A 61,955-nucleotide genomic window follows, 5' to 3' on the forward strand; every position below is an offset into this window, starting at 1 on the left:
ACCATAACGGGTCCTGAATGTTGTCTTTGGAATATCACATTCCCTCATTCTTAACTGATGGTAGCTAGATCTGAGATCTATCTTAGAGAAACAAGTAGCACCATGAAGCTGATAGAAAATATCATCAATTCTCGGAAGAGGATACTTATTCTTTATGGTAACCTTGTTCAATTGACGGTAATCTATACACATCATAAGGAATCCATTCTTCTTCCTTATAAATAGGAACGGAGAGCCCCAAGGTGAGATATTTTGTCGAATGAAACTTTTCTCTGAAAGATCTTTCAACCGTTATTTTAACTCTTTCAACTCTGCTGGTGCCATGTTATAAGGCGGAATAGAGATAGGACAAGTATCTAGAAGAATATCTATACCGAAGTTTATTTCTCTCTCAGGAGCGACTCCAAGAAGATCATCAGGAAAGACTTCTGGAAACTCGCTTACTACTGAAACTGACTAAATATGAGGTATCTCAACACTACAGCCATTAACTGGGCTAAGTGATAGACACACCCCTTGAAAACTAACTTTTTCGCCATAAGGTACGAAATAAAATGACCCTTAGGCATTGTTGAACTGCTCTTCAACTCTATAACTGGTTCACTGGAAATTGGAACTTGACTACTCGAGTTCTACAATCTATTGATGCATAACAAGCATGAAGCCAGTCCATACCTAGAATGACATCAAAATCTACCATGTCTAACTCAATTAAATCAGCCATGGTACTCTTGTGATTGATGAAAATGAAACAATCACGATCGACTCTCTCTGCTAGAATAAACTCACCAATAGGTGTAGAAACACTGAAGGGCTCAAAAAGTTGCTCAGGAAAAACATCAAAATGAAGACTTGGATCATACTAGTGAAAACATCTGGCTAATCATCTTGCTCTTGGCGACTATTGTTAGCATAAAGACAATTTCCTTCTCTGTCTGCCCTTGAAGTAGCTCATCTAGATGCAACTCTATTTGGTGGAGCAACTGAAGAAGACTGGGTTCTATTGCCCCCCATTACCATTACTCTGTCTGCTCTTAGGACACTCTCTCATAAAATGACCGTTCTGGCCACACTTGAAGCAACTAGTGGGGTCATCACGACCCATCTTTGAGTGGCTCCTACCACACTTAGCACATGCAGGAGTCTTAGTACCCCCTTGTGTCTTAGTACCTTGCGAATGTGCAGGTCTAGCTTTGAAGTTCTGAGAATTCTGACTATTGTACTTAGATTTGTTCTTTGGTGTAGGTGCACTAGCAGATGATGGAGCATGTCATTTTTGCTTATGTTGGAAAGAAGACCGATTCACATTACTCTTTTGCTGCCCAAATTCATTCCATGATGTCTTAACCCTCTTATTCTTAAACCCTTCTCTATCCCTCAACTTATCATCCTCAACTTGTTGCATATGGATCATCAGCTTTACTATGCCCATGTCGCATATTAGCATGACTTCCCTACTTTCCTTATCTGACAGACGAGGCAACCCACCTACGAATAAACTCATCATGCTCATCATGTCAGCAATCATCTCGCTTCTCTTAGCTCACGAGGAAAGAAACACCTCATGAAAGCACTTTCAAAACAGTCCAACTCACAATTGGTTACGCGTAAGCACGAGTAGAAAGAAACTTTATAGAGATTAACTCTATCGCACGAAATGAACATGAAAGAAGTGAGATATTTCCTAAATGTTGCAGCCTTCTAATTATAGATGTGGCGCGCTTCACACCGATAACTAGGACTCTACAGACACGGCTTCATAGATTCCCTAAGACTCTTAAACTATGTGCTTTGATACTAAGTTTGTCACGCCCCGAGCCTACACCCCATACGTGGCTGGCAGTCGAGAACCATTGATGCCCCAAACGAACCCTTGGCTTGACTTACTTACTCAGCGGAAGACTTTACTCAAGATAAATATTTTTAAAACAAGTAAACTAAACTGCTCAAAATTTAACTTAGAATGTAATAAATAACATTCACTGCCAAAGTGGCAACTCAAGTCTCAACTAAACTGAAAAGAAAAAGTAAAGACTCATGAACTAACATCAACTAACTCTGTCTATGAAGCCTCTAAACTCTGAGGTATGTTGGGACAAGACCCCCGATCATCCTAACAACTGAAATAAGCAAGCAATAAAACAAAGCATACCTAAAGGGATCCTCCGGAAAGCAAAGAGGCTCACCAACTGACTTTGAGTGCTCAACGAATATGCTGGATGCTGATCTTGGTTACATGTGTCTGCATCATAATAAGATGCATGCCATATGGCATTAGTACATTGAATGTACGAGTATGCGAGGGGAAATCTAAAACAAGACATAAGCTTGAAAGGAACTGAAGAACTTACCTGGCTCAACTCAACTCAACTGATTTCAATATAAAGCAGTGTAATTAAATGTAGTATAAAGAAAAGCATTAAAGCATGATTTTCAACTCTGTGTATTTAGAAATACAATAATAACTATGTATCTATGCAAAGATACAATATGGACTATGTTTGTATATGAAAATATAAATATTTCTGATGTATATAAAAATACAAAATACTGTTGTGGGAGTTTCTCTAACTGACAACCATCACTTAAGAGCTATCGTGATGATACAGTGTTTTGCCTCACGCTGCCAGGGCCGTCCTATACCTTGTCGGGGGTATAGAACCTAAACTATTAAGTGGATCCACTAGTCTATGCTAAAAAGTACTAAGGAGTCATCTAAAAAGTATGACCCTTTTCTACCCATGATGGCTACATGGTTTATGGCGGCTCGGAGTTCTCTGAACTCTCCCCCATATTAGTGATCAATACTACTCCCAAATATGATACCAGCTCTTTATGTTTTAAAAAAACATAACTTCTTTCTGTTGTTTGAGATAATTGCTCAAAACTTAGCCTAGAGGTTATCTTGGAAATCTCAGTTTCCCTTCTTGCTTAATTGTAAAAGCATTTACTCTTTACTGAAAATTAGCTCAAAGGCTCTTTTGGAAATCAAAGTTTCCTTTCTTGCTCAAATGTTAAAACATTTACTCTTTAACTGAAAAACTAGCTCAAAGGCTCTTTACTGAAAACCTATCTCGAAGGCTCTTTTGGAAATCTCAATTTCCGTTCTTATTTAAATGTGAAAACATTTTAAACTCTTTTGGGAATACATAGTCCCCATATACTTTGAAGAAATGAACTTTAACTTTACTTTTTACTGAATTCAAAACTCAAGTCTTAAAACAAAGTTAAATCATTTGTAAAAGACTTTTGGAAGACTCTATGAACTTTTCTTGACTTGGCTCTTAACTTTTCTTGACTTGGCTCTTAACTTTTCTTGGCTTTCCTCTTAACTTTCCTTGAATTGAATTATAGATTCAAGGATTGTGATTTGTGATAGGAAAGATTTCATGATGTTTAGGAGTGTTTTTAGATAGCTAAACATGAGAAAATATCAAGAATTCACTGTCTGAGGATGGGTCCGTGATGTGGAGATGTATTTAAATTTTGGTCGCGAAAATACTTTTTGAGGCAGAACGGTTTGTGATGCGGTCCACGATGCGGCCTGGGGCTCCAGATTTGCCCGACATTTTTCTTCTTCGTTTTCTGTCCCCCAATTTGCCTAATTTCGATTATTTTCCTCCATATCTCTTTAGATTCAGGTACCCACAACATATACAAAAGAATCTAACTCAAAGCAACTCTAATAATCAATCTTAAACTCTCAAGAACTCCTCAATCTCATCCCAAATTCAAGAACGAAAACAATTCAAGAATACAACTCAAGAACATCAAATTCTCAATCTTTTTAGGAGGAAATTACACTGAATAAAACATGTTTGGCGCGTGGGTGAATGAACCCAATGTTGTGTGAACTCACATACCTCGTAGGAATCACCCCTTGACGAAATACATGAGCCTAGCTTCAAGAACTTGACGATTCCTTGCTCTTTCTCCTCTTTTCTCCTCTTCTTTTCTCTTCTCTCCAAACCCTAACTTGTTTCTCAAAAGCGTAAACTGAATCCAATCAGTTTAGACCCCAACTTAATTACCAAAAACGAAATTAATTAATTGGGTAGTGAAAAGACCATAATGCCTTTCTAAAATTCGGATTGGACTTTCCTTATTTGAACAGCCCAACTTCCAATGGGCATAACTCACTCATACGAACTCGGAATCATGCAAACTTGGCGGCGTTGGAAAAATTATTCCAAGATCTTTCCTACGATATCTGGAAACACACTTAACTCATTCTAATCTTGGAGTTATGGTAGTTTGAAGTTGACTAAAAACTCAAACTTAACTTAATCAATTTTCCAGATTTTTTATTATTTCCAAAAAAACACTCTTTCTAATTCTAGCTCTTTCTAGTTCTTTCAATTCGCGAGATGTTACCCATGATGTGTGTAAAAACAAACGATGGGTATACTTTACTTAATATCGGCTTCAAAAGGGATATCGGGTGAAATTTTTAGGGATAGCTATTGATATACCATTTGACTATCTAATTTATTGACATGATCAAAGTAAACACACTCTCTCTCTCTCTCTCTCTCTATATATATATATATATATATATATAATTAGATGATTGAATGGTTAAAACCAATATTATTTCAAACCTTTTACGTCTAAATAGTACGAACTACTTAGTAGTCTTCCTCACCATGTTATTTTAGTTAAGAGTCCCTCTGTCTCTGTTTCAAATTGTTTGTCCTACTTTTTTTTAATTTGTTTGAAAAAAATGTCTCATTTTCTTTTTGCAACTCTTTAGTTTCAACTTTCCACATGCAATATTTAAGACCACAAGAGTAAATAACAGTTGACATATATCTAATTAAAGATCACAAGATTAAAAAAGATGTTAATTTTTTTAAAAAAAAAAAAAAAACTTTATATCAAATCAAAACAAAATAAACAAATTGTGACTAAGGGAACATCAAATTTAGTTTAAATTATTTAACTTATATAGTCTATATAAGCAAAACTTCAAATAAAAGCCCTTCTGTCTAAGCGTTTAAAACAGAGTTCCTCAAATAGGTCATCTATTTTATAGTAGGGAGATCTAGCAATTCTTTGGGCTAAGGCTTGCCTAGGTATGAAAGATCAAGAGAAGAAAAGACAAAATCAAGTTCAATATTCATTGGGCCATCTAGTTTGTCAAATATGACCATTGTCATTTGTGTCATTCACATGAATGTCCCTATTTTGGGTGTACTTAATTTTTGTCCTCAAATTTATGGTTTTCAATTTTTGTCCTTAAGTACTTTAGGTAAAAAAAAAAAGTGATCGAAAATATCCTTGACATCTAAAAAATTATTTTTTTTGCAAGGGATAAATATATGTATAAATTTGCATCATAATATAACACAAAGTATGTTGTATGCGCTTAATTCCTAACAGCATAAGTTCAGTTCAGAACTCACACGTTATGTCTTACCTGTCATAACTTAGTTCCTACAGAACTTACATTGATAGAGATGTGATTTAATTTCAAAACCCATAAAGTTATACCACAAAAAAGGCATCTCATTCCTACAGAACTTATGTCGAACAAGACAAAGTTCTCTAAATTTATCCGGAGCGAATTAACACTATATAGTTTATGCCATATAATTTAATTTCCAAACAAGCCAAAAGTTCTCTTAATTTATACCTTGCTAAATTAGGTCATATATAAGAATACTTTGACCCACAATTTTTTATTAAATGAGCAATAAAGACAAAAATTAAAGATCACCAATTTGAGGGGAAAAAAATTAAAGACCACCTATTTAGGGTAAGTTATGCAAAAACTTTCTACTATTTAGCTAGTCCCAAGCTCTATTCCCTTCTTTCTCTTTGTTTTTGGAATGTAGACAAAAATTGGAATGTAGAATAAGTACTCAATGGAGGGATATACCTAAATTGGATGTCTCCAAATGCAAGATGCGCCTAACATTCGTTGGTTTAGTTGGTTAAACGTGTTTATATATATGATTATACAAAGTATATATTATTTATACATTATATATGCAATGTATAATAGTGTATAAAGATATATATATATATATATATATATATATATATATATATATGTAATATACATGTAATGTATAATAGTGCATAAGGATGCAAATGTAATGTATAATAGTGTATATACACTTTTATACGTCATATTATATGGATTTTAAAACTAAGAAAGAGAAAAATGAAGAGGGTTCTATAATAGTTCAGAGAAGATAGTAAAAAATAACATTACAATATATTTGACTTCATGATTAAGTAAACATATGTTAGGTTATCTTTATTGGACTATACTCATTATAAAGTGTTTATTACATTACATGTGGGTATAAGTATCCAAAAGGAAAAGGTACTCTTAGAAGATAGCCATGGGATGGGATGAAGAAAGAAAGTACTCCCTCCGTTTAAAAAAGAATGGTCTGGTTTGACTTGGCACGGAGTTTAAGAAATTAAAGAAGATTTTTGAATTTTGTGGTCCTAAATTAAAGTTATGTCAAATGTACAAAATTGCCCTTAATCTTGTGGTCTTAAACATGCCACGTGAAAAGCTAAAAGTAAAATGTTACCAAAAAAGGAAAGAAGGTCATTCTTTGTGAAACGGAGAGAGTAATAAATATCAAAAAGGAATCAAACGATTTTTATACATGAAATTTAACTTTGACCTCTTTTAAGTCATTTCAAACTTTTAATTGGGTCCAACCAAGTAGAGCACTTAGCCATTGTCAACGTGGCCCATATAAAAAGATTAAAAGTGTCTTGAAGCATCAAAGAAAGATTGAAGAGCAAAGACTATACAAAAGGGGATTAAAGGCAATCTTTTGCTTGCACTGAGAATTGGATAAAAGTTAGATTATTTTAGCTATCATTGACCATCACAGTGGCTTATTAAAATTCACAAAAAGCTTTCACTTAAATCCAATGAATTTTGACCATATTTTTCATGGAGTTATGGCCCCATAGTATAAGGTCATGATCAAAGGTTCAAATTTTCTCTAAGTTAATTTCAAAAGGGAACTAGAGGACTTACTCCATCATTTGTCTTTAGAATCATAGTGGTATAATTTGCACAAATGATAGACTGAAAAACATGCTTGTCATTTCCAAGGTCCACTTGTTTGTTTATAATTCGAAATTATCACTAACATTAACGGATGCTAATATTAGAAGAGTATACTTTAGTTAATTAATTAATCCTCACATCTCAAAGCAAAAATGATAAATGATGATTTCATTGGTCCACCACATATGTTTAAGTAATACACTAGTTCATGGACATGTGAGTTTTAAATATATCGTCTGCATCAACCATGATTTGAGTATACTGATCGGCGGAAATCCTCTAGTTTCACAACATAAATATAATTTTAAGAGTATGTAGCCAATTTCACTAACTCTAACTGTTCTCTTGAAGATTTAGGATGTCTTCAAACATTTATAATGGTGTTTGTATTGATAATATTAAGACTTAGGGTTAGATTAACTAATGTTTCGGCTCACTTAGTTAGCATCCCTTACTAATATTTGTATAGATAATATTAGGCCTAAGAGATATTTTTACTAGCATATGTTTATGACCAAAGAATCATGGGTAGATAGAGGCAGAGTCACATGTATTGATGGTGCACGTGCATTCATTAATTACGAAAAAAAATTATATATATATTTATGTATATACTTTGAGGAACGGATATATATTTAACTGTACACCCTTACAAACAGAAGTGCACTCTGGGGTGTTGGTTGAAGCTATTAATTTCACCCATGTAACCCAAGATCGATGCTCACGGGGATTTGAACCGACAACCAACATGTATATTCACCACACCCTTGACCATGGAGCTATCACATTCAATTGTTAAAACAGGGCTAAAATATAAATACTTATTAGCTTCGAACTCAAACTTGACCTATATATCTGTATTTTCGCTACTACTCATACCATTGTGACCAATCGGGCACAATATTATCCCTCAATCATCATTGGAAGTTTTGCTAGCGACTACGTTATGATAATGGTCCCTTGATGTCTTCAAATCCTGGGTTTGCCTCCGTGTGTAAATTAGAGAACACATTATTGTTCCAATTATTGATGAGAATTTAAACAAATTAGAGGATAAGCAAAATCTCTTTAAGTAAACAAATTTAACCAATGTTTTATATTGATGGAAATGACATTAAGTGAGGGGAGGTGGAGGGAACTTAACTAAAGATGAATAAACCACATAAGGCAATGTAAAGCCTGCTTAAAGAGGAACAAGAATCTTGCTAAAAGCTAAATAATGGAGAACAGTAGGAGACCCAAATGAATGTCTAGTTACTTTTTTTTTAAAAGATAAAAAAAGGAAACAAAAATTTAGTTACTTTTTTTAAAAGATAACAAAAGGAAAAAAAAAATTAGTTACTTTTTTTAAAAGATTAAAAAAAAAAGGAAAAATTGTCTAGTTACTTTTGACCAATATATTAATGTGTGTACTTTCTATCGAGCAACCCATGAGGTCAATGAACACAACTTAAAAAGGAGGATAGCTCAAAAAATCTTTGGAATCCTATGTAATTTTTATGTTAAATTTGTTTTGTAAGATGTTTTGCATTGGAAGTTCACCCCAATAATCTTACACTTTTAAAAAATGATAATATTGCTTCTTTTTGTTTTTACCTTTTACTTTTTTATCATGCAAGATAGTTTATGAGCTTATTGAATTAGGGAAGAGCTCAATATTCATGAGACCAATTATTATGTTTGGGCAACATTAAATCAAGTTGTTTTACAAAGAGAATTTAAAATTGTTATGTTTTGACTCTTATTTTAGTTTCTTTTTAGTTTAATAATATTCCTAACATATCGTAATCGTTTATTTAAAGTGATCGGCATAGTTCTAATAAGCACTACTAGAGTCATTTCCAGAAGGATAATACTGTCAAAATTCTGGGACTTCATATTTCATTTAGACAAAAATCGCTACATCAAAAGTAATATATTGGAAAAGTTTGACAAGCTCTCTTAAAAAATTCAACGATAATAAAATGGTAAAACCTAACATATTTCCTAGCTAAGATTCCAATCATAATAACCCAGCCTCCTTTTGATTATTTGTATTTCAAATCGTGTTTTGAAATTTGAATAAAGTTGATAGTATGTTTGAGACTTGTTGATAAGGTTCGGATTGAGATCGAGGGACTTGGTAGTCGATAGTATTGGATAAGTTTGGGAACTTGGAACATAACATTAAAAAAATTTATACGTGGAAACAATGCTAAAATTACATAACATTTGACCTTACAATTACCACCAAACCACCCCAACAAGAAAACTCAAGGTTACCAAATAAGAACTATAGAACCACCCTTTAATCATTATTTTTTTCCCGTCTTAACAACAATAAACAATAACCTTTAATCAGCCAGGCTCTACGACTGAAAACCTAGGCATGAGACCTCCCGTTAATCTACAAAATATCATGCAATTGAAAACATATCAAACTATTCAATTAAAAAAACCTAGTCTACCTAGGCGTCAAACATCAATTGATGAATCTTGTCTTTGAGCTTTTGCCTCTTAGAGAGCAAACCGTGATGAATGAGCGCTGAAAATCCTTGGGTTTTCACCTCCCCCGCACTGTAATTTCTGACAGTTTCGAAAGTGATTAGGGCGTCATGCGAAAGCTTACAATTGCAAATCATATATATGCTGATAAACTAGATGACAAATAAAAGTATACTAAAAACATATTATTAATATAGTTTGGTCAAGCGACCTACATATTATAAAATTAATATTGAAAAACATAAATATGTTTAGGAGAAAATCTCCCCATAAACAAGACCCTTTAAATGACTACATTGTGGATGTTATTGTGTTCTTGATATGAGAAGGTATCTTTAATTTATAGATTTACAAGCTTTTCTTCTAAGGAAACAATAAATCAAATCAAATATGGAAGAGAATTATATTTTTCTTTCAAGAAAAGTTCAAACATTTATGGTAATACTTTGACTTTCCTTCAAAAGAAAAATAAACTTCAAATAAGGTAATAATATCAGGGCAAAACTCTAACAAATCTCCCCCTTTGGCTGGATTTTCTTGACAAAACTTGATCAGCCTTCTTCATATGCTTGATAATCTTGTTCTTCACAAAATCTTCATTATTGTTGATTGCCATGGTTAAAAATAAGGTTTAAAATATATGGGTTAAAATGGTTTAAAATATTTCATTTTTATATTTAAAAATTACAACAACAGATATGTTGAAAATATGGTTGAAACTTTTCTCCACATGTAGTTGGACAAAACTTCATTATAATCAAATTTATTGCAATTTGGTTTGAAACTGCTTGAATGCATCTTCAACCTCGATGAACCATTTTATCATGGGACCATTGAACCATGTGTTTTGATACCACTTGTTGGGTTCGAAAGTGATTAGGGCGTCATGCGGAAGCTTACAATTGCAAACCATAGAGTTGATAAATCAGATGACAAAAACTTATACTAAAAAACATAATATTATTATATGGAAACTAATATAAAAGAAAATTATTAAAGAAAATCTCCCCATAAACAAAAGTCTCTAAACAACTACATTGTGAATTCTATTGTGTTCTTGATATGAGAAGAGATCTTTAATTTATAGAGTTCCAAGCTTTTCTTCTAAAGAAAGAATAATCAAATATGGAAAAGAATTATATTTTCCTTTCCAGAAAAGTTCAAGCATTTATAATAATACTTTGACTTTCCTTCAAAAAAATAAACGTCAAATAAGGTAAGAAAATCATGGCAAAATCCTAACAATTTATTCCCTCCACGCTCCCTTGCCTGGGTGCCTTGGAGGATTATTTGGAGCAACCCCCGTCTCTTTTTTCTCTTTAAAACTAGGAGGAGAATAAAAGAAGTCGCATTAACTAGGGCCTGAATTTCCGTCAACCCGCTATAGCAGTCGTGCAGGAGCTATAGTGCTGCCATAGAACGAGGCTTCCCGCTATGAAGGGCTGACATCAGCCTAGTTAATTTCAAAACAAGTCAAATTTGTCGTCTGCTCAAATTTCTAAATTTTGCATCGTATTTTCAAAATATTTGAGATTCCGTACGAGATGTCCCTGAGTAACGACAAATTGGATCATTACACTCACCCTTTCACGTGGGTCCGCCTTAAGTAGCGGAAATTGGCCATCGGAGTAAAGAAAAGAAGATCAAGAAAAGGGAGAATAAAGAAAAGAATAAGGAAATATAAATAGAAAAAAATAGAAAATACATTCAATTTTTAAAAAGGTGGACAACATGATTATATTAAGCTTTTGTTTGGTCATAAATTTTAAAGTTGAAACTTAAAAATTTGAGTTGTGATTCCGAAATTTAGCTAGCATTTGATCATATATAGTTTCTCAAATATTTTTTGGCGAGTCATTTTTGGTTTGATATTTTGAGTGAAGTTTCGTCATGCGTTTGGCCATAAATTTTAAGAGAAATATTTGATTTTTTAAAGAAATATGATTTATACTCATAAGTTCTAGAAACTATTAAAAATAACCATAAATTTGTATTATCATTTTATAATGAACATGTTTCATGGAAATTTATGACAACGAATGCAATTAATCTGAATCTGAAAAAAGAGGAAGAAAACAAAAGAAAAATATTATTGATTTGTATATGAAAAACTACTATCCTCGGTCCGTCCCCATAGCAAGCTTCCTATTGGCTTCTCACCCCGGACTGGGACTCGCTCTTCTCGTCCAAAAGAATAGTTGTCTTCCTGGTTAACTAGTCATTGGTCTTTGGCACCAAAGAAAGTCGAGAAGGTTGGGACGCAAGGTGGTTGTCGCTCAAGCAACTGTGGAAGCAGACTCCGTGAAAAAACTATTTGTAATTGGAAGTGACTTTAGAGATCAAGCTGGGATAAAATCCGTATATATAAAGTATGCATATAACTGTATAAATTTTGTACAACGAATTAGGACTGAAATTCAATCCAAAACTATAGATTATGGGTGATTTTATAAAATAGAAAAAAAAAATGGGATTATTTTTTAAAATTCCTAAATAATAGATTTTGACCCAAATACTAAAATAAAATTTGTATTAGAGAATTTGAATTGTTTGTCAAAAATATTTGTCAAATAATGATAAGTTGTATGGACAAACGGGTTGTATTTTACTTTTAAAAAAGTGAAATTTTATGAGTGTAAAATATTCAAAACTGGTCTGGATCAATTTTTAGAACTTGAAATTTTTTTTATGGAAGATACCCAAAACTTATGACCAAATAAATATGAAAATAAAATTTCAAAATCTAATTTAAAATCGATAGTCAAATGATAGCTAAATATTTTATGCTTCCAACTCTTAAAAAGAAGTGGATTACTTGATTACACACTATTTTTTAAATTACACGATTTTTGTTGTTGGACGGAGTAAACGAAATCGGCTAAAGTTATTTTTGTAAAAAAGAAAGTGAAGAAGATATCAAAATGAATATGATTTTGATTGAGAATATGAGCATGTCTTATCAGATATCATTGCCCAACTTTTACTTCCAGATACATACAGCAATAAAGTTCCATACCCTACAAAAGAAAGTTATTTTTTAATTAAAAAAAACAAACTAGGTAAACCCTACACTAAGCTCAAAAAACAAAAAAGAAGGACACCATGACGTTGTACAATTAAATATGGGTAATTTTGCATCTTATCGATTCTTATCAATCATAATAATTAGAACAAATAAGTCTTTCATTTGTTCTATTGGCGAAATTATAAGTTGTGGTGATAATGAAATACTTGAATAATTAGGTCCCCAATAAAATGACCATTTTGTTTGTGCATTCATGTTCCTCAATTGCATCACATAATTAACCTAATAAAAATAATTATATTAAAGCTCTAATTTACGTCTACTTTCTCTTTTACTAGTTCAATATATTATTCAAATATTTTTAAAAAAAAAAACTTATTTGTTTTAACAAATTAAGAGCAATGTTTATTCAAAGATTGTACTTATATAATTAAAAACACTCATAATCATTGCCTTATTAATAGAATTTTAATGCATATAAGTTTAACAAGTGAAATTATTTTTCTACTGGTCCATATATACGTGCAACTTTTCTTTTCTTTTTTTCTTTCCTTTAAGAATTTAACCAGTATAGTATCCACGCGATGCACGTACATTATTTTAAAACAAACGATTAGATAAGGCAAAAGAAGAAGCTCTTTCATAACACACATTGATACTAAATACTAGCTTGAAACAAGTACAAAGGCTACATTTAAAATAAAAATACCTAATAAAGCTCGCAAAATAAAGATTCTGCTCCACTCGGATATACTTTTTTTTTCTTTTTTTCATAATTCATCTAAAAGATTCCTACAAGTAAATAATATAAATATCAAAATATTAAAGGAAAAAAAAAAAAGAGCAGGTTGGATTTGATAGGGCAAAAAGAGAAGATCTTCTTCACGTCTTTCTAGCTTGATTCTCTCTTAGACTGAAACACCTGAACATATTATATATAAAATATATTAATTAATAATTAAGGTAAAATTAATAATTATTTTTGTAAAATTAATTAAGAGGGAATTTTGATTAATTACCCAAAAATGGAGAATCAATGATGAATTAATATGAAGACTTGTTACCAGCTAAGTCCCTAGGTGCATTGCATCTGAAACACTCCATCCTACTAGCAAAGTTGTGTTCATTACACCCTAACCTGTTCATAATTAATAACAAAATAATTAATTAAGGATTTAAATTATTAATAATACATGCACGACAATTTTTCATACTTTTTAAAAAGAAAAACAAAGTCGACATTGTAATTAAAAGCATTCATGCTTATGCTGGGTGTTATTCAAACCAGACAGAAACTACTTTAATAAAAGTTGGTAACTAAACAATCACCACCTTTTAAGTGTTACTTTTTGACAGGAGAAAGAGAAGTTGAAGCAAAAAAAAATATATACACATTATTAACATATTTAGTTTAATTTCATAAATGAGTGTGAAAAAGTTGGTTTATATGTGATTTTGTCCTTGTGCATGGCAGAGCTACCTTAGGCGAATGATAGTCCAGTGCACATAATTCGCTGAAAAATTATATGGCGTACAGAGGTTAAATATTAGATATTATGAATGTATATTTAATTTTGCACATCTTTATCCCCAAATTCTTGAGTACTCTATTACTATCCTTATAAAACTAGATAGATTATTTTCGATAGACTTTCAGGCTTCAACTCAATAAGTTATATTTTACTTATTTTTGAGTTATAACTTAAATTTATATAAATTGACAATATAAAAAAGATATAAGTACATTATTGTTTCATCCTATGATAATCTAATTTAATTAACTGCACATATATATAATAAGCAGGTTTAATAGTTTAAAACATAAACAAATAACATGTTATAACAAGTTAAATTATATTGTACTTGGACACCAAGGTACGTAGTGAAATTAAGTACCTGGTGCAAATCCAGTCACCAGACTTCCATCCAGAGCGACTGCCACCACTGGCACCACCGAACCCGAAGCCTCTCGGGCGCGATGACATCATGTGGTCAGCGTCAAAGCTACCACTACCACCACCACCACCACAACCAGAGGATTCATCTTTAAAAGCACCACACTTGAAGCAGCTAGAGCGGCTTGCAAAGTTATGCGCACCGCAATTTCCAACATTGCAGTACCAGTCACCGGGCCTTACATCAGGCCCAGTACTGAATCCGAAAGGGGAGGAGCTTCCTCCTCCTCTTCCGCCAAAACAACTTCCAAATTCATGAGCACCACCATGTCTTGGCTCACCACATCTCTGGCATGAATCTCTCCTTTGGAAGTTCAAATGCTGGCATGACCTACAATTCCAGTCTCCTGGTCTGCTCATTTTTTCCCTATAATAATAAAAAAAAAAATTAAAATATATTTTTGAGAAATTAAGTCGGTCACATTATATAATACGAATCTAAAATTTAATTTTGATGAGTTTAATATGAATTCAGAAGTTGAAATTTTGATAATTTTTCATATATTTATATTTTCAAATAAAAAAAATATTGAATTCACTTGAACATGTTAGAACAACACAGCATGGCATAAATCAACACTAAAACATAATTGCGCAAAAAAATCATTTTGTTTTTGCGTTTAAAGAAAATTTCAAACGACAACTGTACGGTCAAACTACGTTCGTAAGCAAAAAAGTTGTCCTCAATATTTTAACCAAAGATATATTGAACAAAATTTTAAAGCAAAACGTCAGTTTTCCCCTTAGTACACGACATAAAAAATTTCTACTGAATTTTCCACAAAAAATATTCTGTAGTTATTTCCACTCATATTTTGATTGAATCAATATGTAAAGAAAAAAAATTGTAGAGTAAATATTTATATGAAAAATTAGGAAGCTTCTTAGTACTTTAGTGAGAAATATGTTTTCTACAACACATTTTTTCAATGAGGTAATTCGATGAAAAATGAATAGAAAATCACATTTTTTAACATAAATTTTTCACTGATTCACGATTTAAAAAAAATTGTTTCTAATAGTGATACTCACTAACTACACCATTAAGAAAAGAAGAAGAGGGATAGATATAAGTGATGAATATTTCAAGAAATGAGTTGCATGAATAATAATGCTGACCTTGGATAGGAAGAAATATAAATTAAAATAAATAAAACACAAAATAACTTTAAAATTAACAACTTTGGTAGCTGTTGTTTGCAGGAGTACTAGAAGAAATATTGAACTTGTGGATTTTTGGTGTTGTTTGCAGAGCTATATATATACTGAAAACTTCCTCGAAAATCGTGAAGGATAAATAAAGGCAACGGTGGGTGTTCTTTTTTCTTACTTATATTTAAAAAATAATTAATTATACTTTCACTTAGCCACCCTTTAAACAGTAGAATCCCATGCAAATATACTCAAAAACAAAATATAGTGGAGTTGTAGTAGTAAAAAGAAAGAAAAGTGATATTTCCCAAACAAAAAAAAAAAAAAAAAAGAAACTAACGTTGGATTCTAAAGATATATTTGTCTAATTTGATAAAGTTCTCATCTTTTAAGGCTTCAAGAGATAGGAAAATGGATATATGTGCGTGGAATGAAACCGATATATACCAAACAAAGTACATCATTAAATTCCATTTATACCCTTCTTAAAAACATTCTCGTCACATTTTAATAGTTACCAATCAATATAGATTGTGATAGAATATAATGATTGGTCAAGACTATTTTATCTTTACTTAGGCGTCTTAGATTCAAATGAAAAAGATCTGATTAAAAACACCGTCTCTAAAATCAAATTTTACAATATACAAATTATAATTTAATTGAATTTATTTTGTCATCCGATTCTCCCGTTTTTATTTCGTGAGTTTATTTTTTTTTTGTAAAATCTACTTCTTGCATTCCAAGGTGGATATTATAAAATTATTGTATTCGTAACTCTTTGATGTTCAAAGAGTACCAAAATTTGTGTACATTTTATTGTTTTACTGTGTGAAATCACACTAGAATTGTTTTTTTTTTTTTTTTTAAAAGGTGTGTTAATGTTACCACTTACCAAGAATGGTATGATTAATTCACAAACATGCATACATGATACAACTCACTAAAACACAAATTAAAGTGAATTAAAGGAGTTGATGATATGATCTGTTTCCTGCCAATTAAAAAAACCTTTGACTAAATCATTTTAGGGCCCTTAATTTGCTTACGTGGCAGACATCATAGGTCCCATGTGGCAAAAAATTGCTTACATGGCGGGTTGTGATTGGAGAAAATGGACATGAGCTAAATAGGTTTGAAGTTGAAGCCAGACAAAATGAATATTCGTTGTATTTAAATTGACCCCCACAAGTTTATTCTTATCTCAAAATTCACCTGCAGAGGAGGGGTCATGTCTCCCTTTCAAATGAAAAAAATAAAAATGGTCACTCCTTTAATAATATTTGAATATTCCAATTTTGTACTTGAAGGTCAAAGTTGCATAAGTAAGTCAAAAGGATACTCATTGAACATATTTTTCTTTATATCAAACCGAGGTAAGGGTAATTTAGTCATTTAAAAATTATTAGTTTCAAATATTTTTACTACTATATGTTATAATGTGAGTTCTATCTTGAATCATTGAAAAGATACTAACAATCTTGCTAGATGATTAATGGGTGGGGGTGGGGGCGGGGGAGAGGGCGTGGGTGTGTTAAAATGATTATTTTCTCAATTTTTTTTGTTCATGTTTGTTGGAAAAAACTTACTTGGGTGTATACATCAAATTAATGTAATTTTCATTATTATGTGATTTAATGAAGTAAAACACATGTTAATTAATTAAGGTTAAGTAAAATGAACTATAAATTTAAACACATGGCATGCGTGTATTGGATTGATATATACATCCGGTGAGGGTAAGAAAATTGATATCAACTGAAAAGATAATTTAATTATATTATTCTTATTTAATTTTTATTTTAAACAATTACTATTATTTATTTTCACAATATTAATCTCACTTCACATTGTATTAGAGTAGGGATAAATATTTTTAAAAATAAAATTAATTTTATTTTAATTTTCTAAAATGACAAATATTAATTGCTAAGCAAAAATTGATATGCTTTTAGCATAGATGGCAAGAAATGGAATGGTTTAGTACCATGTATCTAAGTGCAATATTAATCTCACTTCTTGTTCTTATTTTTGAATTTTTAAATCTCACATATTAAAAATACTTACATGTATGATGTATAGATTGTTTGTATTACGTGAAGTGTTATAATTTCAAAATTTTCACTAAGAGAATTGAACTTAAAATCTAAAAGGTGATTTTTTAACTAAGTCAACTTCTAATTTTATTTTAGAATGTCCAATTGATAATAACTTAAAATAAAATGATAAATAATATGTTAGACTAGATTTAGTTACATTAATAAATTGAACTATATACTATATTCCAAAAAATATTGGGGGTTTTTGGGGAGGGGTAATTAATGATGTGCACTCGTGTGTGTGTCAGATTTCGTAAAATGGACGTATTTGAAGCTAAATTCGAAGCCGAAGTTAAAGTTGCATGGCTACACAGGGATAGTACGTTACATATATTTTTCTTCTTTATTTATTTAATAATATGTAATAACAACAACATCATATATCAATGTGAGATATAATAACATATTATGATATGAGGTGGTTCAAGGTGGCAAAGGACGGTTACACGATATAAAATGATTCACGTGAATTTAATAACTTTTATTAATATTGTTATAGAAATCTATCTCTAACACTACAAGAAATTATGGAATCAGAATGGTGGGATGGTAAAACATTTAAAGCCTTTTGTTACTTTTAATTAGATATTTCAAATGTGAACTTAAAAATAAAGATATTTGGGACAATTAACTTCTTACTAAGTCGATTAGTATAATTTTAAGTTAATCAAACTAAAAAATATTAAATCTAGGTTTGATAGATTGTGGTTTACTCCTTTCCTTAATGAGTGTTACTATCATAAATTTAGTAAATTTTGAATATCGAATGGAGAAAAAAAAAGAGGGTAGATGAATTTGAAAATGGAAGAAAGTGAAAAAATGTAGACGATTATCGATAAAGATAGTCGAAGCTGATGATGGCATAGGTAGTCTTCGAGGTCCAATTTGACCATCTTTTCTTTTTAGTGTAATGTAGTGAGTATCTAATACTCTCTCTATCTTTTCTTTTTTTTTTCCCCTTTTTTGCTGTCATTTTTTTTTTCTTTTCTTTTTCTCTTTCTCTTCTTTTAGGTCTAAAGACAAAAAACCACCAAGCACACCATTCTCCAAGAAATTAATGGAACACTCACAACTAAGTAAAAAGAAGCACCATAAAAACATCATTTTTCAAATCAATAATTCCAAAAAATATCTATTTTATCATTTTAGTTTTCGCTATTTACCTGATTTATAGTAATAGTTAGGGGGTGATGATAATAGTAAATTATATTATTTATGTATTTTTTTAAGAGATGTATTAAATTAAACATGAACAAGTAAAGATGGATTGAGGGAGTATTCTATATGTTCCATATTAGTTGACACACTTTCATTTTTATATGTTCAGTAAGAAATCATAAATAAGAAGTGTTTGTTTTACTCTTTTTTAGTTTTATGGACAAAATAATTTTATCTGAATTTTATAAAGGCATAATACATAAATATGTCATTTAACTTGGTTTAAGCTGACCTAACTTTTGCTGTGACAATTAAACATTTACATTTTATAAAGTTGAACAAGTAGACATATGTATTCTACGTGACATCATCCACATATGACGTGAATTGTTACGTAGGATTTTAAGTAGAACATAAGTGTCTATTTATTCAACTTTATACAAGTTTAAGAATCAAACTTATATACACTCAAAATGACAAAATTTATATATTACGTATATCTTTTATAAATTAACAAAGTAATTTAAAACGAATACTTTTTAATGATATTGATCACTAATATTGAGGCAGAGGAAGTACTACAAAGCACTCTTTCCTATAGATAGCACTTGCAAAAATTAAAACATCTACATGAAAAAACATGTATTTTCACATGATATACTCATTTTCAAAACTACTAGCCTAATGTGTCAAAAGAATATTTTGACATAGACCATCAACTTATATTTAGAATTTTCGTGCTCTGACTGCATTTCAAAATTTCATAACGCAATCTATAACTAGTACTAGTATTAAAAGTAAAATGTTGTACAAACTCCTACTAGAAGCACTTAAACGAGTTTTAATAGCTCAATTGATTGGCTATTTAAATTCTCAATTTATTAATACGAGCTTGATTCTTTAACTTGTATCCTACACCAAAAAGTAGGAGCGCTTCTCTGTACAAATCTTGAACATCATATAATTATAAAAAAAATTACTTATATTTTTCATACGATGTTTGATACTCATTTGGGACCCGATTAACTAAAATATGCTCCAAAAGTTTATTTTACTACGTGGACTGTTGTCAAATTGGCTCAGCCAAGATAATATAACCAAATATAAAAATAAAGAATAAAGAGATTAAATATCATCATCATAATAATGATAATAATAATAATTTAAGTAACCCCCCCCCCCCTCCTCCCACCCAAGCTAAACAAAGGAACCACCCACCATTTTCTTGGGGAGTGTTAAAGAGAGCTGTAGCAAACTGTGAAAAAGCAAAAAGAAAGGAAGAATGATTCGATTCTCTTTGGGAAATGCAAATGCTTCCCATTTCCTTCATGCAATGACTATAACGTACACATAAATCCTACTTTTCTCTCCTCCCATTGGGAATTCATCAATGAATCAATATTTCCTCATAAAGTGATGTTACATAGGCTTTTGACAAAGCACAAAACCCTACACTACTACAACAATTGATTCTTCTATTAACAAAACAAATCTAAATAAGGTCATGAGTAATAGATTACTCCCTATGTTTTAATTATTAGTCTGGTTTTGTTTTGATATGAAATTTAAGAAAGTAAAGAAAAAATTTGAATTGATCAGTTGTTTTAATTAAAAATGTGTAGAATATTGTACCAATATATTTTTCCACGGTTTTAAACATGTCATATGGAAAATTAGAATTAAAGAGTCCTCAAAAAGTAAAAGAGTTACCCTTTTTTTTTTAAACGAGTGAACAAGAAAAGTAAGACAAACAAATAGAAACGAAAAGAAATAACAAACTATAACTCACTAAATTTCTACACGATTATATTGTGTATTCTTCTTTCTATATTAGAAATTGTACAACTATTATATTTGTTGGAGTAAATTTCGCAAATAGCTATCATAATATAATTAATTATGCTCCTTAGTTATAGTTTGCATATTTACAGGTTGTAGCTACAGTATAAATTGTTATGGGTGAGATCATTTGTATAATTTGTGTGTATTTGTATAATTGAGCTAATTCAGAATTATACAACTGTTATATTATACAAATTCTGAAATTATACAAATTATGATAAAACTCCAAATAACAAATTTATACAAATACAAGCATCTGAACTTTAAACAGTTACAAATTATATTATATAGATTACATATATTATACAAGTTACATTATAAAAAAGTTATGCAAATTATATAATACAAATTCCGAAAACTACACGTCTATACAGCTAAAAGTCGGTCGACACATTTATACATTTGAAACTCGACCGTGTAATTTTGCCTAGAAATTAGTGACAGAAGGTACTTAAGTCAAACTGTAGCTATGTTAACTAATTAACTAGTATATGTTTGCTTATCCGCGTAATTTTCCCATAGTCAGTTGATAAATTGCATGAGTGAGGAGATAAGACTGACTTCAAGTGTTAACACAACTGAATTGATCTCTCGGAAGATCAAGAGTGAACTTTCTCTAACTGATCATGATCTCATGGTGTATGTCGTTTGTAGGTGACATAGTATTGATTGATGAGACACAATAAAGTAAATGCTAGTTGGAGGGTGTGGAGACAAAATCCTGAAGTCAAAAGAGTTCAGATTGAGTAAAACCAAAATGAAATATTTGAAATACAAATTTAAGATGCAATGCATGAGGCAAGTGTGGAAGAGAGGCTTGACACATAGGTTATCCTCAACAAAGATAGTTTAGGTCTGTAATTCAGAAAAGTGGGGACATCGACGATGATGTCACACATCGTATTGGTGCGGCGTGGATGAAATGGAGGCTTGTATGATAAAAAAAAGATACCACCTAATCTTAAAAATAATTTCGACAATGTGGTAGTTAGACCGACTTTGTTGTATGGGGTAGAGTAATGGTCAGTCAAGAACTTTCATTTTAGAAAATGCAAGTTGCGAAAATGAGGATGCTCAGATGGATGTGTTGACATATTAGGTAGATAAGATTCAGAATAAAAATACCTGGGACAAGATAAGAGTGGCCTCCGTAGTGACTAGATGAGGAAAGCAATACGGAGATGGTTTGGATGCACAGATGCTTTAGTGATGAGGTGTGCAGAGTTGGTTATAAGAGGTACAATGAGAGCTAGAAGTAGGCAGAAAACATATTGGAGAGAGATGATTAGTCAGGACAAGGCAGAGCTTCATGTTACCGAGTACATGACCTTAGATATGAGAGTATGAAGGTCGCATATTAGGGTACAAAATTAGTCTGTGTAGAGTGTTGTCTTGATTTTTGAGGAACTTAACATTAATCCTATGATGTCTTGCTTTTGATTACATTTTCATTTGATGTTTTATGTAGCATCCCGAAAAATTCTAAGTTAAGACTTGAAGCATTCTTCATTTGAGTATAAGGTCGTACCGAGATATTCTTAATTTTTCTTAGCTTTTAAGGTCAATTCTTTAGTGTGGGAATGATTTTTGGATATGACTTAAGGTCACAAGAACCCCTTAGCACAAAGTTGAGTAGAAAGCTTCCTTACCGATTAAGTTTTGACATAAGATTCTACTTAGGTCAACTTCAAACGATCATATCTCTCAGCACATAATGAATTATGTGGCTTATGACCTACCACATTAAAGTTCTTTGAGTCCTCTTTCCAATGCCACCAAGTTTGCCTCATTTCATGTTCGGAGTAAGAAGTTATAACCATTTTACTAGAGACTGTCATATCATAATTTTCTGAGTCAGAACGACGACCCCAACCGATGGGTCGTAGGTTGAACGATGACCCATCCTGTCAAGTCGTCGGTAGAGTACTGGGAGTCAAATTTTGGGACCCAAATCCTATGGATACAACCGACGGGCCATAAGTCCACCTATGGGCCATCATTTGGACCCATAAATGGACTTTTGAGTCTTTATAATTCAATATCAATTCCACGAAAAACCACGAACCGTAGATAGTCCCATGGACAGTTTTTATCAGCTTTTAAAGAAGGGTAGTTCAGTCTTTTCCACCCCTTCTAAGCCTAAATCACGACCCTTTTCCACTTAATTACGAGTCTAAATAATGTTAAAACATTATTTTACGTTCTTTAACACTTCAAAGACTTAGAACAAGGATTCAAAAGGAGAAAAGGTAGGGTTTTCAAGCGTTCTTCAAATTTCATCTATTTTGCCAAGAACTTTGTTTTTCCCAGATATGTAAGGCTATCATAGTGTATGGACTAGTTCGTCCTCACTCTCTATATCTACTTTCAAATCAGTAAAAAAGTAGTCCAGGATTCCATACTTAGATTTCAGTATTCTTGAGATGAGTTAATATTGAGTTTCTGAATTCTTGAACTGTTGGTTTTTGAATTCCTATTCCAAATCATTGAATTGTCATACAATGTGAATTGTGATTATTGAGTTGATTGTTCATGACTATTTTTTAGCATGAACCTTATTTTGAGTATTTAGTGCATTCTTATTGAGGATCTCTAAAACAAAACATTACTGTTTAAACTGAGTTTTGAGAAAGTAAAGAACAGTTTGAGAGAGAGTATAGCGGAACTAAATATTTCCCAAATGTTTCATTTTTACCGGAAGAAAAATAGTAGACTTTTTGAGAAAAGTTAAAAGTGTTTTCAGAAAGATTAAGTACAGAGCAGTTACCTCTTAAAGAGGCCCCATTTTGAGTAATTATCTCAACCAGAATGTATTTTTACATTAAGCAAAAAGAAACCTTATTTTTTAAATGAACTATGAGTTTTAGAGACAGTTCAGAGCAGTTACCTCTTTTAAGAGGATAGTTTGAGCAATCATCTCAAACCATAGAAAAAGTAATGTTTTTATACATATGAGCAGCAGTACATATTATTAGGAGTAGTATTGAGCACCGATATGGGGGAGAGTTCAGACAACTCATAGCCCCCATAAACCATGTCTTGCCCACATGGATACAGAATCATACTTTTTAGATGAATCCTTAGTGCCTTCGGGTAGAGCGGATCCACTTAGTTGAGGTGTTCTATATCCCGGCACACTATAGAACAGTTCTGGAAGCGAGAGCAAGACGTTGTATCATCACTTAGCTCATAGTGATGGTTGTCGGTTAGAAAATCTCCCAATAGAGTTAATGTATATTTTTATATATCACTTATTATGTTAAAGTTCAGAAATGAGAAAGTATTTTGTAAAGTTAAATGGTTTCATTCCTGTAATCCTTTACATTCAGTTGAGTTTATGTTTTATCTATTTCAGGTATTTGTTTATTCAGTCATATTACATACTCGTACATTCAATGTACTGATGTCATTCGACCTGCATCTTATTATGACGCAGAAACATATGTTCAGGATGATCAACAAGCTTTTCGTTGAGATCACTTTGCACTCTAGAGAGCTTGGGTGAGCCTCCTTACATTCCGAGGACTTCACATTTATTTTCTAGTCAATTGTCATGAGATGTTGTAAGGCTTGTCCCGACATCCATCTTGAGTAATAGAGGTTTCATAATAGACAGAGTTGAGGAGTCTTTCAATTTACTTTTCCTTGAGATGTTTCTGCAAACTATTATACTTACATTATTGAGTATTTTACAGACAGTTTGAGTTAAGGTTTTACTTTGAGTTTAAATGTTCAAAAAATTTGTTTTCAAGACTTTTATCTCTTGAGTATGTCCTCCGCCAAGTAGTCAGTCGGGCCAAGGATTCACTTGGGGACCAGCAATGGTTCTCGAGTGTCGGTCACGTCCAAGGTGTAGACTCAAAGCGTGACAGCTTATTATATTAAGTTATCACATTATTTTGTGATTGTTATTGTTTCTTTATTAGTTACTTTATTTTTTTCACTGTCATTTTTTTCTTTTCCATACCTACCTTGATATTTTATACTCAAGTTGATGGTCCTCCAAGAACAAATTCTTTACCTCCACAACATAGGATAAGGTTTACATACAATCTACCCTCCTCACACCTTACAGAATTTCACTAGGTTGTTGTTGCATGTATATCTTGTGAGAAGTTGGTGAGATTTGAGTCATTTGCAATAAAATTCGAAAAGCGAATCAAGATATGTTGAAACATATTATCTTTGCTTTTCTCGAAATTCATATTGTTAAATTGATATTAATAATATATGATTTAATGTGTATTCTAGCTTATGGGGACATGTTGGGATTGCAGTTTGCACCATTGATTGCATTCTGAATTGTTGGGAAATCATATAAATGGTGTCAAATGATTCTATCATGTTGATGAGGAGACAAGCTTGAAAATCTCAACTTCTAACATGGAGACTCATAATAACACTCTCAAGTCTCATGTCATATTCAATATCAAATACGTATATATTACTAATAATACTATAGAACAATCTGTACAAAGAGAGAAGATTGTATGGTGCTTTCTCTCCAAACTTGGACATATACTATAGAAAGATACATACACATCATCAGAAAAGTTGGAGATGGTTCTTACTACAGACAATCTCTTCAGGGGGGATTCGTTAGACCTCTATCACCCGATCAGAGATTGTGGACATCTAATCTGAATCCCCTGGTAAATCGTTTAGCCTTAGCCTCTTGTAGGCCTTGCAAGCGGGGCGAGAATTCCAACAATCATACTAGAAAATGTTAATACACTCACTGGCATACCAGTCACCGAGCACTAAGAGGCTAACCTGATATCTGGACGGTACACTTGCCAAGAAATTAGAGGAGTTTCTAAAATTTCATGCAATCGGAAAGCCACATCTGTTCTATCTTCACTACCCAATGCTTCTAATGCTGCATGAACAACGAAGCTGTAACAAGGCACGTCTGCAACGATAGAAAACAGCCTGTGATAGGAAAAAGAAAACATAATCAGATATTTCTTGCGAGCAACCCCAACTGTAGTAAGAAAACTCTTTCGCCTTTTGATCTAGCTGTCTTACTTGTGGGCCCTACAAATAGAAGGGAACCTCCCTGTTTCAATAGAAAAGGCAAAGAGGATAGTGAAGACAAACTTATCATACTTAAAGTAGCGCGTATCTGGTAATTCAGAAGTCTTCTTTCCCCATTTAGATCTCTAAGAGCATTAAGAAGGTATTATGAGGAGATAAATGTCAAATAGACAACATGGCTAAGGGTTATTCCCCACATAAATAAATAAATAAAATTGTCTTTCCTGTACAATAACTGAAGAGCAATGCCAGATGCTACATCCAACTTCCAATTATCTATTGCCTCTCAATTTTCTAGTTGGGCACTTTACAGATGATTTATTTTTCTAGTATCAATCAGAATAAATTATTTAGCGCTAATTTTTCTTGTTCTTAAAACCAAGCAATACTCTTTCGGAACTGAAGAAAACCAAAAACCCTCGACTAAGCGAAATAGTACAGGGTAAAACATTATGGTCATCTCAACTTATTTTTTTCCTTCTGCTAGCACAATCCTTTCCCATTTTATATGGTAACTCCCGAATCATGAATTCATACTTGCAGCAAGAGTTTCAGTTTCAAATATATACAAAGTTACAAAATTATACTACTGATGCACTTTAATAGATAACCTTCCATCTTGTGAACAATGCTGTATCAAAAAGCTAAAAGTTATTTTCATAAGTAGCTGCAAGAAGACAAATAATCACTCACCAAAGGAATATTTATGTAAGATACTGGTTTCTTAGCAAAATATTGACGAGGATCTTCAAATATCAGAGCTTTCAAGAGTGGTGATGTGTTTCCTAAATGACTTAGCTGCTGCTTCTCTGTGGTCCAGCTGCCCCAACTTATCATAAACAATGGCAATCAAGTAAAACGCTTCGGCAGCCAATTTATGATACTGCATATGAAGAGTCATTGTCATGTCAGAAATGCATCTTCTTCTTTCCTTTTTATGGCCGGGGGATAGGGGGTTTTTAAAGCTTGAAGTTGTTAGCCAAACAAAGGCAATTCCACTTTACCAGAAAACAGAAACAGTTCAGTGCAAGCAATACAAGTTGGAGTAGATTCGTTGTGGAGATGGTTCTGTTCCTCTATAATGGTAATCAATCAAACTTAAGTAAGCCAAGAATAGATTTTTTGAGTAGTAAAGTAGGCTGAGAAGTAGTCTTCACGCATGATTTACGATTGTGACCTGACCTATTATCCTTGAAAAGGATTTCAAAAAAAATGAATGGTGCGACCTCACCTATTTGAATCACAAAGAAGGTTTAGTTGAGCTGTTCATGTGCCAATTTCAAATTGTCCTCCCTTATTGCTCAAAAAATTGAGTCAACGCTAAGATGAATAGGTAAAAAAGATACGTGAAACATGCTCAAAAAGCAATGATCCCTAATCTCCTTTTTTAATTGATTGTTAGGTTAGGCTGCCCATATTCAAATATGATAGCAGAAAAGCCTAGTAACTCCAATTTTGTTTAATATCTGACAAGAATTAACATTACATAAATCCAGAATATAGCCAAAATAGAGTACCCAAATGATGCATTAGTTCATCTAGACTGGAAATACCTATTAAGATAAATAATTTAAAACCTAGCACGCCATTAAAACTGGAAACAATCATGTTACTAGCAATCTCGTAGCACTTGTCCATTTCAGACACTTATTTTAATTCTTTTATATTTTTATAACAATATAAATTAAAATGGAACAGGCATTAGCCACCTATTTTAATTCTTTTTTTAGTTTTAATGGTATAAATTAAAATGAAACAGGCATTAGCCCCCTTATGTTGATTCTAGGATTACATCTCCATTTATCATGCCATTCTCCTGAAAAACTAACCTAGATACTTGAATTGTATACATTTAGGCACAATAATCACAACTTCGTTTCACCTTCATCTTTCTTATGGTACTACTCTGGCAGTGCTTAAGTTACTACTCTACTACATATGCTTTAAATCTTTATTTTCTAGAGTACCTCTCCATGGTTCCTATTTCTGGTTGACGCTACAGATCCCACTAACGGGATTACACTAGGTATGTTGTTGTACTCTAGAGAATCAGTGAAAGAAATGTGATAATTTCCGGGGAAATGGAAGCGAAATGTCAAATCTACCACTACACAAAGGAAACAAGCATTCACAACTACCACATTCATGAGAATTGATGTGCAGATTAAACATCTAACGAAGACCATTATTTTCTTGAATTCAGCTAACAAATAGAAGCTGGAGTCCAAAAGTTATTCTGCAAGGCCCAGAAAACAGAACTAAATATGACGGAAAAGAAAATAGAATGGATGAGGAGGATAATAAGGAAAACTCAGAGATAATTAATGGAAAATACTTTCGAAGTTACTGATTTCCAAAAAAAAAATTAATGGAAAATACCTTCTTTGGGAAGTGTCAGGAAAATGGAGTAAAGTAGTTCACACTTTACTCTTTCTCTTTTACTTCACCTCACCAATTGGTACTTAAGTCTGAAGAGAATTTAACTCACTAAAAAAGGTTTATGACAAGGTCATAAAAAAAAAAAAGATTCTGCCAATAGAGTCTGAGCCAACTTTTAAGCACCTCGACTATTCTACCAGGTGTCTGATACCTCCCACCGGCTTAGATACCGGTGAACTCTATCCACCAAGGCTCAGGCAGATGGGTAGATATCACCTAGTGTTTTTTGCTTCCGCTGGGACCTCATGATTTTCATTCCACTTCATTAACCACTAGTTCACACCTTTGGGGGTCATTTAAATTCACCTAACTGAATCCTAATCTTACAGAATTGCTCCTTTTCGGATTCACTCCATTGTTTTCTTTCCATTAATCCCACGTAATTGGTAACTACTCTTTGGAGAATTCTACCTTCATTTTCTTCGTTACATTCCCTTTCTAATTTTCCTTCACATCATCCAATCGAAAGCTTTAGATAGATAAGCCTTTACTTTTCTCATGTATATTCTACCTTTAACCTATGTTGCTCCAACTCTTCAATAATGGCGACAGGTGCATGTCGGATCCTCCAAAAATAGTGCATTTTTTAAGGATCCGACACGGGCACGGCAGTATTTTTGGAAAGTCCAAACAACATAGCTTTTAACATGTTAGAATTTGGTATAGCAAGTTTGTAGCTATTTGTCCATATGCATGAATACAGGCCCACACACAGACGCACTCCAACACAGTACAAGCACAAGGGATCTGAGGGGACACACACTTTCTTAGAGTTAATGTCTTTTTAAAGGGTAAAGAGGAAGAAAATTGAACGGAAAAAAAAAGGAGGATGGATGTCGTGAAATACAACTTTTGTATTTTCTAGAAATTATTTCACTGAGCTATAGATGTATATCATTCCCCACAAACATATCTAGAGTACTTCTATTGGCACATTAATACAAAAAATTTCAAATTTCATGGATTTGTTTCTTTTCCTTTAATTTTTCCTTTCTTCACAGGAAAATATCGTCATATGGAACTTGAAACCCAAGCTGAAGTTCTTTAATAAGTGTAGATGTACCTAATTGGAATACTAAATTGTTCCCATATTGACTAACCTCTAGAAGTTCCAGGTCTTCGGAAGCCTGCCTTAATGGTTCAAGTACCATCTCTGGTTCTTCGCATACTGAGAACAATAAGGTATCATTAAGCACAGATTAAGAGCTCAAGAATATAAGAAAACAGTGCCAACAAGAAAATTCAGTAGCAAGTTAACTGTCAATTTTTAAATGATTAGCATGTCTCCATGTGTGTGCATTAATTGAAGGTAAGAGTCTCAAATGAGGTAAAGGTGAATCATATCTAAAGAGAAACAAATTAATCATCAAAGAATTTCAAGGTCAAAGGATATATGAACCCATGAGAAGTGGGGATGGAGCGGCAGCTTGATGGGGAAAAGTAAATGACAAGTTGTGGCTGGATATGAGGGGAACTACTGGAGAGTTAGGCAGGATCTCCTGCTTCATTCTGATTCATAAAATCTTAGGCGTCCACAAGAGCTATAATTGCTAAAAAAGAAGTCTCACAGAAACAAGTTACCCAAATTTATCTTAATCCTTTAGTTCTAACTTATGATGGGTCATGTAAATCCAGACAAGGGTATCCATTTGTTAAAGAATGAAGTTTGTAAGATTTAAGGTGTTTGCATTATTTGGGGGACATGGAGAAGGATTATAGTTTGAGGTTGAGGACACAGGATGTAGTTAAAACTCAAAACCATGATATGATTATACACAAACTAATGAAAAGTCCTGTTTACGATAAGTATAGCTATCAGGTTGAGCATTGAAATTCCGATAAGGCACCTGAAAAGCTTGAGTCAGCAAGATAGCATTTTGCTTCAGTGATAAAGGCCCGAGCTCGGAGCTCCAAACCACCATGACCAAGAAGTACAGGAAATGCCCCATGTATGAGAGCCAAAGCTCTTTTCGCATGACTTGATCCAAGTGAGAGCCAAAGCTCCGCAAGTGTCAGTGTAGCAGATGCTTTGAGAAGGTCCAAGTTGAAAGATTTACAAAAGGAAAGGCTTGCCAATGCATACGGAATACCTAAAACAGCATTTCCTGATCTCTGAAGTGGATGAACAAAGTTCTATTACATCTTGATCATGTCAGAGAAAGGAAGGAGTATAGGCCTAAGTAAGTTCAAGTGTTACAATACACCGGTGAAGATGCATAAATGGTAAAAGACGTTCCATTTCTTCTGACAAGGTGATACCTTGTATAAGAAAGTACTTGTGATAAAAAATACTGATTCAACTCTGACTTATCTAACATAACAGCAAATCACTACCTTGTGTATCTCTGCAATTAAAAGAAGAACAGTGGCATTCTCGACTTGTAAACTGAATTTGTAGCACATAGAGAAGAGAGAGTGTGCAACAGCTGCTGCCTGGGAAAATCACATCAATAAGAAGGAAATTAAGAAATTCTTTATATGCTTATTGTCTTTGGACTGCATAAATTAGATCAAATAATTACCTATAGCTTAGGAAATAGAAGATAATGATAAGTACTTTCCACAGCAAACCACAATATCAAGTTATTAGATGTACGAGAAACAAAATATTGTGAGAATTTGGGGTAAAAAGATTCGAAGTGGACTTGTGAACAAATTTGATGTTCAAATATCTCTTTTTGAAACTGAAGCCAAAGCCAAAAGCAAAGCAGAATCTTTTTTTGATGTTCAAATATCTTAAGGTAACAAGTAACAACTCATTCAGAATAGTCCCACAGAATGGTCATCATCACCACATTGGCTGCAAAATCAGAGAGTAGAGTGGATGTCTTATAATCCTTGGCATCACAGGCACAAGCAAATCTGCTAGCGAACTACTCATACATGGAATGCATGCTTATGGTGCTTCTTATCCCCAAAGACAATAAATAGAAGAGTGAAGAGGGATTCCGCACTCAAAGGTAGGGCGGTGCCCATTTTATAGGGACTGCAATACCAGAAACAATGCACTAAATCAAGCCAAGATCAAATATTACTCGACTTAAGAACCAACACCAGACTTGCTGGTCCAGCCACCTTAACTAGACCATGGCCTCAGGATTTTCACAAGAAAAAGAAATGCCCAGCCCAGAAAAACATGCCAATTTTCACGAAATTTGAAGGAGTTGAGAGCAATGAAAATGACCTACATGCATAACGGCAATGAACTAACGAAAATATATTATCATCAGCACGTCCATATAATAATTCACATAGAACAACAGTCAAAGCCTTAAAGTCAGATAGATAGACAACCGAAATCATTTCCTGACCAACGAGCAAACATAAAGTGAACTCAAGTATCCAATTTTCTATCACGGGCGTATTGAAGCATCACCAGTTTAGGATGTAATTGATTGTATTCCTTTTCATTATTTATCTACCATCTTTTTGGAGCAAGAGGGCACATTCTTCTATTGATTAAAAATGATAGGAAATGAGCACGAAAATCCAATTAATTACATTATCACATCATATCCTTTGGTACAAAGTTCAAAAACTAGAAATAGAACGACCAAAAAAATTAGCAGGTCATGTAGAACTTGGAACATCATCACTTTATCTACTTTATTATTGAGTCACCTAGAAAGAGGTTTAATAAAAGGAAAGCAGGCTACCTGGCTAAATTGGTTTGCTGCAATCAGTATTCGAGCATGGCGGAGGCTAGCTTCAACCTTTATCTCTATGTCTACGCCAGTTACTGAAGAGGCTAAAACACCAAGCTCATCACACAACTGTTGTGCTAATTTTAAATTTCCCCTGAACGGCAACTACATCCAATCAGACTAGGAAAAAGAAGTATAAAACCAAGTAAATACTAGAGATGTCGCCTTACGTATGTAAAGCATGATCATGGAGCAATTGTAATTTTACAAGCTGAATTTGTGACTTTGAAAGCGATACAAACTTCTCCTCTGCGAGTTTCAGAGCAGCAAAAGCTTCTGAAGGTACATACATAAGCAGTCATTATTGAGTATATGTAAAAAAAACTAAAATAAAATAAAAACTATAGTATAAATTCATTTTTCCTCTTCACTTTCCTTTTTTTTCCAAGGTATGTAGGAGAATAAAGGATATGTTCTTTTAACAGAAGAAAGGAAAGAAATAGATCTGGCTTTCCTACTCTTGCATATGTATCAATGAAGTCTGAGGGATTACATACAGTTTTAGGCACAGTACACTAAAGCCCAGTTTAAGACTGAACAATTACGGATCCCTTCCAGGGCATGAGATTGATCAGAATTCGCCTGAGAACACCTTGGACATAACTCAGTAACCTATAATGATCCTATTTAAAGTCCATCAGTTCTTTTCCCTCGACCAGGATTATACAGCAATGTTATTTTTCTCTACAAGAAAAAGCTAATTAGTTCTGAATTATTCCTGCACTACTGCCAGAAATGCTTAATGTACGTGATCTAAATGAGCTGGCCTAGTATTTACCTGAGAACACTTTGGTCACAACTCATTACCTATCACAATCATAATTCCACTCGGCATACTTCTATCCTTCTTCGGACCAAATTAAACATGAATGTTATCCGCCTCTAGAAAGACAAAAAAAAAAAAGCTTGCCAGTTCTGCCTGCATTTCTGTCAAAACACCATTTTTTACACGAGCGGACCTGTATTTCATATGGCTGTCTTCAGTTTTAGCAAGTTTCTTGGTAAGTCTTGAAAGATCTGTCTCCCACATTGGTTGAGGGAATAGGCTCAAGTTCCTACAACTTTTTACCATGTCTCTTCAATGATTTTAGGCAATTTTCACCGCACAAGCTAACTTTTCGGGTCTAGTTAGGCTCAAGGACTATTTTTTTAACATGCTATCAGATTCAAATTCATCCCTGTTCTTGGTTGGGCTCCTATATTATGTTGTTCCTGATCCACCTGTCTAGTTCTGAGCATGCAGGGGGGAGGGTGTGTTAGAGTGTCCCAAATTTGTTGAAGGAATAAGTTGTTGTCTTCTTATTTGATCTTGGGCCATTCTCACCTAGTGAACTAACATTTGGAGTTTCGTTGGGCCTAAGATCCATTCTCTTGGTAGGCACTTAGGGCTACAGAAGAATTGCAGAGTTAAAAACAGTACTGTTACCATATGGCAATTATGTGTAAAAGCAAGCAATACCTAAAGAGGTGTGTGTTTACCTTATGGGTGTGATAAAAAAAATCATATACATCCATGATCCATGAATAAAAAAAAGAATCAAGTGAACTATGAGAAATATATGAGAAAAATATTATTGAATTGTTGTTTCTGCATTATTACTGAAAGACCTTATTTATAGACACTACAATAGACACCTTTTCCAACTAGGACACTACAATACAATCTTTTCCAAGTAGGTCACTATCTACTATTCTTATTCCGATTCTAAGTAGGATTGTATATACCTATTACTATTCTAACACTCCCCCTCAAGCTAGTGCATACAAATCATATGTACCTAGCTTGTTGCAAATATAATTAATCGAGGACCAATGAGGGGCTTGGTGCGATATATGCAAGTTGATCACTCGACTTCACAAAATTGACAGTCAATCTCAACGTGCTTAGTCTTCTCGTGAAATACTGGATTTGATGCATAATGTCAGTCAATCTCAATATGTTTGGTCTTCTCATGAAATACTGAATTTGATGCATAATGCCGATAAAACACAGAGTGATAAAATTACAATGTTGAACTTCCCAAACCAAGTTTGCAAAGACTGTTTCAAACCATAAAGTGACTTACACAATAGACATACAAGGCTACTAAACTCCGCCTGAGCAACAAATTTAGGTGGTTGCTCCATATAGACTTCTTCACAATGCAACAGTCGCCGGAAAGTACTCAAAATCTAGTATAAAGTATATGGATCATGTTGGAATCAATAGAAGAGTCGATATTAAACAAGAAAGTCACCGAAAAACTGGTCGGAACATGCTCATATGCCGAAGTATTAGATTTCATGACTGAAATTGGTCACAATCTAAAAAATAATATTATATGGGTAGGGTTAGAATGATGGTACGACCCACTGGAAAACAGAAATTATAAAGGAAAGGTTAGATTGACGGCACGACCCTATTGTAAAAGAGAAATAATATGGGTAGGGTTGGAATGATGGCATGACCCTACTGAAAAGAGAGAAATTATATGGGTAGGGTCGGAATGATGGCACAACCCTACGCAAATCAGATTTAGGAGTCACCGGAAAACGAACAAAACTACACAAATCAAATCAGAGGAGTCACCAAAAAGATATACGATGCTATGCAACTCAGATATGAGAAAGTAGTTCCAAAAAAATCCACAGTACTACGCAAATTAAATATGAAAAGTAGTCCAAAGAGATGCACGGTGCTACGCAAATCAAATATGAAAAAAAAGGTAGTCACCGGAAGGATGGCACGATGCTACACAAATTACATATGAGAAAGTAGTCACCGGAAAGATGCACGGTGACCCAACTTTTGCTAACATAATCATTGGTCAGACAGGCAGCATATATGGGTAATAGCCACCCACCGGCAATGGAAGTTCTTGGATTTTCTACCAAGCTCGTAGAGGCTTTGATACCATATGAGAAATATAGGAGAAAAATATTGTTGAATTGTCGTTTCTACATTATTATAGAAAGACCCTATTTATAGACACTACAATAGACACCTTTTCCAACTAGGACACTACAATACAATCCTTTTCTAAGTAGGACACTATATACTATTATTACTATTACTATTCTTATTCCTATTATAAGTAGGATAATATATACCTATTACTATTCTAACATGAACAAAGCATCAGCAACTAGCTGAAGTATAGCACCACTATAATGCAATGAGCCTACAAATATATGTAAGCATAGCTATGTCAATTCAAGAATATTTAATAAGTATTCAGATATTTGTGCAAACCTTTGTATCCTTTAAATACTGCTAGATGCTGGATAAGTTTGCCATATGCTAACGCCACATCATCCAAACTGCAAGCAGATATGCAAGCAAGTTTCTGTGAGATGATATGAAGGCACAATTTCAAACAGCTCAACTACTTAAAAATCATACAAGTATTACCTCGATGAGTCAGCAAAGCATGTTGCATAAAGCAGTGCATTCATTCGAGCAAGGGGTGAACTAAATTAGCACACAAAAGGAGAAAATCAGTAAAGGATTTGAATTAACTGCTTGTAATCTACAGATTCTAGACATAGCTGACAGGTGACAATAAAGCACCTAAAAAATGTGAACTGCATTGGAAGTTCCATCTAGCCTTTTTTAAACAAACAATGCAACAACTGATTTACAAGCTTATAAGGCAAAACCATGCCTTCAAGAGTTGAAGTTCAAAATCTCTAACTGGCTTCAAACTTTTGTGTCTCTGCATGACACCCATTGGACAGTGGATACTGCTTTCCTACTTCCTTGCTTTGTAAAGCCAATACTTTTAAGAGAGTGAATTAGTCCATCTATAATAAATTGAAGTCGTGAAGAAAAATCTTAAAAATCCTTATCATTCGGCAAGTCCTAAAACTACAGACAGGACGCTCCCCTAATTAGGTGCTTGTTTTATTTTGTTTAATACATGGAACTAATGATAAATTATTAAGCTTTTTGATACTGTTTGAGATGTTAGAATTCAGAAAATGGTAAAGTTTGTTCCCCATGCATCTTTATATTTCTTTTTCATTTTACAAAACCACCTAGGGTGGATAGTAATTATTGGAAAACAGAAAAGAGAAGCAAATAAGTGAATGGGAACAAAAAACAGAACCTTAACAAGAAGAAGAATATGCAAGAGAAAACAGGGCAATACTCAAGCTCTTGAAAGGTCACGATAAATCTAGAGTCTCTATGATGCTTCTATAATTTTCATGAAAGGCCACGATATACATTTGCATATGATAACATTAAGAATGAAAATATGGTAAATTATATAGTAAAATTTGAAATGGCCCCTGATTGATTCCCAATTACTGCAATTATGTGATTAGCAAAATTAGAGGGTGCGATACAATTTTCCTTTTTGTGGATTCTTGTATACAATATTTTATACGCATCGATCTGAGGGAATAATCAAAATATGTAATTCAAAAAGAATATCTTATACCATTATTCTCTTTTTCATGTGACCCAAATGAATCCATTACTTAAACATCCGCTTCCAGATTCTTCTATCTCACCTTACAATTATATACCTTCCCCCCCCCCCCTCCCAGTACCTCTGGCCTCCGAACAACCAAATCTAACTCCCCTACTAACCCACAGTTATTTCACTGTCTCTACTGCATCCCCTTCTGAAAGCAGAACGCATTTGCTTTCCACTTTTGAACCTTACTACTCACCGTTCTCCTTTTCCCCTCCTATTCAATCCCCACATTCCATGAAACAATTTTAACATTCATGTCTTTGATTGACGCTTTCCCCCTGTTTCTACACCCCGACTCACTCTCCTTGAATTTCATGTTAAAAAACAACCCCTTTATTTCATGCATGCCTTTGAATTTTGGTGTCTTTACAACAGCCTCTCTGTTTCTTGCTTGCTTTTATTTCTTCTGCTATCATTTTCATGAAGAGTGCTAAAGCCTCCTTCTCGCATCCCATAAAGTCCAAACCAAATTGATTGCAGTCTGATTACGTTACTGTGTACCCATAAGGTTGCATTCATCTCAGCTTCTTGGTCCAGAGTTTAATTGGTTCAGCGTCTTCACATAATCACATCTCTTCCCTAGTCAGTTCGACCATTGCATGCCGGATACTTGTGGCAGAATCTGGAAGAAACCCTCAACCCCTTCATTTTTTTGTGACCCACAAGTTCTCTATCTTGTGTAACTACAAATTCTTCAACTTGCAAGCTTTCGTCTTTCTCAGAAGAAGAACACTTTTCAAACTTGGAGCTTCCTTCGAGGAACCCACGTGTGTAGTAAAGCTTACAGGTTTTGCCAACTGTCCAGTCCCATCCCTCCTTTTTAATATAGGGTCTATGATCCATGGGCATCGACGGATTTTCATCTCCGGCCCTCATCCGGTGACCACGTGCATTGGAACTTCACCAGATGGGAATCTTATAAATAATTCCCCCACATTATTTCTTCACAAGGTATCAGAGTTAGATCCGTCCTTACTTGTGGTTTACCCTATTTTGAGCCCTCATGTTATATTGTCCACGTACCATTTGCCCAGTCCTTAATCCTTGATGTGCGGGGGGGGGGGGGGGGGGTGTTAGTGTCACATATTAGTTGAGGGAATGGAATATTGCCTCCTGATGTCTTTGGCCATCCTCACCTCATGAGCTAATTTTTGGAGTTGAGTTAGACTTGAATCCATTTTCATGACATGGTATCAAAGCCAGACATATCCCTGCTCTTGGTTTATCCATAATTGGTCCCTCATGATATATTGTCCACACACCAGATGTCCAGTCCTTGGTATACAAGGGGAAATGAGTTTCTCATTTTGGTTGAAGGAATGAAGTATTGTCTCCTTATATGTCTTGGGCAATCCTCATCTCATGAGATGATTTTTGAGATTCAGTTAGACTCATCACTCAAGGTCCATTTCCTTAAAGACGATTCTCAACAATTGGTGCAGAAGATAATGTGATCTAAGGAGATGGAAAAGCTATCTTGATCAACTCTTCAACTCGAATCAAAAGGATAACTTTACAGATCTCCACACATCTTTACGCAATAGGAACTTTAACTATACTCGTATAAGTAGGCCAGTAAAAGTAAAGGAAGTTATGAGAAATACGATGATTAGAAAAACATGTAGTCCAGATGTTAAAGTAGTATGTCTTACCAAGCTATTTAATGTTATACTAAGAAGTCGTAGGATGCTTAACAAGTAAATGAAGAGTAGCTTCATTCCAATATATTAAGAACAAAGAAGATATTTAAAGTTGTGTCATCCATCGTGGCATTAAACTTATGAGTCATATTATGAAACTTTGGGGAAGAGTGATGGAGCATAGACATTCTTCTATCAGAATAAGGCATAGACAAATAGATACTACAACAGACAGAGAGCCAATTGAGATTTATGCCTAGTAGATCTTCAAAGAAAGAAAGATTTGCTTGTTGTGTTCATTGACCAAGAGAAAGCGCATGATAGAGTGCCAAGAAAATCCCCCTAGTTGATGTTGGAGGATAAACAAGTTCATAATAAACATATAAATAAATGTCATAAAGGACAAAAGGACATGTATGAGAGAGCTTCCACTTGTGTAAAACTGTGGTGAGTTTCCCATGATCATGGATCTACACCAAGGATAGACTTTGAGACTATACTTGTTTAATTGTGCTATTTAAAGACGTGTAATCTGATAGAACTAGTGAAAGTGTCAACCAAAAGTTTGAACTATGGGGAAGTACTCCAGAGAATAATAGGTCATTTGGTTCGAAATGATAGAAAATTTGATCTCTGAGTAAAAAAATGTGTTATTTATACGACATTTGGTTTCTGGCATAAAATCTAGTAGAACTAATCTCCATATAATCCATAAAACGTTTCTCCTGTAAGAAAGAGTACCAAGTGCCATGATGTGTACTTAAATTTTGAAACTATTCAGTAGGAAAATCCCTACTTTTGAACCACATCTTCATTAAAATTCTAAAACACTTCAGCTATTAAGGTTTAAAGGTCTTAATACTTGTCCAGTCAAGATGAAAACCCTCGAATTCTGAACGAGGGAGTAGTACTTATATTTTGCATTGGAAAGTAATGACAAGTATCTTTCTAATTAAGCAGCAAAGCAGATTTGTTGTTCCTCCTTAATTTTCCCTAAACATTTATCACAAATAGTGGCATAGTTTGACTAACCATGCAGTTAGCAAATTTTAACGTTGGCAGTGGTCACCCAGGCAGAATATTTTCATGCTTCTGAACAGCACTTTATCAAAAACTGCACAAGGAACGTATCGCACAGAGAAAACGGTGGGGTACTGTATGCAAAAATAAGAATGAGAACCAAGACACCACATCACCTGCCATATACCTCCCAGGCAGTAGCACGGAACAAATATGAAGAGCCTAAAAGTTGCAGCACAGATCCAGGGATGGAACATGGCTGCCCACAGAACTGGAACGCGTCAGTATTACTCCTACATTCATTCTCCTGGGAAAAGACAACAGAACCTTTTGGTTTCTTCAAATTCTTAATCCATTGAGTACAAAAGGCCCCATCTGAGATCATTAATGAAGCCTCATCACCATATTCATTAATCAGATGAGAACTCAACCTCAGTTCCTGCAAGAATGAATACAATCAGGGTAAAGAAATGGACAACTCAAAAGAAACTTTAGACTTTAAAAGATAAAGCAAACATCTTGGAGCGAATATAACCTTGCAGACATTGGTTGGGCATGTTGCAAGTTTCATGGAAGCCTTTGGACCAAATGAAAGCAAAGGTCGTTGCACTTGCTGCACATTAAATGTCATAGGTTCAGTTTCCTTACAAATCAAAGATAAAGACATCAATCATATGAAGAGAGCAAAAAGCCCTCTAAAAATACAATGTTCAGCATCGACTCCCCCTGATCAGAGGAACTATGTGTTGTGTTAACAAGAAAATACGGAGAAAATATTCTGGCTCGATGTTGCAAATATTCCTGGTGAAACTGTTAAGCATTTTACCGCTGACCAAAGGAATCATATAAGTAGAACACAGTAAGCGAACTTCTAAAATTGTAGCAGATGACATTTAAGCTCATATCTGGTCAGGTCTTCGAATGGAAAGTGAAGTAGTGACACTTAACCTGCTTCAAAGAGCAACTCAGATGATCACTTGATTCTAAGAAAGCGGGAAATGGATTAGAAAGATTATCTCAATTAAACACCCTCGCTTTATTTCTATAAAATTGAAAAGGCAGCTTTCATTTATGGCATCACAGGACCTCTCTTTTCAGGTCAAGATCTGTTCCCTGTATTAAGCCAGCTCTTACTCATATTGTGAAATTCAAAGTTATCTCCTGGGAGAATTCTGTTCATGGATGTTGTGTGAAGGCGACTTTCGTGTTTGGAGTGAAGTGCAAGAATGTGCTGAGAAATGACCACGCTTGTAAGTAGAGGCAGACCCATGGGGTGGGTTACGGATGCATGTGCAACCGTTAACTTCGAAAAAAAATTAGTATATATGTGTATATACCTTGAAGAACTAGGATATATTTTAAAAGGACCCCACAAACATATCTGCTGGGTTGGGTCATTTGGTTAGCGTGCAGCTTAGGCCCAAGAACGCTGCCGCGCGACCCGAGTTTGAACCTTGGCTGGCTGCTACATCATTTTCTTTAGCTGACAATTAAAAGAAATGCATAAAACATGTACGTGACAGGTTTCGAACACGAAACCTAACCTATGCAAAGTGGTGCCCAAACCACCGGTCCACAGAACAACCTTCATCAAATAAATTCATATTTTTCCTTTGGACACCAGTTCTATGGGTGTTTAATAAAAAATCTAGACTATGCAGTTGCCTGACATCGTTTCGACTAACGTGCATCTGCCTTTAGTGGTGCCCCCGTTGACTTCGAATCCTAGGTTCGCCTCTGTAATCGTAAGGACCAAAACATGAACTTTGGCTCTTTGAAGAAGATAATTTCTTAAAAATTAAGCATGAGCCATGCATAAAGTTCTATCACTTACATGCCCTAAATGTGAAACATAGACCCTGGCAATTTGGGGATACTGGGATAGCATACATTTTCTTTTAGCAAAGTTGACTTTTCCAAAAGATGAAATGGAAAAACTGCAATGACCTTGGAATATGCCTACAGTGTATACAACTCAATAAAATACAATATAAATAATAATTTATATATGGTTTCAATTCCCTTAAGTCATTTGGGATGTTTTATATGCATGATGAGGATACGTAATTGCAAAATGGACAGTCATATTTTGCCTTTACTTTCAAAATTAGAAGACATATTTACAGGAGTTAAAGAGAAAATGATGATACCACAAAAAATTAATGCCTACAGTTTATTGTTTCTAATTAGGTATCGGTTTGTCATCAACCTGCTTCTCAAATGCAGAACCCAACAGTTGATCTGAGAACCCACTACTTGATTAGTCAGGTCAGAAACTATAAGAACTTTTTACTCATAAATATTTATTTCAAAAATGGAAATAATTGCCTTTCCTGGTAAGGTTATTATATGAAGAATCCAACTAAAATAACAAGGGTTAATTTTATCCTAAAAAATCTAGTACTTCTATATGCATTGCTGCAGCACTGAAGCACTCCAAGTCAAATTTGGTAAGGGCCTCTACAGTGTCTATTTAAAACCTAGAACATGGGTACTATAACATGTTGAGAACTTAGTTTTTGAAGACTCATATAGCTCATTTGCTCTAGGAAAACAGTGGTTACTGCATTCCTTGAAGTTTTCCTTACAAAAATATGCTTTCCTCTACGTTTCTTAGGCGCATCACAGCACAGGGGCCTTTATTAATGGCTTCAAGGCTACAACAAGTGGACCTAAGAATGTGGTTGGTGTCTCCCTGGTTGTTTACAAATGATTCTTTAATTGTGATGCTAATGTAGGCCAAGGTACTTGAGAGGAGTTTGGTTGTGGTTCCAATCTATGTCAGAACATAGGATAGGATCAATTTAAGGATGAGTCCAATTGGAATATCACAACCTAAAAAAGTTGATGTAAGTTTTCTAGATGTAAATCAGCAATCCGTAATGCATTTGTGGCTACCTTTAGGTTCCAATCACAATTCATATCAGCTTGGAATCCCATTTTACTGGAGTTTAAGAAACCACTTGGAGGAAGGAAGAAACATACCTCTTCTAAGGGGTGTAGTTAGTTGGGGAAAACGGCCTAACAGGTACCAACCGGTCTGCTTGCTACATGTCTCTCTTAGAAATGCTGTAGCAGGGGCTAAGAAATGAGCAGCTGTAGAGGAATTATTCTTTGGATGGAAATCAAAGTGAAAAGATTTCACCTGTTGACAGGGGTAATATCACTTTGCCTATTAAGGAATGTCTGTTGGGGATAAGGGATGTAACAGTTAAAGTTTTGCATGGAAATGGTTATGAAGGGTTGAGTAAGAAACACTAGGGATGGTTGTTCTCAGGGATAAGTATGGGAGGGAGAGGCGAATGGAGCACGCCAGAATTATCAAGCCCATAGGGGAAAGCCCTGCGAAGTGAATCTTAAGCAACTGGGAAGAATTTGGGATTGGGCCTTACTTGATTGATTGTTGGATTGAGTAGCATTTCAGAAAACATATTTAATTCGATGAGAGAACACACATAACAATTTAGGTTCAGCTTAGTTTAGAGATTTGAACTTTTCTCAAACAGACACGAAATGAATTGTAGTTTTTCAACAACAAAACCACTAATCCAAATCTCAGTGGATAATGGGCTTGCCTCTCTGCTCTTCTCCACTTAAATAATAAACTTGGTTCACTATATAGGATTCGAACTTATGACATGCACCTACCATATATACCACATTGTATTAGCTCTACTCTTGAACCAAAGCCTGGGGCATAATGTGTCTAACAATTTAAGATATCTCATATAGGAGACATAAACCGGATGATGAATGTTAAAAGTAGCCATAGTATGATTATTTTGACAAGGCCAAGTCTGATTATATAAAGTAAGAAATGCTAATATTACTGCTTTATAAGAACTATTAAGTTCACGAACTCAGCCTGGCATTGGCTATTCTACACTCTCCAAATCTCAAAAGTTCACCAATCCCCCATTGGATTATCCAGTATCCTATAGAAAAATATCTCTGTCACAATTTAATTATGAGCACCCAAAGGCAACAAATTCAATTGAGAAATTTGTGCTACATATTCAACGACACAAAATGAGTAATAGCATGCAATAAATAAGCGAGAACAGCTACCGCTTCTCTTTCTTACTGCCTTTACAATTTTTTCACCAATACATAACACAACTGTACTCGTGCAAATGGATTTTTCCCTTGGAGTATGCTATGACTTGAATCACCTTAGATTATCTGGTCACTGTAATGAATAATAAGAGAGTGATCAAAGCACTTACAGTCAGGTCAAATTTAGCCATGGCAAGATGATTAGATGCAACCAGCCGTTTCAGCTTTAGACTTTCTGCTCGCTTTAAGGATCTTCTCAGGAGAACATATAAGAGCTGTTGAGTAGATAATGAAGTTCCTATACTGGTAACTGGTGAATAGGATGAACCAATAAGTCCCCTCATGTTTGAGACTCCAAATTCAGACAATAACTTGCAAATTGCTGCTAACGTGTAAGCAAGACAACTGTCATTGTTTTGCTGCACATGAGGAGAGGAGAAACATAAGATCTCCTAGTAAGAAATGTACATAGATTAAGTTGTCTCTTTATTTAATCTAGGATACTGAAATCATTTGCAGATAGATCAAAAGATGAAAATACACGCGGTATCTTTTATGTATAGTTTATGTTGTATTTTGATATTTCTAGTTTGTAAACTATAACAACGCTAATTTTCCCAGGTATCCAATCACGAACGAAGGTCCAACAGACATCAATACAACAGCAGTGCGCGTACATCATCATGTGCAGACACCCCATGGAAGGAAATATTGAAAAATGAATCATTTGCCAACAAGTTGGTGACAAGAAAAGTATTTGTTCATAATCCGATGACACAGTTTAACGAAAACGCCTACAGAAAGAAAGCAGAAAATTCAATGATCTCCAAACTATTAATCAACGATCGGATGATTGGTGTGATGATATCCTTCTTTAACATAGCAAAGGTGGTATCCATCAATTATATTTTTTAACTCCTTGTTAGGATAAACTTTTCGAGACAAATATTTGTAGACTGCAATCAATAGAATTAAGATGGGCAATACAACTAATTTAGACAAAGATTAAGAGCTGGCCTCAATTTAGTTAATTTTTAGTAAGTTGTGGACTCTTCTGCCACTAAGTCAGGTCATCAGTCAGTATCATGTTTTCTTACAGGAGTAAATGTTCTGTCCAGCACATTGTACAACTTGAGAAGCAACAAAACTTGAAACTGGTGACAGAAAACTGTGAAAATATGGCATCAAAGAAGAACTCTTTGTCCAACAGACTAAGTTGTAAGTACTAGAAAGAAGGAAAAGAAGATGCTATCAATGAGCAGCCACAGCTAAAGTAGCAATAGATACATGTAAGAAGCAAAAAGGTTCACATATAAGCGATATGCAAAAAGAACCAATTACAAGATAGTCAAGAAATATCCTATTGTAGAAAACAAATGCATGGAAAGTTATGCGCACAGAACAAGGGTATGAACCAGCCCAAAGAATAACTGCCCAAAAGTACTCAATCCATCCTAATTTGTATGATATGCATCTGTTTTTGCAACGCCCGAAATGCTTGATAAAATTATACAAATATTAATATTCCAAATACTCTCAGTTCATTTATAATTCTAATCATTTAAGAAATTCAAATTCAGACAATGACAATTTGTCCCATCACACTAACTTATCAACTAAAAATAATAATAATCAACTAATAATAATAATAATATCTTCTACTCCTATTAATATAATAATAAGTCAAATGATATTCTTAGAACTCCATGGTCATTCATACTACATTTAACAAAATGAGAAAGAAGTATTATTCTTGAGGTTTCGATGATAATTGAGTGGCTGAGAAAAGGTAAAGTTAATACGGGTCCATCCCCTAAGAGTTTCTTCCATTTACAAAGCACCAATAACTGACTTTATTTCTCTCCTAAAATGACAGGCAAACATAGCAAGGCAGAAGAGGAGGTCAACCAACCAAACTGACATTTTTTTCTTGCTAAGTACTAGTCTATCAATCGCAAAATGGCGGTACAAGTTATTAATAGAGCAAATTAGTATCATTGCAGAGAGCTTCTTTTTCTTTTTTTTATGACAAGGGAAACCCGCAGCCGCTACCCTTTGGGTGCGCACAGGGTAAAACCCCTGCTCCTATGCAATAGCTCGCAAACCACATAGGAGAGGTAACCCGCACTAGGCAAGCCCGGTGCGACAAGCTCGACCCAGAAGGCAAACCCCTTCCTTTCGCTGGCAAGGGGTTTCGAACTTGAAACCTCCAACATGGAAGTCTCAAACCCAAACCACTAGCCCACCCCGAAGGGTGCAGAGAGCTTCTTTTTGGTTATTAATAACCTAGTTATATATCATTAACTTATTTTTTCTGGTATGAAGACGACATGAGTTGAACATAGTCAATGAGGATTCATATAGCCGACTCCAATTTGTTTGGGATGGAGGTGTAGTTGTTATTGTTAGTTGTATCATTGCAGATGCTTATGTTGATTGCCATTAAGATCCCGTGATCTTTTCATCTAAAAAATACTTATATGACACATTTGTATTGATGCAAGTGTTACAAAGAATATGTTATGCCACTTTAGAGCATAAAAGAATGAAAGATAAAATAATGTAACAGATAAAGGAAGCCCTCGTCGAAAGAAAGGGAAGGAACAAAACAGCTACCTGCTGAGACACACGGACTGCTTCTGTCAACACCTGAAAATTATAAAGCAAATAATTGTCATGCCGAAGTAGCAACACCAAAGTTCCTAAGACCACTCCTATGCCCACCCTCACCTTCATTACACCAATAATGGAGGGATGACGTGCATCAAACTCAATAAAGTAGCATAACATGGACAATGAAGGTAGGAAATGACATTGAATATGCCTACCTCCAAAGCTTGCTTTGGGTGCCCAAAATGAAAATGCATCATCCCCAAGCATAATAACGCAATTTCATATCTACCAAAGCTATTGCAGCCTGTTGAAGAAGAGGATGCGAAATCACATCCTTCTGTCCCTGCACTTTGGTAAAAATACTTCTCAGATCTATTTGCAAGGTGTTAGAATATCACGTAAATACATTTTCCAAAGCTAAGGTTGGCCCAAAGGGTTAGCTCCTGACAAATTTCTTGGTCATCAAAAAAATCATCACGTAAATACGTGTCTAAATTTATTGTACTGGAATAAAAATAATCTTACAGAATAGTCTATTGGATACTATAGGATATACTATGTTCAATTGAGGAATATTAATTTACCTTGTTAGCATGGAGACTGATTACCTAATATATAGTGTGTAGCCTACGACTCCTACATAAGGAGCGCCTCTAATAAATATGTTAAAAGTCAAGTTAATTAGAAGTTTTTCTTCTTTTAGTACAGAATTAAAGCATCTATGGTCTTGGTAAAGACTCAAAGTGTATTGCCTGCCCGGCCATCTTTTTTCTTCATTTTAGTGTTCGGCACTGCTTCGCTCTTCAACAATCGGTGTCACTACTCTACAAATGACCATTCATTCATTCAAGCGTTGGTCCTCTCTCCGACAACAATTGAGGTGCCACTCCTCTCTCTAGAATCATTCAGGGCGACCATTCTGGTGCAATGAATCATCCTGGCAACTGACAATTCTGTTTACTACGCGATTAGTGCCCTCCTTTAAACCATGAAGTGTTATCATTGTTTTGTGATTCAAGTTATGCTGATGGTGTATTGAAAATTTACAGCACCATATCTCTGTTTGGTGATTGAGAATAGACACCTCTTTATGATGGGGGATTCAAGGCTTACTCTCAAAATCCTTGTTTGCATAATCTTGCAAGCAGTTCCTTTTATCATGCACTTACCAACGACTCTCTAGAGAAGAAATTCTAGCACTTCTTTTTTGTGATTGTGCACTATTCTAACGATATCTCAGTTAATTTCTATTGACTTCAAATAAGTAAACTTAAGTTAGTCTTGCCACTATGAGTTTTAGGGGGTCTGGCAGAATATCAAGTCTAGATTCATTCAACTTGTATAACAGATATCATAGAACATTTTTATTTGATTATAGAATATTTACTTACTTTTTTTTTTTTTTTTGGGGGGGGGGGATTGAATTAGACCCCGGGTTTATTTTTTATCATGGTATCAGAGTTCTGGTCTTGGTTCACCCGATGTGTTGGACCCGTTCGGTGTCAAGTACAGAAATGGCCCTCAGATGGGGCTGGTCTTGATACTTTGTCCCTGTAAGGAATGTCTAACGAAAATGGCCTCCATAAGTGGTATTGACTTTTTGGCCCTGCTTAACAATTTTTAAAAAAAATAGCTTCCACTTCAAAAAATTCTAACTCTTGTCATAAAGCAGACGTTCAAGATATTCTGACACAATGAACCTGCTCAATAGACTAGAAGTTCTACCTTATAGGCAAAAGCTAGAACTTTGGTATAAAGTTTTCCCGTCACGCATAAGTTCTAACTTTTGCCCATAAGGCAAACATTAAGGATATTTCAAGCTAGTAAACCTATTCAATTGACCACAAGTTTTGTCTTATAGGCAAACATTAGAACTTGTGCCTACATAAATACTTTTTTTAATAACCGAGAAATCCGCCTGTGACCCGCCCTTTGGACCAACCACAGTCTTCTAAACTCGATGGATAATGAGTCCGCCCCTCTACCTTTCTCCACTTAAATACTGGGCGCTTTGCATGGTGTGGGGCTTGAACCTGCGACCTAAGCCCCAAATCCTCCACCTTTTGCCACTCGAGCTAGGACTTGGGGGCTATGCCTACATAAATACTTCCCGACGAATTTTTTCAAGTAAAGGTTATTTTTAAAATATTTTATTAAGCGGGGACAAAAATTCAACACCGGACACTTTGGGGGACATTAGGCGTAATTACCTCCATCATGTATTGTTTACGCTTCAAATGTCCAGTCCTGGGTGTGAGAGGAATGTTAAGTCCCACATCGATAGGTAGAAGGCAAAATCTATCTCCTTATATGGTCTTGGGCAATCCTACCTCTTGAGGTAGCTTTTGCAGTTGAGTTAGGTCTAAGGTCTATTTCTTTATAAACTCAATAAGCTAAGGGTCATATTCTTATTTTGCAATAAAATGAAAGACGCAACAAAACCTATAAAAAAACCTTTAGAATTTTATGCATTGTTGCACTATGCCTTATCATTTTTGTTTGTCAATATACCATCTAGAATATAAATTCTAACGGATTTTCCACCCCTTATTCTAGTAGAAAAAAATTACAGCTCAATACCTTTGGGCCATCTAGTTTATAAAATATGTACACGGTGTATAAGTAGTGTACTTTATACTAATATGCATATAATATACTAATACATATAATATACATATCTATACATATTCAGTTTCAAAAAAAAACATAGCTATACATACTTATACGTATAATATACATACCTATACATATAATAGACAAACATATAAATAACATATAGACACCATATATAACTAGGTGTATTGTAGTGTATACTTCGGGCATGTTTGGTAAACTAGATGGTCGAATGGTATATATTTGTAGCTATCCCTTCTAGTAATTGCTTTCACAAAAAAGTTATTGCACCTAGGAACCAAACATCTAATTGAACCTACGAATCGACCATTTAACTTGAAGATATAACTGAATTATTAACGCCCTCTCAAAATCTAATTAGTCTATGTTCATAAGCCTGATAAGATCATCATAGGCAATAAGATTCTTTAAGTAGAAATTAGTTTGCTTCACCATAGTCTAATCATTGAGGATGCCTATAGAATTGCAAGTGTAAGCTCAAGCGGTGGCTAACCTGATTTTTCACTGAAGGAGGTTCAATTGAATCCACTTCATTGGAAAATTTTATTGTGCTATTAGGATAAAAATATTTTTTTCACATAAATTTTTTAACCTCCTTGATATAAAGGAAAAGTTTTAAATGTAGTGGTAACATGGATTCAAAAATTGCTTAAGGTCACAAGTTTGAATCCTAAATGTGGCATTTTTATATTTTTATAAAAGTCCTCTTGTTAGGATTTTTGGGTCCACCACTAAGCCCAAGGACACATTATGGTAGCCTAGAATGCTTAGACAACATATTTTTTTCAAAACCAAATACAGTGTTATCAAAGGTGCACTTAAGCCCTAAAGGCTAAAGCGATGCTCAAAATGTGTTGAGCGCTTTGCCTCGCTTAATGTGTGTTTTAAAATCGTCATCAAGGTTCTAAGATATATTCTTCCTTCCAATGAGCTTCTTCTGAAATGGCAACACTATACAATTAATATTTCACTTTATCTTTGTTCTTTTTTTCCAATTTCCTAGTTCATACATTTGTCATTCAAGCTTATAATTATTAGTTCTTGGACTAAATATATATATATTTGTATTTTTATCTCCCTTTGTGTCTTTTTTCATTAAAACCGACACTTAATTTGCGCTTAAATCCCCAATGGACATTAGAGCTTTTGCTTTTGATAACACTGACCAAATGTCCAATATTCTAGTTGATTATTGGCGTTTTGAGTTATGCGCGAGGTAACTACAACTATTATACTACATTGAGCAGCATACAAAGATTATATGAGTACATATTAATGCAAACATGAAGGAAGTTTGAAATGTAACAGACAACATAATAGATCATATAAGTATACCTGTAATCAAAATATCGGTGAATATTTTCTAGAGCAGTATGATAGTCCTGATGATAAAGGCTATTCAAGTAACGCAAGAAATGAACCTTCAGTGCACAAAAAGTTACTTTAGAGACAGATAACACAAAATAAACTCAAATCCCCAAAACACCTCACTCCGTAAAATCTTACACGATGTAGTTCAGGAGCTAATTTAAGAAGGTCCTTCAATACAGACTCAAAAGCATTCAAAGGGAAGGAGCTTCCCTGCCTGAAAGAGAATATATTATTCAGTTCAGTGATTCACAAGTGTCTTTGGACAAACATGATGTGCTGAATAGTAGTATCTATAAAACTTCAATGACCTTTCAATCGTATCAGCTTGCTCCAATAGATAACCTTGTATTTGCCAGTTTGTACGTAAGAAAGCCCCAGATGGAGAATCATCAGGATCAGATAAATCACGAGAAGAAGATGCACATGCGCCAACTTCTCTAGGCTTACTGATTTTTCTAACTTGTGGCCCAGGAGAAAAATCACGATCTGCAAGCCATGACTAACCAACATTAGGCACTTAAAAAGCATACATATCATTTGTCTAGGCTTATTCATTTCTAAAAGCACTTTAGTAAGCAAGAACCAAAGACAGCTTAAAGCTGAACATTATACTCAAATTATCTAGCACATATCAACACATCTTACCTTAGGCAGGTAAATAAGAATATTACAGCAATCAAAAAGGAGTAATAGCTTCTACAGCTTCTGTTGATTTTAATTTTGGAATTCCCTTAATATTTTGTACTGCATGAGAGGGAAATTCCCGTAGATCCTTTATACTTCTACTTTATAGGCTTCAAAACAAGTTGTTTGTCTACACAGTAATCATATCTTAGGCAGGTAAACAAGACTGATACAGTTATCAGCAAGGGTCTATAATAACTGCAGCACCTTTTGTTCATGTTATTTTTGGGAATTCCCATAATAATTTGTCCAGCATAAGTGGATAATTCCCATAGATTTATATCCTTCGATTGACCAAGTTTTCAAATAAGTTACTCATCTACACAGCAAAGGGAGCAAAACTACAAGACATGAAGAAGCTCCATGTTCAACTGGATCTAGAGTTAATAGAATATCAACTAAATTCAACATGACTATATCATTTGTAACAATATTTATCAAAAAATATCATCTGAATTCCGAACTAGAATCCTGGTTTTGTTCGTTGTTCACACTTCACACAGTAATCTGAATTGTGTTTTAAATATTTTGACTACCTATATGATGTACTAAAACCTTATTCTTGTTGGAATAAGTAGAAGGAATGCTTATCCTTGACACAAATAGCAACAAAATATTTTTTGGAAGGAGCATAGCTCTACTCTTTCTTTATTTCCTTATGGAACACAGAGTCATTTCTCATGGAGTGATAGTAGTGGAATTCTCAACTGAACAATTGGACGCAAACTTTGCAACATACAGGAATCAATCTTTCCCAATGCATATGAATATGGTTTTACTTTTAAGAAAATCTACCAAAGAAAAATACCTTCAATTGCTCTAACTAGAGCTTTAGATGCATGATTGTGGAAAGAAAGTCTTGCATCAACCACATTTCTTGATTCAATTTCTTTCTTGACATTCTCGACAACAAGATTCTCCAAATCCATGTTCTCATAGTGCATTGGTGCTTCAGTATCGCTATCAGATTCGTTGAAATGTGATAACTCATAAGTTGAGAGAGATTCTTTGCAATATGTTGCTACATTTGTCAAAAGATGACACACAGCCTACTCAGAGAAAAACAATCCAGATACATGTTTATTAACTTTTAAATGAGCGGAACTACTATGTGCTTGATCCAAGCAAAAATAAGTAACATATAACAAGTCGAATTGGAAAAGTAGAACCAAAAATCAAACTGTTCAACAGTTGCAATGAGTGCACAAAAATAACACTTAAGGTTCGGGCATTGAACTTTATGCTTCATTGGTGCCCTTGTCTTGACAGAGCGAAGTCTTTCTGACAAGATAATGAATAGTTTAATAGTACCTCAAATGATAATAGATTAAACGCAAGTAAGCAACGACGAACAAAGACTCCAAGATTGCTGCTAGGATCCAAAATGATTTGATCGTCATCCATGACATTTGAATCAGAACCCCCAAGTATGCCTATTCAAAATAATAACATGAAACTTTGTAAATAAAAAGTTAAGCAAATTACAAACGTAGAACAACAATGATTTCATTACCTCGCAAGTCATTAAAAAAGTTGAACAAATCATCTGGTGAGGCTAATGATGATAATTTGCGAGCTAAATGGTCACTCAACCAATGATTCAATACACCTCCAATTTCCCTAAGCTGTGCGACAAGTTCATCCAGCTTTGGCTCAAAAATATCCTCAGACGACTGTTCCAAGAAAAAAAGACAAATTAGCTTTATTCAAACAGCACACTCTACACTATACTGGGAGATTTAGACCCTAATCATTTTACCGACAAAAGCATTGATATATAGTCCTAAAACACATTCTCCAAACCAAGAAAAAATGACTAATATAATTCAAATCAGCATAATGCATATCAGACACAATAGTAAAAGTTTCAGGTACCTTTTCTCTAGACATGAAGAAAAGTAAGCTCAAGTCAGCAATTTTAACCCTATCAACATAAATCCACTTCTAATACAGTATCCAGTAGACTTCTGAATCTTCTGATGTCAAAGATAGAACAAGTCCAACATATAGCGCCAACCTTGAGGAGCTGCTTCTTTTGGTTCTTTATCTGATTATATTGCTAGTTCCAACTAAATTGGTTTCACTAACCATAATCAGTGTTTAATTATCATTAACAAAGAACACTTTTTCATAAAGGTACTGCATTACTTTTAAACTCTTGTTCAACAATTAACTAATCAAATAAACAAGATATATCATCTAATTTGATTAAATCACTATACTGTACTTGTGTACCAAAACAATTCCACTGTGAACAATCACGATTTCAATCAATACCCTCATTTCGCTCATTAATTTTATTTGGTCCGAAAACTCTTTTTACAATATTTGACCAGCATCAAACTTTCACTGAATCAGTTACAAAGTCAGAAACAGTGTTTAGTGTTCTACACACAAAAAAAAAACACTTCCAGCAGAAAATTGAAACTGAATAATGTCTAATGAGACTATTTAGTAATCACTGGAAGAGTACAAAAGCGAACCACATTTCTATATAGAATTTGAAAGCTAAGAAATGTTTGCTACCTTAGTGAGAGATAATAAGAAGGAGCCCAGAAGATTGTGTTGAGCAACGGAAGAGAAAGGGAAAGGAACTGAGCTTTGGGAAGGCGGAGCATAGACTTGGATGAGAATGCAAATAGAAAGCTTGTGTGGTGTAATGGTGAAAGCTCCCGGCGTCTTTGATAACCCTGCCATTGCGGCTGCGGCGGACATGTAGCGAGCGAGCGCGCCGATTCCGATGGAGGATAGTTCTAATTTTAATTTTTCAAGTTTGAACTTTTGGTGGTTCTTGCTTGTGTTTTTTCAAATTTACTAGACCCAATGTGCCCTTGTTACTTACTCCCTCCGTCCCTTTTTAGTTGTTCACTTTAGAAATGGCACACAGATTAAGGCAACAATGATTAGCACAGTGAAGTTACAATTTTATCCTTATGACAACTTTTCCTTCAAAATTACCACCACTTATTTGAATCAAGTGAAATAAATTGGAGGGAAACAACATACACTTTTACAATTTTCAAGAAGTGTAAATAAGGGTATAATAGGAAAAAATTTGTTGTCCTTTTTTGATTTGTCAAAATAGACAACTAAATAGGGACAACTAAAAAAGGAAATATGGACAAGTAAATAGGGACGGAGGGAGTATTTCATCGGTAGGTATTAAATAGGATATTATGCAAAATTCAGGAAAATATTTTTAATTATTTTATATTATCTATAAGAACTAGTAAAATTACCTGCGCGAAAGAAATTTACACAGAATTTATAAAATAATACTTAAAACATATCCGTCATTAAAACTAAAACACTATATTATTTTACATACAAGATTACATAGTAACGAACATTAATAATATAAAGGAAAATGAAAATTATAACATCTTATCATTTATCCTTAATAACATAAGTATAAATTTATGACTTTAAAAAAAATATCAAGATCTATAACATAAGCAATGGTGTCAGTGAGCAACTCAACAGGAGCAAAGTACATGAATATTTAATTATGCAGAAGAAGAAGAATAAGAATTTCAAAATTTTCGTTGTTTTAAAATGAGAGGAAATCTCTCTATTTATAAACAAGAAAGGGTAGTGCGAACAAATGTTTGTTGTGCTTTATCGGAAAGGTCACAACTACTTGGAAAAGTTGCAACCCTTCGGAAAGGTCACAATCTTTCATAAAAGTCACAATTTTTCATAAAAGTCGCATTTTTTCCATAAAAGTTGCAACTTTTCATAAAACTTACAACTTTTCATAAAAGTCACAACTTTTAATGAAATGGAAGGCTAGTTTGGGAAATAAATAAATTAAAAGGGAATCCTGATTTGTGGTGGTGTCACGTAAGCGGGCCTAAGGTTCTCTTTTATATATATATATGATATATGATATATGATATGATGATAATCAAAGGGGTAACAAAATATAATAATTTTTAATTCATATTTTTGATTTTCTAAATGGTGTGTTATACCCAACAAATTCATATTATGCAACCTAGTATATCCTACTAACTTGTTTGTTTGTTATAGTATAATTTCAAATGTACTGGTTGGTTACACAAATATCATCATAAGATTATATTAAATTTTGAAAATGAAAGGTAATTATTTAAAAATTATGTTAGACAAATAAAGAACTTTATAAATGATACTCTACTAAATTAAATATTTAAGATATACATTGTCTTTTGAAAAAAATATAAATTAATAAGCATATATTCTTAACTAATATTACATTTTTCAAATTAGTATATTTCAATTGAATTAATAAAAAAAACTAAAAGTACAAGCACTCTATAAACATCATGAAATGCATGTTTGACAAAAATATTAATATTACAAATAAAATGTCATATATTATTAAAATATTTGACAAAAAAATAATGTATCAAGTCTAACTAAAAAATAAATGACTTACAATGTGAAATCTCAAGTCAATACTACTAAAACAAATGAAATTGGAAATATAACATAAGTTCTAAGTTTGAAACAAAAAATTCAACATAATACTCTTATGTCAAATTTCAACATATAACATACATAAATATGATTCTTTTTTCAAGAAAAAAAAAAAGTAAAACGTAATTCTATGACCTTACTCAACAATGAATGATACTTTAATTTAAAAATTAGAATACTAACAAAATGATGCTAGTGAAAAAAATATATGGCATAAAAAAATAGACAATATGAAAAATTACATGAAAACATATCAAGTAAAGGTTGAGAATGAGAATGAAATGAAATATAAATAATAAAAAATATAAATATAAATTTTAGAATAATTAAAAAATTAAAATAATAATAAAAAAAAAAATTAAAACGAAAAAATAGAAATAAAAAAAAAAGTAATTGTCTTGTAATTATATCATGTAATTACTTTGTTCCAATCACCCAATTATCGATTGACCAAATAATTACATAGTCAATCAAACACATCAGACAGTGTAACTACATTCAATTACACCAAACGAAGGTAATTTTCCAAACAAGCCCTTAATATGTACTCATTAGGACATATTAATAATGATATTAGTATCAAATTTCTTCATTTCAGTTTTCAAGACAAAACATGCTTAATGCATATTGTAAAAGGTTCTTTGATGATGGTACGTGGCTCAATGAATTTTCTCTTGAATTTTACATCAAGCTATCTGTTTTTCTCTTTTTTTTGGTTGAAACATCATATATATATATATATATATTTATTGAGAACCCTAGGTCTGCCTACGTGGTGTCACCAGAAATCAGGATTCCCTTTTAATTTATTTATTTCCAAAATTAGTCTTCCACTTCATGAAAAATTGTGACTTTTATGAAGAGTTGTGACTTTTATAAAAAATTGTGACTTTATGAAAAGTTGTGACTTTTATGAAGAGTTATGACTTTTATGAAGAGTTACAATTTTTTTGAAAAGTTGTGAATTTTATGAAAGGTTGTGACCTTTTCGAAGGGTTGTAACTTTTTCAAAGAGTTGTGACCTTTCTGATAAGGCATGTTAAGAATTTGTTCACACTACCATTTGTTATCTATAAATAGGGTTTCCTCTCATTTTAAAACAACAAAAAAATTGTACTACTTCTTTTCTTCTGCACAATTAAATATTCGTATACTTTGCTCATGTTGAGTGGCTTACTGACACAATTGTTTTTGTATCAATACACTGGTGAATAGAATCGTTCCATCCTAAGAAAATCTATTCCTTTAAACCTCGGGTGGCCCTGTGGTTTTGGGATTGGGACTTTCATGTTGGAGGTCTCAAGTTCGAAATCTCTTGCCAGCGAAAGCAGGGAGTTTGTCTTCTAGTCGAGCTCGTCACACCAGGCTTACCTAGTGCGGGTTACCTCTCATATGTGGTATGCGAGCTATTGCATAGGAGCAAGGGTTTTACCCGGTGCGCACCCAAAGGGTAGCGGCTGTGGATTTTCCTTGTCATAAAAAAAAAAACCTCAGGTACCAGAGGGAAATAATTTCCTTAAGGGGACACTGTGCATTCAGTGGGCTTGATTTTTTCCTTTCTGTTTCATTCTATTGTTACAAATCCTCTTGGTATGTTATTTTACAGTCATTAATTTATGCTTATGATATTAATTGTTGTTTTTAGTAAATATTTTAAACTTTGTTGTTTGTATTTCTGGAAAGTTAGTGTTATAAGTATTTGCTAGTATATATTAAAAAACACATATTAATTGAGTTTCACGCAAGCTTCCTCTACTGAAACTGTTGAAGGTACAAGAAAAAACTCCTTAAAGATCTATACTACCATCTCCTGAAGACAAAATTAAAATTTGGTATGTCATTGTAAGGACATAAAGATCTTAAAAACTTTATCACACCTTGATGTGCGAAGTGAACAAGAACTAATAAATTTTTGATAAGGGTTCAAGGATGTGTCGGATACCATATAGAGGAATATGACCAGACTGGATCCTCTTTTAATCCCAAAGACATAGATAACTACACAATACATTAATTGCTCATATTCAATATGAAGTATGGATAGATTCTCAAGTTTACTCCAAGTTGTAAAAACTTTTCTTTAAGTAATAAATGTGTTTCTCGACATTGCGATTGGAATAGAAGTGTAGTTTCAAATTGAACTCCATCACTTTGGTATGTTGATTTATATAAATAATAAAAAAAAAAACTAACTAAATAGTTGTGTGTAATATTTTTACTTTTCAAGTATATATAATAAATTGAACTGTTGTCCAATATGATACATTCTCCCTTTAATTTTTCATTTTAATTATTACTTATGATACTTAAATGAGATAAAGCAAAAGGTAGGAGTAAACTTTCTACACGTTAGAATCATAATATTTGTTCACTTTTTTCAGCCTTTTAAAATTTATTTATCCTTTCGCCAATGATTATTTATTTATTAGAAAAATTAATATCTCAAGTTGATGTTCATTTGATTCTCCAAAAATATCTAATAGTAACACTTCTTGGAAGCAAAAGGATAAACTATAAAATCAAATTAAAGGTGATTGATTGAAGGATAAATGATCATATGTTATAATTGTCATTTTTCTTTACATTATTAATGTTCGTTACTATGTAATCTTGTATGTAAGATAATATAGTGTTTTAGTTTAAATCACTAATAGATTTTAAGTATATTTTATATATTCTGTGATATTAAATTTTCGTGCGAGGCGAGGATAATTTTACTAGTTCTCATTTATAATTTGCGTAATTTTTAGTATATTATTGTTTCAAAATATGAAAATTTAAATAACAAGAAAAGAGAGAGACACTAAAAAATTAAGTAGCAAAATCTATTTGCTAATTTTCATAACTATTCATTTATTCACAAATGTTGATGGTATTAAAATTAATATTTGATGTGATGACGTTAGTTATATTGAAAATTTTAAGTTTTCTTCTACATTAATTATCAAAATTTTATTGGGAAATTATGTGAATAAGCAAACATATACTAGTTAATTAACTAACATAACTATAGTTTGAATTAATTATAGTTCACAATTTACTTTTAACTGTAATTTCGTTGTTTATACGTTTACAAATATTTTATACATACATATATATACAATTATATGACTTATATACAAATACAATTACCCTGTCTCCACTCTCTGCCCTCTCGCTCGCCTCTCTCCTCCCTCCCCCAATCTCGCTCACCAGATATACAATTACATATGTATAACAATTACATATATAATTCACCTCTCTTTGCTCTTTGCCTTTTCTCACTCGCCTCTCTTCTCCTTCTCCCAATCTCGCTCGCCTCTCTCCTCTCTCTCTCTCAATCTCGCTCATCAAATATGAAAATATATATGTATACCAGTTACATATACAATTATTTGATAGATATACATATACAATTCGATAGATATATATACGATTCGTCTTTCTCCACTCTCTGTCCTCTCTGGCTTGCCTCTCTCCTCCCTCTCCCAATTTTGCTCACCTCTCTCCTCCCTTTAACATGTAGCTACAAATCGTAATTAATAAACTATAGTTATGAAGCATAATTAAGTTATTTTTGAGTGGCTATATGCAAAAAAATCCCTTCTTTTTTTTTGTAAATTCTCACACCATATTACTATATTATAGAAGAGTCTAGTTACTATACCAATGTTCCAATAAGATCACTACTAATGTCCAATATATTTATAAAATATATAAGTGGGCCCCACCACCTTCCACTTAAATACTACATATTATATATTATTAGTTACTATCCTATAAATCACTACTAATATCCAATATATTTATCAAACTATATAAGTGGGCCCCACCACCTTCCACTTAAATACTACATATTTTATATTAATTACTATACTATAAATGACTTAAATACTCCATATTCCTTAATTATTAATTTTTATAATACCGGTTATCACATATTTTAGGGCCACTTAAATTTTAAAAATATATTTTTCTTCAAATAATATATTTTAGGACTCTTTAATTCTTAAATTATGCTTTCTTCTCACCATCTATTTTAGGATTCATTAATTTTAATTATTTTAAAGATAATTAAATAATAATTTGAGGAAAATTGTAAAAATGTCAATTTTGCCTTTGTAAATTAAGTTCAATCGCTATTTCTAAATATGTTCATACTTTTAATATAATATAAAATATACAAAAAATTAGCTGAATCATACCAATACCAAAAAAAACAAAAAAAAATTAGGACGAATTCAAAAATCTACTTTAATTACATAAAATAAAATAATTATAAATTAATACATATCGAATCACTCTTAACAATGCTACAATTTTAAAGGGTGAAACTTGTCACGCCCCGAGCCTACACCCTGGACGTGGCCGCCACTCGAGAACCATTGCTGGCCCCAAGCGAACCCTTGGCATGGCTTACTTACTCAGCGGAAGACTTAACTTAACAAGAAAATCTCAAACATAATTTTAAAGATATATAAAACTTAGCCAAAACGACAACTGAAGTTTTTAAACAACATCTGAATGATAATGTAAAGACAACTGAATTACTATATGTCTATGAAGCCTCTAAAACAAGGAGGTATGTCGGGACAAGACCCCCGATCATCCTAACAATAAAATATTGAAAGCAAAGTAAAAGGAGTCCTCCAGAATGCAAGGAGGCTCACCAACAGACTCTGAGTGCTCAACTGGATCAACGAGGCGCTGCGTGCTGATCCTGGTTACCTGCGTCTGCATCATAATACGATGCAGGCCAACTGGCATCAGTACATTGAATGTACGAGTATGCGAGTTGGAATGCTAAACATAACATAGGCTTGAAAATATTATGAACGAAATACTTACCTTGGCTCTTCTCAACTCATGAATAACTTAACTCAAAATAAAGCAATGAAACACATGCAATATATGAAAAGGTTTATAAAACAATAAAAACAACTTCGTTCGTTAAAGAAAATGCAATAACAAACTCAACTTTACTGATGTAACAAAGTAATATAGTTTATGTGGGAGTTTCTCTAACCGACAAACTCCACTATGAGCCTAAGTGGTGATACAACGTCTTGCCCACACTGCCAGAATTGTCCTATACTTTGCCGTCTTATAGAATGCTTAACTTAGTGGATCCACTAGTCTATGCTAAAAGCATCTTAAGGAGTCATCTAAAAAAATATGATCATTTACTACCCATGATGGCAACATGGTTTATGTAGACGTGAGTTATCTGAACTCAAGATCGTCCCCATATCGGTGCTCAATACTACTCTCAAATTATACTTTAGCTCATATGTTTGTAAAAACAAAACTCTTTCTTTGATTTGGGATAATTACTCAAAAACTTAGCTTAAAAGCTCTCTAGGAAATCTCAGTTTCCTTTCTTGCTCAAATGTGAAAACATTTTAACTCTTGGGAATACTTAGTTTCCGAATAATCTTTGAAGAATGAATTTTACTCTTACTCTTTACTGAAAACTAGCTCAAAGGCTCTTTTGGAAATCTCAGTTTCCTTTCTTGTTTAAATGTGAAAATAGTTACTCTTTGGGAATACATAGTCCCAATATACTCTTTTGAAGAAATGCACTTCAAACTTTACTCTTTACTCAACACTTAACAAAGTTAAAACATTTGTAAAAGACTTTTGGAAAACTTTATGAACTTTTCTTGACTTGACTCTTAACTTCTCTTGACTTGACTCTTAACTTTCCTTGAATTGAATTATGGATTCAAGGATTGTGATTTGTGATAGGAAAGATCTCATGATGTTTAGGAATTATTTTAGATAGCTAAACATGAGAAAAGATCAAGAAATCACCGTCTTGGAACAAGTTTGCGACGCGGAGTTTCATTTAAATATTGATCACAAAATTTAATTTTGAAACAAAGGAGTCCGTCTCCTAACCGCGACGTGGAGTTGATTTTTTTTCACATTGCGGAGCAAGGCCGCAACGCGGACTTGCGTGCCAAAACACGCTCGACTTTTTCCTTCTCTGTTTTACAGCCCCAATTCGCCTAATCTCGATTCTTCTTCTTAATCCCTCTTTAGATTCAAAATTGCGCTGAAACAAACATGTTTGGCGTATGGATGAACGAACTCAACACTATGAAAGTCTCACATACCTCTTTAGGGATCAAACCTTGTCGAAATCCACAAGCTAAACCTTCAAGAACGACAAACTTTGCTCTTTCTCCTCTCTTCTCCTCTTGCGTTCTTTCTCCAAAAACCCTAGCGTAAATTTCTAATTGTCTAAACTGAACCAATTCAGTTTAGACCCCAATTTAATTGCTAAAAACGAATTAACTTAATTGGGTGGTGAAAAAAAATAATGCCCTTCTAATCCGGATTGGACTTTCCTTATTTGAACAACCCAACTTCCAATGGGAATAACTCACTCATACAAACTCGGAATCACGTAAACTTAAGCGGAGTTGGAAAGATTGTTCCAAGATATTTTCTACGATATCTGGAAACACACCTAACTCATCCTGAGCTAGAATTTATGGTCATTTGAAGTTGACAAAAAACTCAAACTTAACAAATTTCCAGATTTTTCATTCTTTCCAAAAACAACTTTATCTAATTCTAGCTCTTTCCAGTTCTTTCAAAAAGCGAGTTGTTACAAAACCCATCGGTGGCCTCCTAAAATTGACACCAAGTTTCACTTAGACACCTCAATTAGACGATGTTCATTTTGGATACCTCATGTAGGGTTTTGTTGTGTCATTTTGACACTTTTTGCTGACATGTCAAAGTGAGTGTGATGCACTCAACAATAGCGTGTGAAAGACTTAATTTAACCATTTTTTATTTTATTTTCTCTTCTTCTTCTCCATTTTTCAAGCCACCACCCCCATCTTTTTTTTTTCAAGCTAAAACCCCTTCAATGGAGGTCAAATTTTTTATTCAAATTCGTTTTTAAGTCATTTTTCTTCTTCTTCATTGCATTACTTTTCTAAATCTACCATCACCTCCCTCCACTTTTTGCCGGAAAAATGAATACCAACACCCATATTTCATATTTATTCTCTCTTTCTTCCTCTCCCTTTTTTCTTCCCAAAAAACAACACTAAAAAAGAAAGAAGAAGAATAAATAT

General features: G+C 33.6%; 2 protein-coding genes across 3 annotated transcripts; both read right to left on the reverse strand.

Annotated features, from left to right (window-relative positions):
- Nucleotides 1-13,183: 13,183 nt before the first annotated feature.
- Nucleotides 13,184-14,869, reverse strand: LOC125838583 (transcription initiation factor TFIID subunit 15). 2 transcript variants are annotated; one of them, XM_049517640.1, is made up of 3 exons: nt 14,451-14,869; nt 13,619-13,692; nt 13,184-13,476 (listed from the first exon to the last, which is right to left on the reverse strand). In XM_049517640.1, the coding sequence occupies exons 1-3, from the start codon at nt 14,867-14,869 to the stop codon at nt 13,463-13,465; spliced, it is 507 nt and encodes a 168-aa protein (XP_049373597.1). In that variant the 3' UTR covers nt 13,184-13,462. The 2 variants fall into 2 exon arrangements, with proteins under 2 accessions (XP_049373597.1, XP_049373596.1); XM_049517639.1 differs by having other exon boundaries at nt 13,574-13,692.
- A 10,365-nt stretch (nt 14,870-25,234) lies between these two features.
- On the reverse strand, nt 25,235-53,245 carry LOC125838560 (anaphase-promoting complex subunit 5). Its single transcript, XM_049517612.1, has 21 exons — nt 52,948-53,245; nt 51,935-52,094; nt 51,733-51,854; nt 51,230-51,470; nt 50,046-50,223; nt 49,873-49,951; nt 49,702-49,787; nt 45,948-46,080; nt 45,736-45,768; nt 43,290-43,538; nt 39,599-39,676; nt 39,240-39,502; nt 35,332-35,391; nt 35,173-35,240; nt 32,111-32,216; nt 31,893-32,034; nt 30,571-30,669; nt 30,084-30,348; nt 29,337-29,404; nt 26,491-26,680; nt 25,235-25,692 (listed from the first exon to the last, which is right to left on the reverse strand). Exons 1-20 carry the CDS (start codon nt 53,134-53,136, stop codon nt 26,546-26,548), a joined length of 2,754 nt encoding a protein of 917 aa, XP_049373569.1. The 5' UTR covers nt 53,137-53,245; the 3' UTR covers nt 25,235-25,692; nt 26,491-26,545.
- Nucleotides 53,246-61,955: the final 8,710 nt, after the last annotated feature.

The sequence above is a fragment of the Solanum verrucosum genome, unplaced genomic scaffold (assembly GCF_900185275.1).
Source record: "Solanum verrucosum unplaced genomic scaffold, falcon-dt-bn FXZP01000182.1, whole genome shotgun sequence".
NCBI lineage: Eukaryota > Viridiplantae > Streptophyta > Magnoliopsida > Solanales > Solanaceae > Solanum > Solanum verrucosum.

Excerpts from the sequence above, each read along its gene's own strand:
- LOC125838583 (XM_049517639.1), bottom strand. The coding sequence starts at position 14,869 with ATGAGCAGACCAGGAGACTGGAATTGTAGGTCATGCCAGCATTTGAAC. Across the intron at positions 13,693-14,450 it reads GGTGACTGGATTTGCACCAG|GTTAGGGTGTAATGAACACA; the intron begins GTACTTAATTTC and ends AATTATGAACAG.
- LOC125838560 (XM_049517612.1), bottom strand. The coding sequence starts at position 53,136 with ATGTCCGCCGCAGCCGCAATGGCAGGGTTATCAAAGACGCCGGGAGCT. Across the intron at positions 30,670-31,892 it reads CAGCAAACCAATTTAGCCAG|GCAGCAGCTGTTGCACACTC; the intron begins GTAGCCTGCTTT and ends TGATTTTCCCAG. Across the intron at positions 29,405-30,083 it reads TGCTGACTCAAGCTTTTCAG|TATGCGAAGAACCAGAGATG; the intron begins GTGCCTTATCGG and ends TATTGTTCTCAG.